Genomic DNA, 72,089 nt, shown 5'->3' with positions numbered 1-72,089 from the left:
GAATAAATTGCAATATAAAAAATTTACATTGTTTACTTCATAGTTTTTAAAACCTTTAATAATGTAATATATTCATTCTGGATACTATATTATCTAGTACATTCTTTGCGTTTATTGCTTAGAATCTAGTTATAATAAAATTAAAATAAATAAATAGAAAAAAAATGCCAGTTTGAGGCCGACTTTCTCTTCCTTAAATTATTCATTCTTATCTCACAGAAATTCTTTAAATTTCCTTTCGTATTTATTTTTAAATTATTCGGACAACAATTTGAAGAAGTTTGCTTCTAAATTAACTTCAGAGTAAAAATATTTTTCCAGTCGTCACTACTATTCCGTCTTCTTTACCTTATAGTGCTTACAATTTAGAGATAATGAAATAAAAATGAACAACTAAAAATTAATAAATAAGTTTGAAAAAAATTCCCAGTTTGAGGCGGACTTTCCCTACCTTAAAATATTCATTCTTATCTCACTGAAATTCCTTAAATTTTCCATCCTACCCATCATTTACAGGCAATAATGTGTAGGCTAATTTTTATATATTCAACCGATTAATTTTAAAATAAGTTTATAATAAAATATGTTTTTTTACTTTTACTTCTGAAAAATAACTTTTACCCTTCGTCGTATCTTATAAAAATTATAAGCGTCGCTTATAAAAATTCTCTGCAGCCGCGAATTTTTCATAAATTCTCTGTGGTGTCGTTACACAGTTCAATTAGCCTATAAAGAAAGAGTTATTCTTTCTTTAATCATAAGTCTTTTAAAAAAATAATAAGTTTGGTCACAATTCATTTAAATTTTGTCGTCGCTAGAATATTCATATCATATTTTTATTTATTTATTTTATGGATCTTTGATATTTGAGAAATTTTTTTTCTTTAAACAAAAAGGTATTCTAACCAATTATTTTTCTTTCAAAAATGCTCTTTTATTGGCCATTTTTTTAAATTTATTTTACGTCTTTATTCATTTATTTACTTTTTACTTATGATTTGTTTTACAGTTCCTAAAGCAAACTCGCACCGGAAAATTCCCCGACATCCAATACGTCTCTGTAATCTAGTTTATTAAGAAAATAACGCGAAAGATTTCCTGAACATGATAAACATTACTTACAAATCTATTACGAAGTACAACTTACGCATAAAACTCCACGATTTCTTACATATTTTTATGAAAATTCCTTTATAATTTTCGTCTTGGGTATGGCATCTGCCTTAAATCAAACAAGTAGCACAACTGCACACATTCGATTGCAGTATAGCAACAACTACCACTTTCAACCGTTATGACAGTAGCTTAACACGTTGAGCGTCACGCTGATTTTACATGACTTGCCCTTCTGGTCACGGTAAATAACTACAAACTAAATTTGCAAATATCAGACGGACTTCTCTATTTTTTTAGAAGATTTATCATAGCAAATTTGACTAATGTGGTAAATTTTATAAGCCTACGAATTGTTTAAAAATAGGGGTGGATAAAAATCTACTAAATTGAATTTATTAAGCTTAGAATCACAATACTTAACCCTTTTGAAGGCCGTGGTAAGTATAACTTACCATCAGGTTTTACCACTTTTAATTTAGGTTTCCATTTTTCAATAACTTCAGCTTTCTTGAAGTGAGTTTGAATAAAATTGGTAACCATTTGTCACTTATAAAAAACGTATAAAAGTTATAAAATACATAATTCCTTTTGAAGTTTGTAGCATTTAAGAAATTTATTTTATAAATAAAGAAAAATAAAAGTCAGTAAGTTCCTATTAGGTCATGTTTAATATATTTACCACCAAAAAAACGGCATTTTTATAAACTAAATGAGTTTTTTTTTTTTTAATATCAATTACTGTTCTTAAAACATTTTCAATTCCAAAAATTCTTCAATTTACCTTTACTAGAAATAAAGGGTCCGTTAAAGGGTTAAGTAAATTTCGAATACATTTTCTGCAATTCCATAAAAGAGTGCAAATTTTATAGTTCTATATCATGTTATACGCTGTTAGTCAACTGTTTTTCGCGGCCTATGTGAAAGGTCAGTGTCAGCCACCGGTGGTTGACGCAGCCCTAAATGTAATTTTAATGTCCGCAACCTGTGCTTGACGCGGCCTAAATGTAATTTCAGTGTCAGTCACCGATGGCTGACGCGGCGTTCAACTTGTTAATTCATGAAAATCCATACAAAATTTATTCAAGGTGGTATCTTTCTTTTATTTTGTGCACTATATTTTGAAGCTTCATGAAATGGTGCAAATATCGTTCGAGTCGGAGCGTGATGAAGATTGAAATTCTTTTTTGTCAAACACACAATGCAACTCTAGATTGCTAAATTATTTGACACAGAATCTTGGAAATAATTTTGCATCTGCTAAAGCACGCGATTGCTTTTAAATATTTTACAGAATGGGGTGTAATCTTATCATCGTGCTAGGATGGGTAACGCCTACATTCCATTGCAAGCTTTGCTAAGTGCAATGAGGAAACTTTCCTAAGTTTTATGACTTTCCCAAGTTCTTTCCTAAGTTCTATACAGTGGGCACCTAATAATTTCTGGAGACAGATTCCCAGTAAAAACGGCTCATATACTGTTTGTCTAAGATAGGTACTCTTCCAGACATTCGTCTGGAGCTGTGGCGGTGACTATGGTAACGAGGTATGATTATTTCAAGTAGGGGTGCGGGGTCCCTCTTTAGGACTGGTTTCGGCGAAAGAAAAGGAGACCTATTCATCGAAGCTACCCTCCCTAAAATGACATCTTCTTGTTTCCATAGCATCAGACTGCCGTAGACTTAGTGGCGGTCCAGGGGTGAAAGCGAGACGGAAAAGAGGAAAGGCTGGTAGTAAAACCATTTCAGTTATAGCTAGTTTTGGGGAGGAGTTTACTTATTCTTTTTTTAAATTTTTCAACAATATCTTCTTTATCTTGGAAAAAAAGCAGTTTTATATATATGCCAGAATTATAAAAGAAATCTTGATAATTACAGATATTTCATTTTTTTTCGAAAAAAATGCTGGAATGAAATGTTTTACGTACCAGGTTTTTCTCTTTTCCGTCTTGCTATATAAGGGCTTTCACCCATGTGGCGGTCAGAGTACCTATCTTAGAGAAACAGTAGTTATCCTTTTGTTATGAGCTCGGCCACTCATGTTTGGCATTTTAAACTGTGAGTTAGGGATAGATATGGATGGATGTAGAGTTTATTGGATTATGACCGGCAGTGAAATGATGTCGTCTCATGCTTCTCCATTATAGATAAAATTAAGGTAAGTTATTTAAATAAATAAATTTTTTTTTTTAGTTTTAAGTTTTTGTAAGGATGTGCTTAAAATCTTTTCTTTCAATATTTTGATATCTTACAGTTATTTGAGTTGGTATAATTTTTCCACATGATGATATGGTTAGGCTTAGATTTAAATCGTCAGAAATGGTGGTAAAAAATTTAATTTAAATTTCAGAACTAAAATCTACGCTTGTTTTAGCCAAGTTATTTAAAGATACTTCAAGTGAGTTGAAAAGAACTATTATTGTCTGACATTATATTTCACCAATGAAATAATATATCCGGCAAGGGATACATCTTAGCTGGGTTTTTTTTTAAAAACAGAAATAAAAATGGCGTTCTATTTATCAAAGTGTCTAAGTGTAAGGGTAGCTATAGTAAAGGGTTAAGAATAGTACTCTATTTCTAATATGAACTTGTTACGAATATTTATTAGTCATCAATAATAAAAACTGGTCAAAATCATTTGCAGATCCCTATGTTTTCGTAACTAGAAAATGCTTTAGTTTAATACTTTGAAAATAATATTATATTATGAAATGACAGCATAGTATTTCTGCATTCAATGTTAATTTTTTGTAACTGTTAAATCCCTGCTGCTAATTATCATTTTTAGCATTTTATTCTTCTAAGTTTTATTAAGTTCTGTATTTAATAGAAATGGTTTATTAATAAGTTAGGTATTTGGTATAGCTTATTAAATATTGTTGTTACTTTTCGACAAGCCTATTTAATCATACGGGACAGATTAGCTAACTACACATTTTATTTAGTTCCTTTTCTAATCTATTTATATAATTTAAATTAATTTTATCACAAACGGGTTGGTCGCTATGGCCTCCGGCCCCGCGCCAACCAACCAAAATCACCATAGTGATATTTTTCCTTCACTTGTTGCTGAGGGTGGCAACGTGTGACTGAGATGGAGGCCATGTGTTTTAAAATGTAACCAAGTAGTGTGTGTTTAAAAGGGAGATAAAAAAAACTATCTCCTACAATTGTACCATGAATAAATTTTGTTTTAACATTTTTAATAAAGTCTTATAACTGAAGCTATTAAAAGTGTTATAATTTTAAATATAATACTATACTCTGCCTGTTAGAACTCTAGACTGTGCATTATAAGGTTGACTTCTGATAAGTAAGCATCTAATAGTTGTATACCAGGGATAATGTATGCTCAAAGATGCCAACTTGCTCCGGACAACGAATATATATTTTAAAGTGGTAGTTTATCAATTGTGATTTTTGGTTTAATAAATTCCATTTAGTAGATTTTTATCCACCACTATTTCTAAATAATTCGTAGGCATAGATAATTCACCTCTTTAAAGTACTTATATCATGTTTTACATTTTAAAAAGTAGGCAAAATTAGTCAAATATTTACTAAATTTAATTTGTGTTTATTTACCGTTTTTTTTAATTATTTTGGCGCGTCCGGAGCAGTTGGCATCTCTGAAATGCTAAACATAATTCAGGATTGTTTATGATGTGTTTTCAGATACTCAGCTTTGCAAATTCCAGGACTTGTAGAACCTGGAGTTGAATTTGCTTTGTTCCTTAAATGTTTCCGTTTTCGATAATTCGAGGTCGAATCTAATCTTATAAATCTCACTCACCTTTCGCACTGCGCTTATCAAAAGAAACAAGCAAAAGGCCTTATAATTGTTTACGAATATCTTTTATAATTGTTTGCAGTTAAATACTGGTAGATAATTTTATAATATTTTAAATTCAGTTTTCTATGTTTCAATGATGGATAATTTTTGAGAAATTATTATCCATGACGTTTTATCAATGACAAAGCGAGAAAAACATAGTAGCCTACTTTGACGGTATAGAATTCACTATGATTGTCTGAACGTTCATAAAGTTACGATATTTCATAGATTCTTTTTCGTCAGAAGTTCCGAAATAAAGGTAAATCCACGAAATTTTCTGAATTTTTTCAACAATTTCAACCAGCTTTTTTAGAGGGGAAAAGCTTATTAACAAGCCTATCAAAAAATTGATATTAAATATTATTCAGATTATGCAAAGTAGAACTCTTCGCAGATAGCATTCAGCAACAAATCCCCCCAAAGCTTTACCTATTTCAGTATCCTACGTTAATGAGACATAATCCGGCTATGAAGAACTCAAATAAAAGTTTATTAAGGAATCAGCCTCTATACCTATCAATGATGACGCAGTTAAATCTATTATCAAAAATCTAAAAAATAAAGAAAGCACATGGGGCAGTGGCAGCTACTTATGAGTCTCACTTGGAAAAGTAACAGTGATGTGAAATTTAATCTTTTCTCACACAACACCTGAGTTTGTTCCGCTGTCAATCTTTTCTTTGCTACCTCTCTCCCTGGCCTTAGACCAGCTGAAGATCCGGCAATTTTTATTATAGATATTTGCATCTTTTTACAGAATTAAATTTCAGAACATAATGAAAATATCCTAGAGACGACAAATTTTTTTTAAGGAAATGGTGGCTTATGATAGTTTTTTAATAATTTATTTAAGCTTCAATATTGTTTGTAACATTGTAAAAATGAGAGTTAATATCAAAAGGAGTCGGTTGCAATTTGCTTAACAATGGGAGCCTAAAATAACGGGAATCTGTCTCCTCGTTAGCTGTCCCTCTCCCGAATTTCGCCTCCAAGAAATCTTTAGAGCGCATGCGTGAGCTCATAAACAATAGGGGCAATTTTTAAGGCGACCCTGTCTCGAAAAACTAGTGTCTAACCAACGCCTCCTACAACTGAAAACCTCCACACGGTTTTTTAAAGGCAGTCCGATCAGACCATTATGAAGGTAAACCAGTTTACGAAAGAGCCCTTTAATAGAAAATCTAGTAAAAATAAGTCTAATATATGTCTAAAAATTTACTTAATTTACGAATATGATTTGTTTGTCATATTTACTTGTCTACCACTACAGATTTAATTCTCAAATATATATGATAAACTCCGCTCAGTCACTTTAAAAGAGAATTTGGTTTCATGCTCTCAAACTGTACACTATATAACTAGTCTGCGCCAGGACTGAAAGCGGAACGGAAAAGAGAAAATACTGGTAGAAGAACTATTTCAATATTAGATAATATTCGGGAGGAGTTATTCAATTCTCAACAATAACAATTCACTGTAAGGAAATTTTTCTGGGCGAAAAAGCAATTCAATATAAAAATTGCATCCGTTAAAAACAATGGGTAGTTATGGATTTTCATTATTCTGGGGAAAAAACTAAAAAATGAAATTTATTTGTTACCAGTTTTTACGCTTTTCCGTCTCGATATATATGGGCTTTCAGCCCTAGTCTGCGCAGACCACTTATAAGAAACCGTCTTTCTGATGTAGGAGGTGAAACAATATTCGTTGCAAATTTAAAAGTTAATTAAATTTAGGAATAAATATTTAAAAGGGTTCTCCATTCAATCAATGAATCCTAAGAACTTATTGCTTTTATCAAGTAACAAAAGTATTTGTGTAGAATGGGCAACAATTTCCTGACATAAGTCCCCGCCATTCAAGATATAAACCTTCCTTCTATGAAATTTCCCAAATATTCCGATTCCTTTGCTCATCATCTTCACTCCCGCCCATCTGAGAAATTGTGAGCTCACACACAAATCAAAGCAGGCTTTTATTAATTAATCATTGACAATCAAGTAGGACAAGTTTTATAGAGATGCAATGAAATATATAAATAACTTTTTAATATAACTGATAAAAGCAATTTGAAAAAAACTTATTTATTTATTTATTTTTTGGTGTATTTTAATGTGTATCATATGTTCACAATGGAACAGATAATTTCTAGGAGACATTAAACGAATAAACAAAAGTATTATTTCAAGTATGGAACGCATAAAAATTATTGAACTTCTTTTTTTTTTTTCTAAAGGAGAAAATATTTCATTTTATGAATCAACCTTCATTTTGTTACGTCATAGCTCAAAGTGGTCGATTCTCTTCGGTAATATCTCTTCTCGTACTTGTAAAAAATCCTTAACCTATACGCCTTGTATAGACACCTTTGCTTTTATTCCTAAATCCGCGTAAATTTCATTAAATGATGCTTCAAACAATAACTGGATAAAGAATAATCTACTGAGAGAAACATAACATTACTTTACAAATTTCAAATAATCACTGTGTCTAAAAAAAAAAAAAAGATCTCAGTATGACTGACTCAGTATCACAATTTCATGAAAAGTTCACATTACCTGAGTGTAACAGTTCCCTCCTTAATGTCGTCTACTCCAAAACAACCAACGACACTACAGCAACAAACCAAACACCACCATCTAACCGGAGCAGTACCATTGCTTTATACGAATCCTGTCGACTTGTAATAATAGGGCTCCAACCCTGTTATCAGTGTTGTATTTAGCTTGAAATAATTGCAGTCATAAGCCATCAGACGTTCTAAACAGGTTTATTAAATGTAGGCTGGTATTGCTAACAGATGACGTCCAAGCTCCCTACGGGAGGGGAATGGACAAGACTCCGGACAATTCCGGCACAGCTTATCAGGATCACATTATGATGAAAAGGACACGCAAAACTATGCGCTCTTACGTTTTATACCAACATAGATTTGAAGTAAAAAGGCACCTTCGTACATTCCTTGTATCCTTACGCATTAAGGAAAATCATTTCTGCTTCCTTATATGGCAGTGAAAAAGGGAACGATTCTAAAAATAACTCTTCCCTTGAAATATAAATCTATTTATATTTCAATGGTATGCTTTCAGCTTTGAATTCCCAAAATAGAATCTCTCTACGCTTATTCTTTAACAAAGACATTTTATGAAACCGAAAGAGTTTTAATTCTTTTATTAATACAAAAGTATTTATTATTTTTGTATTATATATATATATATATATATATATATATATATATATATATATATATATATATATATATATATATATATATATATATATATATATATATATATATATATATATATATATATATATATATATATTATGCTTATTTAAGTTATATTTGTATTGTTTTATCGATTTCATAAAGTATTATTTCATTTATGACTGTTTTTAGAGCAGGATTATTAATTTTTTCTTTGGAAGATCATTAGGATTACGCTTGTGCTCGTGATTGTAAAGATGTCAGTCTGAGATTCATTCGCTTCGCTGATAAGTGAGATAAAAGGTGGTGGAGAATGGCTGATAAAAAAAAAGAAAGATGAATGAAAGTGGTGGATAAAGTTTGGCCGAAAAGAAGTACTGCCATTAGAAGTACTCATACCATTATAAATTGAAATTCCTGTAAGAAGAGAAAGAATGGGAAGGCTAAATAGAAGAGTCTATATCCTTGAATTAAAAAGAAATGCTGTGTTACCATTCTTATTTACTATAATTCATGAATTAACCAGCGATCACTACCCAATTATTATTCCCTCATTTCTAACTATAAGTATAACCACTGAAGAAATTAATAAGACTGACAGGTTGTTTTTAAAAAACTACCCTACCAAATAAAGTATCAAATCTCCATAATCTAACATCGCTACTTTTGATATTGACAAGGCTATTACAGTTTTTAACAGGAACCTTCACTCTGCCTTAAACTCCCTTGTTCAAAAGGAAACTATAGATCCTGACTACCTGAAACTTTCCGTCCAAATTAAAGAAGAGGTGAAAACTAAATCTACGCGCACTGCATCACTCCATTAAACATTCTGAATAAGCTAAATGAAAATTTTAAGAAAGATTGCGAAATTACTGAGGGGGAAAAATGGGGAAATAACTCTCTGAATGTAGAAAGTAACTCAGTTTGGCGCATGTCAAAAGCACTTTGAAGAAAAAGAAATTATGAACAAGCCTATCTCCAAAAATAAAACAAATGTTACTGAGAATATGGCAAAGCATCGAGCAACAATTCATTCCTAACACTTCATCATCTTTCGTTAGTGGCATTGATTCAAGTCATGACAATCTCAAAAAGAAGTTTAATAAGGAATCAAACATCACTTCTACAAATGATGACGAAGTAAAAAATCAGAAACCCTAAGTCAGGGATGGCAAACCAATGGCACGCGTTCCATTTATGGCACGGGACACACTATTCCGGGCACGCCAGCGTATTAACAATTAAAATAAATTCACAAAAAACAAACAAAATAAATAAACAATTATTAACAAAAAAATTAACAATTAATGCCAAAAAAACTATTTATGACCATAAAAACCAAGCTAACAATAAATAACCGGCAAAAAAAAATTAGCAGTCCTGCTTAAACTAACATCTTACCTAATATAAGTTATTTGTCATCTAATCTGCAACAACAGAAGTCACACTGATGTTACTTTAAGTTGAATTACGCTGATGACTTACACATTGCAAAATGTTTTTGTTTTCATAGTAAATGAAGAGTTTTGAGTTGATAGTATTATTATTTTCCCAATAATCACGAAGTAAAAATTATTTGACGGCACGTCTATGACCTCATTAAACAATTTTTTGAAAAAATGGCACGTTGGTGCATAAAGGTTCGCTACCCCTGCCCTAAGTAATAAACCTTTTCACACCGCTTAGTAGTAAGTGAGCTGATAAATGTCTATAATACAACTAATTTTCCTAGCATGGAATATTGCTTTATCAAATAACTGACGTATTTGTGTACAGTAAATTTAGTGGGCAACTATTTCCATTTTCCTTACCGCAATTCCCGCCCATCTGAGAAATTGCGAATCGCAATTCTTCGAAGAGGGCTCTGAATAGCACTTAATACTGGCGCAGCCAACATATTGCATAAAGAAGAAATGAAAAACTTACAAAAAATTTTATTTTAATATAACTGGTAAGAGCAATTAAATGACAACTGATTAGTTATTTTTTATGTATTTTATTGCATATCATACGTTCACAAATAGATGGTGTATCATATGTTCACTTCTAGGAGACATCAAACGAAGCAAAAAGTATTATTTCATATGTCAAACTCATAAACATTATTAAACTTCTTTTTTTTTTTTTCTTCAGGAGAAAATATTTCATTCTGTGAATCAGCGTTCATTTTATTACATCATGACTCAAAGTAGGCGTTTCTCTTCGGTAGTGTCACCTCTCGTACTAGTAAAATGATTTGTATAGATGCCTTCGTGTTTATTCCTAAATCTACATTGTTTTTATTATAGCTGATGCTTCAACCTTATAGTGCTTCAAACTGTAACAGGCTAAAAAAATTACTGAAACAAACGTATAACATTATTTTCCAAATATCAAATAATCACTGTGTCTAGCCGAAAAAAATAATACTAAAATAAATAAATTAAAAGAAAATCAAAAAAGTAGATGAAAACAGAAACTTAAGTTTTACTTAAATTCCTACATGCCTCTCTTAATTATTTACGAATTACTCTGAATTTTCTTTTCTATTTTTTTTCAATTTTATTCATTATGTTTTATTTTATAATTGGAGAGTTTCAGGGGGTAATAGGCGTCTAGCTATTCGTCTGCCTAGAATGTTCCAAACAATCGATCTGCCTAGAATGTCCCAATCGTTCGAGTTCATGTCCGGAGAGCACGCTGGTAAATCGTATTTTTCAGCATAGAGAGAGATTTCTATACTCCAGCTGTTGTTTGCAAAATTGAAATGTCAGTTTTTAAAACGAGAAACTGTCTTCTTCATTTAAAAACGAAGTAGAAAATATTTCCTCAAATATCATTACCCTTAGAAGCAATGTTCTTAATTTAAAAGATTGCAACAAGTGGGTAATAGAATTTGGGGAACTTCTCAATACGAAATGGAATTCTAGAACTTCCAAATGTCACGGACAAAGATTTAATTGTAGGTAAGAAACTAGCTTAGTTATTTTAAGAAAAAAATTGTATTTTAATTTTTATGAGAAATGCTTTTTTCAATTAAAACTAAAATATCAGCATTATGTCTTCTTATTCGTAACTTATTTTTAATGTTTTCTTTTGTTTGTTAAATGTTTTATAATACTGTAAAACTATTAATTGACATCTATGAAATCAAACTATTGTCCTTTAATATGCTTATTTTATTCATTTTTGATGCATAATTCATATCTAAATAAAAGTGAATAATTATGAATTATCCAGAATTAATACCTTGAGTAACGAAAGAATAAATTTTAAAAAAATTATATATTTTAATTCTAGCACATTTCTATTGGATTGTAAATATTTTTTTTAATTATTTAATTGTTGGAAATTATTTGTTTGTCACCGCAGTGCGGGTATGAAAGTGCCGCAGGAAAAATGTAAAAGAAGTTTCTCAAAAAATTCTCATTGTCAAGCAACAATATATATAAAAGTAAAGTTGAACAAAAAATCAACAAGGGAATCAGATTCCTTTATAAAAATTAGTTTAATGGGTGTAGAAACATTTCATAATATTCACTTAGATACAGGTAGTTCAAAAAGTAATAGATGCATTCTTGAAAAATATGCAAAGGATCTATTTAGAAACATAAAGGGGGGGAAATTTTTTTAGAAGACGCATACCGAACTCTGTCCTCCAAACTCAGTCGTTGGAGTGGAGTAGGAATCAACTTCAATGTCATTTTTTAATTTCAGATTTGGATTTTCCTCAAAAAAAAGTACCCATATGGATGGTGTTTCCAGTAGAAATGTAAATAATAACAGTCTCGAGCTGTATGCCTGCTCTAGTTCCGGTTAAAAAGTTTGCAGCTGCTAACTACATGTTATTCTGCGAGGCGATATTTTCAAACGGATTATTTTGTTTTCAATAAAAAAAATAAATTAGATAATTTCTGAGCTCAAATCTGCCGTATTCTATAAAATATTAATGTTATTATGTAATTCTGTTGAGTTTGAAGTGAAAATTTGTTTTAGTTATTTAGGGATACATTGCTTAAAAAGGTGACATGGTTGCTAGATTTTGAATAACTCGCTTTTTTGGCAGTCTTGATATGGCCTCTTTCCTTAAGTTTATTACTGTTTGTTCTTGTTGCAAGCTGTGCACCATCTCACTTTAGTGTTAACACTTTTAGCATTGTAAACACAAGTATTGTTAGCATTGTAAATACAAGTAATAAGTAATCAAATACATTGTTTGCAAGAATCTCAAAACACAATGATGCCAAATGGTTTTAAAATACAACGGAAACAGTAACCCGGAAATTTAGGCGGTACCGATCTCGCAGCGTTCCCTAGTGTAGAAAACACCATCCATTAGGTATACAGGTTTTGGCACTCAGTAATCTCAAAATGAAGCTCAAATTGTTTAAAATGGAGATATCTTGAGTCATATGTCAGATCAAATATCGAAAACAGACGAGGGTGATTTTTATAAAATCTATTTTGTGACAAATTTGGCCCCGCTCCACCTCTTGAGACAGGGGGCGACCAACACCACCCAACACCCCTATCTCGGTGGTGTTGGGGCGACACCCAAATCGAGTTTTGTAAAAACACAGCACCAAAGTTATTCGAATCTATCAAATGAGTTCACTTAATTTATTTCAAATTTTTGATTGAATTTAATCACTTGTTAATTCTAATCAGTCTGCTTTCAAAGATTATAATCGAATTACACTGCTGAGTTGTGTCTCCAACTTCAACCTCAAATCTCGTGCGCAATTCCCCCCCCCCCTGCTATATCGACTCAAAAGAAAAGTTCAAGGAATATTTCAATAATGATCTGAGTATTATTCAATCCTGTAAATATCATGAAGGTATCTTGCAGTTGATAGATGAATTTACAGATTATTCAATCCTGTAAATATCATGAAGGTGTTTTGCAGTTGAAAGATGAATTTACAGAAGAAGACATGGCTAATAACTGAATTAACCCCTTCTTATAGAACTGTTCAGTATTGGTACGATCAATGGCGGCTTCTGAATCTTGGTCCAAGACCCGGTCAAGGTGTAGTTGAAGTCCTCTTTTTAAATACAAAATTTTCCTTCATGCCGTAAATGTTGATTTTGTTTAAATATTGCAGAATTTAACTTTCTATATTAAAATTAAACTATATATTAAATAAAAAATACAACTAGCACCAATCAGGGATGAAAGTTTATATATTTTATGACAAAAAAGAGAATAAACTGGTAAGAAAATCATTTTATATCTGTTTATGTTTAGCAGAAGTAAATATTCATTTCTACTAAGATTTCAACAGTTATAATAAATATGTAGAACTGTTTCTTCTTAGAGAAAATGTAAAAAGAGGCAATTTCCTGGAAAAAATTTTTTTTTAATCATAAGTACTAATACAGCAGAGTTGCGACGGGCGACTAAAAAGAGAATTCAAAGTTCTTTTAAACGAGATTAATGTAAGCAGCTTTTTCTAGTACATATTTTTTTCAGTTTACTATTGAATACGAAGAAGCTGTATATCGGATCTATGTTGACCTTTAATGAGAAGTCAATTACTTAAGCAGTAGCGATTGAAAATTTTATTCTTGTTTTAACCCCTTGGGGACGGGAGATTCAGAAAAGCATTCGTACAAAATCAGAATCAGAACGTAATTAAATAAAAAACGGTAACTTGAATGTAATCGTTTATATTTTGACAGACTTACTTTGCTTTTACTTTAATTATTGTAAGTTTAATCATATATATAATCAATGTTAATTCAAAGTATAACTAAATAGTTTTATTTTGAACAAAGTAATGGTGATTTAAATAAATCAAACAATTATAACTCCGCCCACAAATAAACTGCTAAAGAAATACTTTGATCACCAGTTTTATCTTTTTACCCTGATTGATACGGTTTTATGCTGGCACGCATTTGTGACAGTCGGCGAGAAAGGGTTAAATATGAATAATTTGAAAAGTATGTTAAAATTGTTGTTGCTATTGAATAATTAAAGAAATTATTAACAAACAAATAACATTAAATTAATTGTTTATAAATTGTAATTTATTGTTTATTAATAAAAAAGATTTTAATAAACAATTAATAAACAAATATGAATTGAGTTTTAACCACTTTTAACAACATTTTTAGTCATCAGTCGCATCCCTGCGGTAGAAATGATTTTACTACCAGTTTTTTTTCCATTTTCCGTTTCATTTTCAAGTCAGCATTTAATTAGGATTATATAACCAATTTTAGGATTTTAACATATGCCCCATTTTGAGAATATTCTGTATCTTTCACTTAATAAAGTAACTTAATTCTTTCATTTTTATCATTAATTTTGAAAAATGAAGACGATTCTGACTACAGCTATATATTATTAACGTGATGAATGCCAAGCTAGTTTTACATGACTTGCCCGTCTGGCCAACGGGTACATTAGCTACAAACTAAATTTGCTAATATTAGACAGACATACCCTCCAACTGCTACGGAATTTCCGTAGTTTCAGAAATCTTCTTTTCTGACGGTAGCAAAATTAATGTCTTAATACTTAAAAAAAATTAATTTTAGCGTAACTTGTCCACTATTACTTATAAAAGTGCAGGCCATAGGGCTAGATTCTGAAGTCCTGATAAAAGTTATATGAGAGATCCATTTGCTTTAAAAATTTCTGCTTTGGTTCGCTACCACTAGAAAGAATTATTTTCAAAATCCTCATAAGTTGGAGGGTATGACAGATTTTGCTAGTTTTTTAAAAAGTTTAGCATAACATATTAGTTAAAAATTGTTAATTATATAAGTCTACTAATTGTTTAGAAATAGTGATGGATAAAAATGTACTAAATGGAATTTATTAAATCACGAATCACAATTAATAAACTATTATTTGAAAATATTTATTGGCTGTTCGTTGCAAGTTGGCATGTCTGTGTAGATAATCAAAACTATTTTTATGTGTTCTATATTGCATTAATTTTTTCAAACCATTTTAGTAACGGTAATAATCTAAGAAAAATTTCAAATTTACTCGGTTTATGTGTTTCTAATAATCTTGTCTTCGTCGGTCACCGGTGATCTCGTGGCGCTACGAACCAACTCAGTGCCGGTCACCGATGACCCCCATTGCATTCAATATGTTAACATTTAATTTTATATGGATAGAAAGGATATAATGTATATATCCATATAATTTTATATGGATACATACATTATATCAATAATAGATGCTACAGGCTGTTTTTAAAAAAGTGGCTGCTGCTAAAAACAGAGGTAACCCACATTGTTGAAGCACAAATATGTTTTAAGGAAGTTTTTTGCGTCACTTAAAATGTTTTCAGGAAATAGGTTAAAATAAGTTACTCCATCTAATACGGATTCCACGTATTATCAAAAAATATTTTCTCTGGTTGCTGTTCTTTTTTCTTTTTCTTTTTTTTTTTTTTTTTTTTTTTTTTTTGTATGCCTGTTTAGGCAGAGGGGGTGCGATTGTTCTTGTTTCTCAGTTGCGCCATCTATGAGCAAGAATTCGACTTCTGACACATTCTCTGGGGGTAGCAAGAGTGATATTAATATTTTAATAAAATAGAATTAAAATAGTCGGTCTTACAAATGAATTTTCAAGTTCTTAAAGTTTAATAATTTGTTTAAAATATTCGGGTTTTTTTTTTCAAAGCAAGAAACTGTTTCAGTTTATTACCACTGAAAAGTAAATCGCAACAGCTTGAAACAGTTGGTATCTCTGGCTTAAACGTACTCTACGGTCAAAGCATAAAATTAAGTTTATTATATTTTTTTAGAAAACTAGATCCTATTGATGTAAATGCCGTTATGAAGTCTTATATTACTCAACTTATTGATTTATCAAAAAATTATTCAAATTATTGCAAACATGCCAGATAATAGAAACCAAAGTAGTTATTGCATCTATTTAGATAAGATCCGTGAAATAAATAAAAAATTGCGCGGTTATTGTTATGTTTTGCGTGTTACAATCGGGCATGAACTACTGATTACATTTGACCTTGAATACTTACTTTTGTTATTCATCTCTTCATAAAGGATAATTTGAGTTTGTTGTAGATAGATTACATCATCCAGTTGACAGATTTCTGTTGCTATAAACGATAGCTGCTCTCCGAAAAAAAGAGTTTGTTTTTAACAAAATATCGCTCTTATTTATTAAAATATGTTGGAGTTTAGCGTGTATACGTGGTTAATTATTATATTCACTTTGGTTATAGTTGGTATTACTGGTTTTTTGTGGTGAGTTAAATTTTTCATAAAAAATTTATTTTTATTAATAATTTGATTAATTTGTTTTGAAACATTATTTTTGAAACATAAGAGCATGTTTATCACAGTTCTAAACATGCTTGATCAGAGGAGTGGTTAAAAATTTAACTATTAGGGGGACCGGAAAGTAATGTTGTTTCGGCACATTAAATATTCGTAAGTCTTAAAAACCGATTCATTCTTTTTTATCCATTTCGATTCATTTTAAATCCTTCCTAGTTGGTTGTTGCTACCGATGGAGAATACATTGCTTATTAAAAATAAAATCTTAGCAACAAATATCAAAAATATCGAAACTACATTACTTTCCGGTCCCCCTAATATATCAACCTATCAGAACCTCGGTTTCTCACTCCCAAAATATAGGGGGCGAACTACAATCCGGAAAATATGATCCCAATAGTTTGGATAGGAGAGCCTTGATTTCATATTAAGAGGTCCAAAGTTTTGACCTCTTAATGTTAATTTTACTTTTTACATATTTCACTCTAGCTCCAGAACTTTCAAAACAAATTTAAAATTTTTTTTTTGCATAAAATTATAAAATTAGTTTATTCAAAGGTAGTGAAAAAATATGTTTTAGTTAATATTTATTATTTATTTTTATTAAGATTCATTTATTCATAGTCATTCAACGGAAAAAAATAATTTTTAATAAATATTCATTATGTTTCGTTTTTTTTATTTAATTATAGTTGAAAATTCTTGACTTGCAATTTTTTCATCATTTTAAGAAATGTAATATTACGTGGCAAAATATAAAATTTGAGCGAAATCGACCGAATTTTAAAAAAGAATTTGAGAAATTTAATTTTGAGACAGTCGCATTTTTCAGGAATTGTAGGTAATGCAGCAAAAAACTTTATATTCCTAATATGTTTAAGCCTTTTTATATAGCTATTTTCGATACGAAAGTTAAGTTGGCAAGTATGTGAATAATTTAACACGTCATTGTTTATTAAAGAAATTTGATTTTGACTTCGTTTCCTGCGAAGCATAACTACTTAAAGAACATATACAAATAATCTGTTAACCGTATAATTCAACTTTTGAGTGCTTACGAAATATAAGTTAAGAATTGCACAACCAGGAAAAATAAGCAAAGTGGTAGAGTAGGATTTTTTTTAAAAATGACATTACTATTTTATACCAATTAAAACATACAAGCAAATCAAAAGAGAATATCTAGATAAAAAAAAAAGTATGAACTTAATTTCCAAAATTAAAATGTTAAAATTTCCAACAGCCTTATCAGGAATCAATTATCACTTTATCTAAATATCTTCCTTAGCTATCGTCGCGTACAATTTACGCGTTTTGAGTAAATATTTATTTTTATATTTAGATTGGTAGTTAAATCTATTCCTTAAATTTGTTCCCTGCTTTTGTAAGTTTTTAACTATGAATGCACAACAAAATTTAAAAAAAAATTAAACATGTATATAAATACATGATAATGTCACAGTTGTGTGTAGGAAATTTTAAAAAATACTTAGTGTATTTTTTTCAACAATTGTGATTCAATTTATATGTTTTTACTACTGAGGAAATCTATCCTCCTAAAGACTGAAAGTTGGCAGATATATAATTGTGATTCAATTTACATGTTTATTACCACTGGAAAAATTATTCTTTCAATGGTTGTAAGATGGTAGATATTGTGATTCAATTTACATGTTATCACCACTAGAAAAACCTTCCTCCGAGAGATTGAAAGCAGGCAGATATGTAATTGTAATTTAATTTACATGTTTACTAACACTGAGAAAAATCTTGATTGCAGATATCTAAGATTGCAGATAACTATGATCCAATTTATATGTTGCTACTACTGGGAAAAATCATCCTCCGAAAAATTTATAAATTGGCACATATGTAACTATAATGAACCCTTTCGCGCCGACTGTCACAAATATGTGACAGCATAAAACCGTATCAATCAGGGTAAAAATATAAAACTGGTAATCAAAGTAGTTCTTTAGCAGTTTATTTGTGGGCGGAGTTATAATTGTTTGATTTATTTAATTCACCATTACTTTGTTCAAAATAAAACTATTTAGTTATACTTTGAACTAACATTGATTATATATATGATTAAACTAACAATAATTAAAGTCAAAGCAAAGTAAATCTGTCAAATTAGCAAAGACTGCATTTAAGTTACCGTTTTTTATTTAATTGCAACTTGATTCTGATTTTGTACGAATGCTTTTCTGAATCACCCGTCCCCAAGGGGTTAAACGATCACATCCAATATTGTGAGAAGCCTCAACTTTCAAATTGGTAAGTATGAAAAAAAGCAATACATTTAATGCCACTGTTGAAAAAATCTACCACAAAAGCTAACAGCTATATGATTTTCAAACTAGCAGGCCTGGAATCGATCTTCTTTAAAATGTATTTCAATTATTAAACCAAAATTTATTAAGACTAATTTGTTTTATATTTTTAGCCATCTCCTTTTCTTTCGGAAACTAAACGTGTTCAATCTTGTTTTTAGGTACATCAGAAGAAATGATGATTACTGGAAAATAAGAGGAGTAAAATATCAGCCTCGTCAAAGTTTGTTTACCATCATTAAAGAACTTTCTGCTTCGGTAATATTTGCTTTCATATTTTTCTCACGTATATGTGCTTAAAATCTAATATATATAATTCTCTTACGTGGCTCCCAAATTTTGGCTGTATTTCTTTTCCGCGGTGGCAACGTTTGCTTTGTTTTGTTTACGCTACTATTTCTCTTTCACGGCAAATCGACCAATGATTGCCGCTAAAAATGTCATATGCCAAATCTACTGAGGTGACTCAACATATAGCGCTTTTAAAAACGGAAACTGAAATAACCAGAGAGCATCACCTGCGGCAATCTCATACTATTAAGCTAAGCAGAAGTGAGTAGTCTTTGTTGATGGATCTTTCTTTTAGTATTTTGTCAAAAGCGCTTTTTTTCACGAATTTATATATTACGAATTTATTTGACGATTTTTGATTTATATCACGAATTATACTATAGCACATTTCTAATAGGTTTAACGAATTACATGTCATTTACTTGAATTCAAATTGATTTTAATAACTTAGTATTTACTAAAAAGTTTTTATATGGATTTGAATGATTGTTTTGAATTCTTAGAATTTTGTGCATTTGCAATGTACCTAAGTTAGTAGCGAGCGAAGCGAGCTTGGTTTGCGAAGCAATCCATATAAGATTGAGTAGCAATTTTCGGGGGTTGGCGAGCGTTAGCGAGCAGGGGGCGCAGCCCACTAGTTATATTTAAATTACCATGGCCATGGAAGAAATTGCGCATGTGCACTAGGGCATAAATTTTGATTGTTACCAAGCCTCACACCCCAAGCCTTTGTTTATATTGTTTATCGTTATAGTCAGATATTTTTTTGTGATACTCGTATTACAACATCTCTTCGCCTCCTCAACATTTGATGAAAATGCTGAACGATAAAATATAAATTCATTAAAAAAATCATGTAAAATTATGCTACTTAATTACAACCAAGCCGTTATCCCTATCCCCGTTTGTAATTTTTAATTTCAGATACTAACATCTTTAATTTTTTCCCATTCGGTGAGAGATTTTTCTCAAATATTTATAGTCTTTTTATTTTTGGTTTATAATAAATTTGATTTATAATTATTTTTAATCATTAAACATAAACGATTTAAACAAATAAATTATACGAGATTTGAGTGCAGTATAGTTTTCGATTGATGACGAAATTTAAAAAAATTAAAACTGATTTTTATTTCGCTACCACTCTAAATATTTTAAATAGCTTCGGTAATCGGGTTATCATTTATGTTGTTAGCTCTTAGCATTTATCCCTAAGTCGACAAAAACTTATCATTTGTTCACAGACAGGCTTTTGATGTAATCCTGTAATTTACTTTTTTTCTCCTCTTTACATTTAACAATCCCTGATGTCGTTTTATTAAATGTTAGCTAAATTTTTTTAAATGTTTAATTCTTTGCTGTTAAAGTTTAAAAAAAGAAGTAGTTTCAATCAACGTAACAAAGAATTCTAACACGTGTGTATACGATCGATTAGTTAGGAAGTTTACTTTTTAATCTTAGAGCAGTAACTTATATTTCAAAAATTTATCCTTTTTCTAAATATTATTTTGCTCCGACTTTGTTTGCCTTAAGGACGTGCAAGTTTACAGCTCCACTTATCTGTAAAAATAACTATTGATGTAAGGCGATGCAATCTGATGAAGTGTGACGCAACAACTAGAGTGACTAAGTTTTACTCTTAACACCGATTTCGAACTGATAAATTTTATTTTTTACAACATTTTGTAGTATTGCAAAAAGTTCCTTTCTGAAAGAAAAAAAAAGCGCTCGGAAATCAGCCTAAGCAAATAATGCGTTACAAGTTCAGTTTCAAAAAATGTGACGATCACTTTATATTTCAAAAATGCATGGGTTCGTGCCGTAAAGGCTCATGGAATAGAGAACTCGCTTCCCAATGAAGTGAACCGGGTTCGAATTCCGGCAATGGCTGATTGATTCGAATTTCGCACCCAGCCCGCATGGTGCGAAATTTACGCCACAGTGCTGACGTAAAATATATTCAGTGGTAGACGGATCATGGGTTAGAGCCCCTTTGATATCAGGCTAACCATGGGAAGTTTTAGCTGTTTTCCTCCCCATGTAAGGCAGTTCCATCTAAAAGTTTTCCGCGTAGTCTAATTTCTCCCTATACTTGATCCAAGTATTCCTTGACCTCTGCAGTTGGTTCAAAATTATAAGGCTACGAAGTTTATCGTTGGTAGTTGTAAATTAAAAATTCGACCGGCAGTTCAATGACGGTTATAGAAACATGCATATATTCAAATAAAAATATAGTTATATTACATGAACCTCTTACACTCTGATGTCATCTCTGAATAGGCATCGAAAATAGGCACTCTAAAACTTATTTTTTTTAATATCTTAACCCTTTTGTCCCGAAATTATAAATTGAAATGATACAAAAAGTGGTTTTATGGAAAAAGTGGTATAATATATTATCGAAATTAATAGGTTTTTCTACTGTTAGGGCATGCAAAAAGTCTTTGATAGATCTGAAAGCACTTGCTCCTTATAATTCTAGATCTAATCAGAAATAACTAAATCATTGTGGTATCTGAGAATCTTTTAATTCATCCAGATAAATGAAAATACTGAAAAAAGTTTCCCACCACAATGAAAGTCTTTGAAAAAAGGAACTGTCCTAAATATATAAGACGCAGGGCGTTAACCGGTTAATTTGTTAGCAACCACATTATATTATGAATTTTCGAAATAATATGAAGATATTGAACTACGTAGTTTATATTAGTTCAAAATGAATATTAAATGAGGGTTGCCAATTGCCCCGCTTTCAGCAAAAGCAGAGATGCCAACTGCTCCGGACACGCCAAAATAATTAAAAAAACGGTAAAGAACTACAAAGTAAATTTTGCAAGTATTTGATTTTTTTTACTTGCTTCTTAAAAGGTATAGTATGACATAAGTACTATAAAGTGGTGAATTATATAAGCCTGCGAATTATTTAGAATTAGTGTTGTATAAAAATCTACTAAATTGAATTTATTAAACCAAAAATCACAATTGATAAACTACCACTTTAAAATATATATATGCTGTCCGGAGCAAGTTGGCATCTCTGGCAAAAGTTTTAATAAATTAGTAGTGAAGTAATTTGTAATACTTGAAGAAAGAGGATAATTACTCCTTCTTTTTAAAAGAGTTACCACGAGATAAATAAAATACAGTTGTATCAATTTTAATATTTAAGATGGCAGCAGAGATTTTAAATTATAAATTACGCTTCTTGTTTAAAATATGTTTCTTGTTTACATTATAAGATAAATTTAACATATAAAGATCCTAATCACAATAATAAATCGCTGATATAAAACATTTTTAAAACACTTAATATCCATTGAACGAAGCTTATTTTATTTAAGCAGTTGCTCAAACTGGGAAATGGCCATTTGCTTTATTAATTATATAATCCCTTGCTTTCAAACGGACTTGAAGAAAACACTATCACCTATAAATTACCGTTGAAAAAAAAAGATATGTTTATTCGGATAAAGTACGTTTTTGTTTCTGATTTCGTTACATTAAATATCGTTTTGCACTAATTAATAAACATATTTGAGGTCACTACCTTGAACCATTGGGATGGAGTTTTGGATCGTAAAGACACGATCATTAGATCAAAAGTTATTCAGGGTGATCCGTTCTTTTCGCGCACTTTACATCAAAATGTCTGCGCTACTTACTTTCAGCTGTTTTGATAGATTTTTGCTTAAATTAGTTCATTATTTGTATATTTATTTTCACAGACTTTACCCGAACTAATAAAGAAAGGCTACGCTGAATATGGACGAGTTTATGGGTGAGTTTACCCTTTTTATAGCCTTTCTTTTCTCCTAATGCTGTGATAAAATATTTTTGCTATTTAGAGTGATTTATAGAAAGAAATTTGCTAAGCCTACTACCCCAAAACTATTATGATTTTTCAAAACCATTTTTGGTGGGGTAGTGACTAGGGTTTTCAAATTTTTTCCTTATTGTAAAGAATTGGTCATGAACTCGAATTTCCGTCCTTATAAGTGACGGAATTTATAAGTTCCTTGTCTATAAATAGAATTAAACTTGATGAAAATACATAAAATGGAGGAACGCATAACGCTCAATAAAAAATAGCTCACCTGCGTTTCCCTTTAACATGACTCACTTTACATAATAAAAACCATTCGTTTATTTTTGATAATTACTTTTTAAAGTTCTCAGCAGATGGCAAATCTTGGAGAGAAAAAAACATCTGTAGTTGAATAATTTTATTTTTTGCCGCAAGGAGTACAATGTTCAGATAACCACGCAATATTAAACTAGGAAAATCTCCGGTTTTTAGCCAGCGAATTTGACAGGTCCGTTTTTTATACTTTCATCAGAATTTAAGGGAATGACTATTTGTCTTTTCAACCATTATCGTATCAATTTGAATTATTTATATCCATAGGTGGATAAAATACTATTAATTATAATTTTTTTTTAATATTAATACATTAAATCAGCTACCACTTAGAGAAATATTTTCTGAAACAACGGAAAATTCGTAGCAGTTGGAGGATATAATTATCCAGGTTTAAAAGGTGATGAATAAAATTAAACAATCGCCGTTTGTTCAATAAATATGTGCTCATCACTAAATCTTAGACTTTTTAAGCGAAATATAAATGCATTAAAACGAATAAGCCTTCATAAGCGAGCGAACCAAGCAGATCTCAGCCGGTAACTTAAGTGTGATGAACCCAGAAACGAGTGGTATTACCATTATACCGCCGTTATCATTATAACAGAGTCGCAGACAAGGTTGTTGTCAGGCTATCTATCGTTCACATAACCTCTTCTTTGTCGTTATTCTAATCTAGTTTAACCTCAATTATGTTTAATTTCCTATCGATTTCTTCATATGTTCAACCGATTGGTTTCCCACTTATGACTTCACTATTTGGTGCTTGGCAACCACATTCCACCATTAGATGTCTCAAAAATTCGGCTTATCAGTTAACAAGTAGAGTGCCGCGTTAGCCATCGGTGTCTCACACTGGTCTTTCCATTTAGGCCGCGTCAACCACCGGTGGCTGACACTGAAATTACATTTGGGCCGCGTCAACTACCGGTGGCTGACACTTAAATTACATTGAGGCTGCGTCAACCACCGGTGGCTGACACTAAAATTACATTTAGGAGCCACAAATTTTTTTTCGTAAGAACACAAGGAATTCATATGTCCAGCCTTAACATTAAATCGTTGAACGCCACGCTAATTTTACATGGCTTGTCCGCCTGGCCAAACTGTAATTAACTAAAAACAAAATTTTATACAAATTTTGCTTGTTTTTAAAGGTTTAGCATGACACATACGGAAAAAGTGATGAACTATATAAGACTACGAATTGTTTAAAAATAGTGGTGGATAAGAATCTACTCAATTGAATTTATTAAATCAAGAATCTCAATAATTAAGTAAATTTTAAATACATTTTCTGCAATTCCATAAAAGAGAGTAAATTTTATATTTCTATATCACGCTATACGCTGTCAGCCTGCTGTTTTTCGCGGCCATTGTGAAAAGTCGGTGTCAGCAAGCGGCGGCAGACGCAGAATAAATGTAATTTCAGTGTCAGCCATCGGTGGTTGACGCGGCCTAAATGAAAAGTCCAGTGTGAGCCACCGATGGCTGATGCGGCGTTCAACGTGTTAAATTCTAGGGCTTTCAAATGATAATGATTGATCGAATTTCAATAAATATAGTGTCTTGGCGATTTTACGAGCTGTTATTCGCAGGTTTGTATCAATTAATGCCTTAATTATGTATTCATTAGCTTAAACTGCATATCTTAATCGAAATTTTGAAATCCAATTATGACACTGGCGTTCTGCTAATACATTTTATCCCTAAATATCGGATAATATTTAAAAAAGAAATTTTTTTTTCTTAAACCACATTTTCACCTTTTCGATATCAAAAAAATTGTTGTGAATTCCGCTTTTCACTTTCCATAGAAGGTCAGCTACCGAAACTTCCCGCATGGAATTCTATCGTTTTTTGACTGTTGTCGAAAGAATTTGTAAAAATTTCAACCTCTTTCTGAGCAAGTTATGAAATTGTAGGTAAAGCTCTGTGCTTAATTCCAATCAAAAACGCTCTATCAGTTCTGCTTTTGTTAGATTAAAGACAAAATAGAAGTAGGGCGCCTTTACTTTTGAAAGAGATGGAAAGCAATCTTTCAGTGATGATAACAATACGAAGGCGATGAGCCCGATAATTTTCGTTTTTAGTCTGATAAATATAGAATCTCCCCCCCTTTTTTCAGTTTTGTTTTTAATAATTTATTTTTAAAATCTTATTTTTACAGGATTTTTTCGTTTTCGCAACCGGCCATTACGATTGCCGATCCAAAACTTTTGAGAGATATATTTGTGAAGGATTTCAATTACTTCAGCCACAGGCAGGTTAGTCATACATTTTTTTCTTCTCGACCATTAAATGCACTTTTTTTTAGAAGAAATATGCATTTTTTTCTTCATATTCGGATTTATTACTCCCAAACTAGGGGGTTGTCTTTTACAGTTAAACCGCTATACTGGTTCAAAAGTAAATTACTCTAATGTTCTATTAATGGGTTACGTTTCTGTTCGTATTTCTTGAATGATTAGTTAGTTCTGGCTGCGGAACCCTAAAAAAACGACCTTCTTTTTTCGACTTCATGAAAGAAGTTCATTAGCTGTAAGATATTACTTGATTGAAAACTTTCTTCGATTTAAAACTATACAAATAACAGTCGACAGGTTTCAAGAACTTCAAAAATAGGCGACCATTTTTAGGACTTGCCAGGCGTAAATGGGAGGAAACAAAAATTATTTAATATTTAAGAAGAAAAGAACGAACGTTAAGTTGCCAACAAAGAATAGAAAGATAAAAGTTACAAACAAAACTCGAAAAACCACTGTGGCCGAGATTGATAAAGATAAAAAACGGAACAAGAAAAATTACGGTGGTATAGGGGGGGGGGGGACAAATTGCACTCCCACGCGTTATGGAGAGGTGGGAAGAAACTAATGTCGTTAACAAGGGCAGCATCATATCATAAACAGCACCATATTATTCATTCATGTGAATTATATGGTGCCTGGAATCTTGTTTAGATCTATCTTAGAGGGTTATTCATATGAATGCTTATTCTCCTATTAAGGATATATCAATTTCTCCTCATCTCTTCATAACGAGTGGAAATGTATTTTACCCTGATTTGATTTTCTCGGCAACTATAATTATTTTTGTTTATTTTTATCTTTTACTCTCTTTCTACTGCGATTTTTCTAATGTTATTTTTATCTTTTTTGTTTCTCATCTTCATTTTCCCCTTTATCATTGGCAACTTTACTTTTTTGTATTTATTTTAAATTACTTTTTTTTCTCATTCACGTCTGGCAAGTCTTGAAAATGAGCGTCTATTTATGATGAGCTTGAAACATGTCGACTGTCATTTTATATTTGTATATTTTTGAAGAAAATGAAGTTTTCAATCAGGTTAAGCTAATTTGTTTGTTTTTAATGACGAAGTGGTCAATTTTTGTTAATGAATGTGCTTTCAAAAAACTTTTACGTTTCGGATAAATAACAAATAATACATTCATAACACACGATATTAGGAAAATGTTGTTAAAAAATTGATAACCTCTGGTTTATTGTAAATCTTATGGCTTTCGCTCAGCGGGATGCTCAAGTGGTAATTTAAATTATGGGTTCGTATTCTCGTATATTTCATTCTGAGAAAAAATGTTTGATGCTTTATCTTATATATTTGTTTTGGTTTAGATCTCTTCCATAGCCTATAACATTTGAAACTATTGAGGAATGTTCTTCAAGTGGAACTGAACTAAACCAGAAAGTTTTAAAATACGTAAAATATTAATAAAAATTTTATTCGAAATTAATTCTGAAAAGTGGTTTTTATATGAAAAGTATTTATTCGAAAAAGTTGTTGTCCATATTTATTTACACCAAGAGGATGTTTTCTGTTTTTTTTTTTAGATTTTAAAAATCCCAAAGCCTGGTCTGGTCTGGCTGGGCTCCTGAGGTCAATAATGGCCCTTTTCCCATTCATCCTGTAATGAGAACTTCAGCAAAAACAATAGACAGATTACATGAAATGCGACAAATAATGGTACATGTTAACCCGTTTTGTCCCGAACATTGAAATTATACAAAAAGTGGTATAATATATTATCGAATTTAATTGGTTTTTCTACTGTAAGGGCATTGAAAAAGTGATTGATAGATCAAAAAGTACTTGCTCCTTATAATTCTACATCTAATCAGAAATAACTAAATCATTCTGGTATCTGAGAATCTTTTAATTCACCCAGATAAATGAAAATGCTGAAAAAAGTTTCCCACCACAATGAATGTCTTTGAAAAATGGAACTGTATTTAATATATGACGCTGGGCGTTAACCGGTAAAGGTGGGAAAAAAATGACACTTTCATACCTGCCAACTTTTAATCCCTACCATTATTATTTTTCCCAGTGGTATTAAAATGGAATTAAAACTTCAATTTTAAGCAAACAAATACGTTGTATTTGAGAAAACTTATGTTGACAACCATGACAGTAACGCATATTAATATATGTGCTTCATTTTTGTAAGAATAGTGGTGATCAATATCAATTAAAAATTAAGATTATAAAAGAAAAAATAGTGTATAATTACTACCACTTTAAATATGAAAATAAAATCTTCCGGAAAATTCGGAAGAGTTGGCAGGTATGCACTTTGCCATTTTAATAAGTAACAAATAGTTGAATGTATAGAAAAGGACAAGACATATTTTCAAGTAGGGAAAATATTTGCAAATAAATGGGAAGATTTAACTAATATTCATTATGAATAACGTTAAGTTCACAATAACTTCTGTTAAATTAGAGACCTGACAGTCCTGGTTGTTACCACTCAAATCGGGTCGCTTTTGACACCAAATTTTACACGGAAAAATCAAATTATAATTATTATCATTTCGATCAAATTATAAATATTTATATCGTTGATATACGGTGGTAGATAGAACTACCTTGTTTTTGTTAAATAAATACTTAGGGGCCGTTCAAAAAGTACGTACATCCCGAAGGGGGGGGAGGGGATTTGCTATTATGTACGGTTTTGTACGATGGGGAGGGGGGGGAGGTATTATACAAAGTACGTACTTTATAAACATACACCAAATTTAAATTTGACTTTATCCTACACCCTCCTTAAGTAAATATTTAATTTTATTTAAAACATAATTATTTTAATTTTTATGAAAAAGGGGGGGGGGGTAGACTAATAAAATGTACGTACTCTAAGGGGGGGGGGAGTAAGACCTTATGTACGGTAATGTACGAAGGGGGGGGGGAGGGGTTTAAAATTTCTCCATTTTTGTGTACGTACTTTTTGAACGGCCCCTTAATAGAACACCTATGATAACATTTATCTTAAATACAGAAACACGTGCCAACTTATACGCATTTGGCATGAAGCTTTACTTCCATATTTAAATTGGTAGTAAAGTGTATGCTTTCTGTATTTTTCTCGCATTTATAAACTTAATTTAATTTATAAACTTAATCAAATGGTATTGGAAAAATAAATCGACTATTCACATTCTGATCTTATTTCGGTAGATTAAAATTTCACATGGCTAAAAAAAGCAGCCTTCTCTGAAAGCTTTAAGCTTGCTCTTTCAACTTGTGTCAACAGTTTTTCCGTCTAAAATCTTCCAATATACTTGCTGCCAAAAGTAAAATTGTTTCCATAGAGTTATTACAAAAGTGTTTCCATTATTTGGATCGATCCCGGTACATTCACAAATAAATCTATAAATTATTTTTAAAATATGTAATAGGAAAAATTAATTTTTTTCATCGTTTTATCAAATATAGTCTTAAAATTGAACCCTTTCGCTCCGACTGTCACAAATACTTGCCAGCATAAGACCGTATCAGTCAGGGTAAAAAGATAAAACTGGTAATCAAAGTATTTCTTTAGCAGTTTATTTGTGGGCGGAGTTATAATTGTTTGATTTATTTAATTCACCATTACTTTGTTCAAAATAAAACTATTTAGTTATACTTTGAATTATCATTGATTATATATATTATTAAACTAACAATAATTAAAGTAAAAGCAAAGTAAGTATGTCAGATTAGCAACGACTACATTTACGTTACCGTTTTTTATTTAATCAAAACTTGATTCTCATTTTGTACGAATGTTTCTCTGAATCACCCGTCCCCAAGGGGTTAATGTTATGTCTGACCGATGACCTCCCAGGCATTTACCTGTTTTCATTACTTCTAACTTTGTTTTTGGAGTTTTGGATATGTTTTGAGAGTTGGTTTTGGTTTTTTTTTAATAGTTTGGTGTTGCTTCCCGTCAGTCGAAAAAGAATTATACATTTACACTTAATATCTTACGGTGCAACTTGATTGTGGCCAGAGCATAAAGATTAGACCTATGCAAGCTGACCAGCATTTACGCTTTTTAAAACTGTTTTTTATTCCTATTGAAGGATTAGATATTTAACGATGAAATTCTGAATATGAAAGAAAAGCATTTGAGTCTGATTCTCAGTTTTGTGTTTGGTCTAAACTGCTCTTTATTCCTATTGTAATATCAGACAATTAACATTAAATTTATGGATATAAAGAAAATATTTTTAATTCGAATCAGTAGGGCTAAGTTTGATTACACTAGGGAACATTTTTTTTCCTGTTACATGATATGTTTTATAAATCATAGATGATTTCAAATCTGCACTAAGGAGTCGTGATGGCTCAAGGTATAAGAGCGTTTGCCTTCCAATGAGGTGAACCGGGTTCGAATTCCGGCGTTGGCTGGGATACGAATTCCACATCCGGGTAGCAGCGAACACAGTGCTGACGTGAAATATCATCAGTGGTGCACGGATCATGGGTTAGATTCCCCTTGTCATTCTGCTAACCGAGGGAGGTTCTCGTGGTCTTCCTCTCCATGTAACGCAAATGCGGGTGAGTTCCATCAAAAAATCCTCCACGAAGGAAAATTTCCCCCAATACTTGATCCAGGAGTTCCCTTGTCTTCTGGATTAGGTTCCAAATTACAAGGCTACGGAGTTGAACATTAGTAGTCGTAAACCCAAAATTGGGTTTACGACTACTAATGTTCATCTGTACAATGTACATTGTCTGTACAACGACTGTTATTAAAAAAAAATCCGCAATAGGTGTCACTCTATTAGCTACAGTTTTTGAGGTAAACTAAATATTCCAACTAAGACTTTTTTCTTAAATTCACCAGAGTGACTATTAGTAGCAGATCTGTCAAATACTGCGCTTTTTGCAACATAGTTTACAGAGTGATGCACATTTAAAAATCAAAGTTTTCAGAATATTTTGGTAATTTTGCCAATGTATTGAATGCCTTACCACGTAATATATTTAACAAAGTGGCCTTGTATATGAACTTTTAAGTCATTTATATGTAGTGGTGTGCAAAATAAGTTTAAATGAATAAAACATAATACATAAAACATAAACTTAGCTACCACGACAATAAATTTTTTACAAAAAGCGTGGAACAGTTGGCTGCTTTGCTAATGGTCCCCACTAATTTGGTATACAACTCGTGGTAAGAAAGAGGAGATATAACATATCAGTTTATGATGCGGTCGAATGTCTTTTGTCTTAAATGTTATTTTCAAAGGAGCAGATAAGTGTATACTTTGTCTATATCAAGAACTCCCCTAGTTATCCATCTTGAATGATTGCGGTGACTATGGTTATCATGTTTAACTATTTCAAGTAGGGGAGTTTGGTCATTATTCGAAACTGATTTTAACTCGGCTCTGCAAGTGAAAGGGTATCAGGGGGAAAAGAAGCTCCCCTCTTTGAAATGCGCTACTTCTTGTTTCCATACCAGCAGGCGGCCTTAGACTTCACGAAGAGGGGTGTTTTTTTTTTTCTATAGATTGACTATATATGTATGTAAATAAACCCACACGTTGCTTATAAACTTTCACAATCAGGGAAAAAATAAACTAAATTGGAGCATTACCATTTCGATAAAGAAAAAAAAATCTGTAGTTTTCCATACAACGTTACTTTCAGTTTTGAAATCCCCACTCCTGAATCAGGAATCACCTGCATGAAAGTGATAAAAAATTTGTTTCCATGTTTTTTATAATTATTAATTACAAGTTTTTCAAAACTCCTTTCGTCTCCAATTTTAGGATCAACTTTTTAACGATAAAATTCTGGACAACATGGTCTCCGTTCTGAAAGGAGAAGATTGGAAAAGAGTTAGAACTATCATATCTCCTGCATTTACTTCAAAACAGATGAGAAAGGTACGCAACACTTTTGAAAAATATATTATAAACTAATTTCTATTAATTTTGTCAAATATTTCTAACAAAAAAATTTAGTTATTAGTTTCAAATTTTATCCAAAGAAATATTTCTTGTGGTTCCAGGTATTTACTACTCATTTCGGATGATTTTCCGGCTTCTCAAATTTTATACTTTTGGATAAAAAATATTTCGTAAGTTATCCGCAGTTGGAATCCATATAATTTAGTATTTGCCTTTCAAATTCGAACGCCACAATTAGAAATTATTTTAATTTAATGAGACTAAGGAAAATATTTTTGCAAAAAAATCTTAGTATTTCTCTTTTGCAAACTTTTTTTTTAAATTGCGGGCACTTGGGATCTATTATCCCATTGGCCAGGAGTGCCAGAACTGCTACTCTCTTTTCGTTACCCAGTGGGCACCTGTGGCGAAGCCACAGTGGAGGAGCAGCGTCGCCCACGTTACACAACCACAAACTCGTTTATAGGGCGGGTCACATATTCACACAATCACACAAAGGAGAAAGGACATAGAACACAGAGAGAAAGAAACATCCATGCCCTGAGCGGGATTCGATCCCGCAACCATCGGCTCCACAGTCAGGCACGCTAACCACTCTGCCACCTGGTCGGCCTCTTTTGCAAACTACAATTTGTTAAAATGTGTAAAATTCACAATGTAAGTTTTTGCATGTGGACGTGCCAAGAACATAATCTAAGAAAATCAAGAAAAAGAATTTTTTTTCACTAGTTTCATGTGTAATTAATAATAGTCATTTATAATCGCCATATAATATAAATCACAAATAAATTGTACACTTTTTTATAGATGGAGAATATCATCAACGGTTGTGCCAAAACTGTGCTAAAGACGTTTGATAAACATTACCGAAATGGAGAACCGATTGACTGCAAGGCGTACGCATCATTTCATTTACTACATAATGTTTTTTTTTTCAATTTTGTATAGTGGTAGTTAAAAAACAATTTGCTGTTTTTTATGGTGCTCATGAATTCTCAAATCGCAATATTTAAATATTTTACATGGTCCTTAAGTCAAAAGAAGGCACTTGCAGTAATTTTAGATATTTCAGACCAATAGTAACAACACCTTCAAGGTTATATATTAAGTTGAGTTCGCCACAGTAAGGTACTTACCAGCTTACATGAGAGCATATAAAGTGAATATAAAGTCACGCTAAAATGAGTGCATTCAGGACAGAGCTAATCAGTGCGATTTTTCTGCGACAGAAAATGATCGTAATAAGGGTATTTATCGTCAAATGATTGTTGACTATGGAATTACTGCATGAGTTCAATGGCTGTGAACAAATTAAAGGTATTCGTAAAATACATAGTACAGTCGGCAAAAAAAAAAAAGATATCACCCTGAATAACTTTTGTTCTAATGATCGGATTTTCACGATTTAAGTGTCAATCTTAATGGTTCCTGGGGGTGACCTCAAATATGCTAATTAATTAGTGCTAACTATTAATTAAGTTACGAAATCGGACACAAAAACGTACTTTCTCTGAATAAACATGCATTTTTTTTTACATATTTGGAATCCTGACCCTTAAAATAGGGGGGGTAGACAAAATTTCGAAAAAAATGGGTTGTAAATTAGGTCGCAATAAGGATTTATATATCTGGCGATGGTTTAAAAATATGCCAAATTACCTCGCCATAGAAGGGGAAATAATTTATAACAACCATAAAGAAACTGAATGAATGACAAGATGGGAAAAGATAGTGCTTCTCGTTGCTAAGTAACGAAAAGAATTTTTCGCGTTGCTTTCTGGGCTTTTTTTTTTTTTTTAAATCTCCTTTAAAAAGGAAATTTAAATAAATTAATAAATTATTTTTGATTCTCCAAGATTATAGAATCTTTGACTTTTTATCTGACATTATTTATTTTTTTAAAGCTGTTTTAATGTAATTTGTAGGACAGTTTTGAATTAAAACCAATTTTCATAAGTTATCATAAATTTATGAAGAGTTGTAGGGTTAAATGCTTTTGCCCCTCACTTCGAGTTTCTTAGGAAAGGAAAAAAAAGTGATCAAGCAAAGGTGGACCTGAAAAAAGATAGCTATTCTGATGCATAATCGCAAAATTTTATAGAAATCACGGTATTTATTTTCGATAAAATTGTAAAACTTAATAAAGTTTATATGGCATTTTAAAAGCATTTTGAGATATATATATATATATATATATATATATATATATATATATATATATATATATATATATATATATCAATATTATAATAAATAAAAACAAAAAAAAAACACGAAGAAAATTACGAGTTGATGTTATTTACACACTCCTTTCGTTAGTTCTTTAAAAAACATGATTAAAAGAAAATTAGGTTTATAATACCCTTAATTAAACAAGAGTAACAATTGTTACGGTTTTTACAATACTTTTTCAACTCTGACACTCTTTTCATGAGATAACTTCTTTTGCCAACGATTTTGTCCCTTTTTTTTTGTTAATTGAAACCAGCTTACGCATTCTTGTAATTTTTACATTTTATCTTTGAAATTTCAATCTCGAAAGACATGCATGAAGTGACGCCTAGTCCAAAGAATCTAAGTTAAATAGTTGTAAGGCCGATTATTACGAAAACAATTAACTACTCTGGTTCAATGAAACAATTACAGTAAAACTTGTGTAAGTTGATCACTTCATGTGCATTGTTTTAGTGGCCAACGTAGACAAGTGGTCAACTTATAGAAGGGGTGGGACATTGTTTACTTTTTCGTTTCCTACATGTTGCTATACATTTAAATTTTTTTTTTACTTGACTTAAAAATTTGATTTAGCAAATGGCCAAATGAATATCTCAAGAAATGTGTTTAAACCTAAACGAACTTCAATTTGTTACACAGAAATAATTTTAATATTTAACTAACTTTTTTAAAAAAATTATTTTGTTAGTTATGTATGTGAAGTGCTTAATAAAAATAATTTCTTAAAATATCAGAACACGAAAACATTGAAAACTTTAACAAAACAAAATTATTTTAACACTTCAAAATTTATTCTGTTATTACTACACATATAAGCCTATTTGCTCACTATTGCAACTGGAAGAGCAACTTTTCAACTAGCACACCTGTTTTCAATGAATGGTCAAAAGCTGAGTCCCTACAGTTTCCCCAGATGGTCAACTCACAAAAGGGTTTAGATTAGCTTTTTACACTATTTCACCAAACAAGTGAAATATTAACATACATTGCAAAATGACAGAAACTTTTCTGAATTTTTTTTTCTGGTCAACCTATGAGGGTTTTAGAATAGAATTTCATAATACTCCTAGACAAAATTAACTTATTTCAGTGGTCAACATACAAGATAGACAGGTGGTCAAGTTACAAAGGTTTTGCTTCTTTATTATGTAGGAAAATTTCCGTTCTTGATAATTGAGGTCAACTTATTCAGATGTAAAACTTACAAATGTGGTCAACTTGGCAGGTTTCACTGTATAAATAAATCATTAATATTCTTGTTTTTTTATTACGAAATATTAGGAATTTGTTTACATAATTTCTTCAAAACGTGTGTTAAAACTATGATTATAAGTTATTTAAGAAGAAGAAAGTCAAATGGAGTAAAAGAACAATTTTTGAGATGATGATTCTAAAAATAGCACGTTTTTCTAATCTTTTTACAATTTTTTATTTTAGTAGTTGTTTAACAAAACAAGGCATATCAAACATTTTCCTGATATAGCAATATTTTTTTGAACTGTGCAAAAGTTGAGAAATCATACAAACAACTTTTAAAGCAAATATTTTCAACTTTTTAAGACAAAAGGGTTAGCGCACAAGATTTTCTTTGAATGTTGAATTAAAATTGCATGCCCATAGTTTTTTTGTTCATTTAAAAAACAAAACAATCTGTTAAATTTTTCCCCTGTGCGCACATACGCATTTACTTTTCATTACTCGAATAAATAAGAAGCAATAAAAAAAATAAAATTAATAATTTATCTTCATTTTTCGTAAACAATAGTATTTTTAGTAAATAGTCAGCTGTTCTGCTTCGAATGATATTGTGTGTGATCAGTAGAATATTTTTAATTTCTTAACAAGATTTAATTCTCAGATAGCTGGCAATAATTCTAAGTTTTCTTTCAATAAGAACTTAGCAATAATTTAAAAAGTAATTTTATTATAAAGAAAAACATAAATTAAAGTACTTAAACGATTGATTAATATATTATTGGACAAAAATATACATAATAGAATTTAAAAAAAATTGCATTAAAATTCAATAAAAAAGTTAGAAAAATAATTCTGCGAAACACGCACAGACAGGTAATTTACAAATTTATTTTAAGATTAAGGCGATATATAAGATGTAAAGAAGTTTTAAAAAACTCTACTCTAAACTCAGCTGCACGACAGCCCATGGAGGGCCAAGGCCTACTGTGCCCATCTCAGTTTTCTGGACCTAGGGCTCTGGGGTGCAGGAGCAGATGTTCCGTTCGGGTGGTCAGCCGAACGCGGAACCCCCAGTGTTTAGTTCCCAATCATGCTTGGTACTTATTTATCGACCCACTGAAGGGATGAAAGGCTGAGTCAGCCTTGCCCGGCCCGAGGAACGACAGCGCGAAGCGCTACCGCTCAGCCACCGGGCGAAGTTTTAAGATGATTAAAAATGTTGTCTACGCATTCGTATTAATAATTATAAAATATATATTCAAGAAATTGATAAATATATTATTCCAAATCTATGCATACGTATGTATATTATTGAAATTGTATCAGTTATTGAAAAAGAAAATCAAAAATTAAAAAATAATCACATTAAGTAAGCACAATCTGGTGCATAATCATATTCTATCAGAAGCACGCCTTTATAAAACTAGACATTCGTTGAATAAAGTATTTTTTATTCAAAATGCTTTATTTATAATTTCTTTACTAAATTACAAATAAATTATTAAATGACTAAAAAGAAACATCGTATTTTATAGTTTGAAAGAAATAAAAATAAAAGGATTAGCAAACGATTATTAGCGAAAAAAATATAAATGAAATTTTACACTACGCGTGAGAAGTCAAGTTCCTCGCAAGTTTATCACATTTTAATATTAATCGCCCCATTTAATCATTTTTTTATTGTCGCCAAATTATTTTTTCAAAAATAATTAATTTTAATTTTTTTCAGCTTCTAATAAATAAAAACAGTTGAAACTTTAGATTTTTGTATTGAAAAATATGTAGATTATTATGGTATAAAAAAATTCATACCTTATAATTCAAAATTTTTTCATCCTCAATTTAATTAAATAATAAAAAATAATTAATAATTACTAAAAATTATTTTTTTCATGAAATTATCTTTGGGTAAATGAGTTTTATGAGTGGGCGCAATTTTCTTCAAATTGCTTCATTAGTTTTGAAAATATGACTAAAAACGTAAAAAGTGAAATTAACATTAACGGGTACGAACTTTGGATCGCTCTCCTGACCAAACTATGGGGACCATATTTCCCAGATTGCGGCTACCCCCTATATTTTGAAGCTTTGAAATCCAAATATGTAAAAAAAAATACATGTTTATTCAGAGAAAGTACGTTTTTGTGTCTGATTTCGTAACTTAATTAATAGTTAGCACTAATTAATTAGCATATTTGAGGTCACCCCCGGGAACCATTAAGATCGACGCTTAGATCGTGAAAATCCGATCATTAGAACAAAAGTTATTCAGGGTGATATCTTTTTTTTTTTGCGGACTGTACATTAATATCGGAGCAACCAAGACGCATGGCAAGTAAACGTCATGATCTCCCGTAAACTTATTTCTGCTGTTGCTGAAAAGATAGCATGAAATCGTTAGTTACGTTTCGTGCATTTTTCTGATATGAGTAAAGTTATGGGCCAATCACCTTGTATCTTTAAAACTCGTACAACTTAGCATTGCTCTGTTCATCCTTTTAGCTAAACTTAACATTTAGCTTAATTGTCATTACGCACTCCATTGTAACACCAAATAATGTCACTATTACCGTTAACATATTTCAGGATTACCTCTGCAATCTCATTGTGTCCTTAAATATCGTATGACCTAGCATTGTTTTGTTCATCGTGTCCCTTTAGCTCAGCTTAACATTAACCTTACATGTTAATATGCAGTCCGTTGCAACACCAAATATTGTCATTATTAATGTCAACATATTTCTGGCACTAGCCCGTACGTCCAATTTTCATTTGAGCAACAGTTATACATTTATACTAAATGTCATTTAATAACAGGGAAGTTAATCAACATATGACCGTATAATTTGTTAGATTAAATATGGTTTGAAATATTATGTTAAACTACAAAAACGATCTAAAACTAAAATTATGAATCCAAAAGAAAATAAAGTATTCTTGCTATTGTACTTAATAAAATATTTGTGCTGAGTACAAATGAACTCATTCGTGTACGTTAACACATTCATCTAAGTTAACACATTTAACTTATTTTTGTGTATCTTTGAGTCATGACATGCATTTAGAAAGTTCCCAAGAAGAATGACGTCAAATATTTGCAGGATATTTGGAGCATTTGTGACAGATGCCATAGCACTTGCAGCTTTCGCAACTAAAGTAGACTCTCTTAACAATCCTGACCATATTTTTGTCAAAATGATTAAAGAAAGCAATCAGGCTTTCACTCTTATCCGAATGATTTTACTAAGTAAGTATAATGCTGAATAATACTGAATACATAATACTGAATAACTAGAATAAAGAGTTATTTATCAATCATTTTCGTTACGTACACTCATTTATCGGAGAAAAAAAGGGGAAATTGTAAACAAATATGATTTAATGTAAATAATAAATTTAAAGAATGGGAATTGGTTTATTGTAAGTTTATAGGTCTATTCGTGAACACTATGAAAATATCATAAGCAATATGTTTTCTCACCAGCTTTCTCTCATTTCATAGGAAAGCCCAGATACGCATTTCGCACACGAAAAAAAATTCTAATTTAAATTTTTTTTAAAAAATACGTTCTGTTATCAACTTTCTCACCTCTCATTAGAAAGTTTGGATATACTTTTCCCTCGCTTGCAAAATTCTAACAAAAAATATATTGAGAAATATGTTCTTTCTTCCAATTAGAAAGCTTGGATTCTTCTACTTAGAAATCTCACACGCTTGCCAAATTTTCGTGTGAAAATATTCTTGGAAATATGTTCTCTCGTCAACATAATCTCATCCCATTCGAGAAAGCTGGGATACACTTTTAACGCATATACAAAATTCTAATGTTAATTTATAATCATTTCTAAATTACCTAATTTAAAATTACAGGTTTTGCAGGTCATATCAATTTTACTCTTTTCTTCTAATTTTGTAATTTATTACTGAAAAATGGTAAATTTTCAGTTTAATAAAATTATTAATTCACATTTATATAGCTAACGAGAACTGTTTATATAATACATTAAGAGTTACCGTGTGATTCAAACCCACTGTCTCTACGCTACAGAGCGTTTAGCGGAGCTGCAAAGATTGGTTTCAGGGAGGCCCTTAGGTATAATTTTCGCTCTATAATAATATGAATGAGGAATTTTTGAAAATCTTAAGTGATTAATGACATTAACATACCTAGACACTTTTCACAACATTGCAAATGATGCTATTCCTCCCCTTTTGCAATATATGGATTAAACTGCTGTTGTAACTATCTTTTTTCTAGCAAAATGTTTAAAATTAATGCTAAAGCAAAGATATTACTGATAACCATTTTAAAATACGACATGGACTTTAACAAAAAGGGAAGAGAAGTTATTAGCAACCTTCGAAAGGAAGGTCCTACGAACCATCTTTGGCCCTATACTCGATAACGACAACTGAAGGAAAAGATGTAATTTTGAAATATATAGAATCTTTGATGGCGATGATATCATTAAATCTATTAAATTAAGTAGAATGAAATGGGTCGGGCATGTAGTGAGAATGAGCCCAGAACGAACAGCATTGAGAGTCTCTAATGCAACCCCCTCCAATAAAAGGCCAAGAGGAAGGCCCAAAAAGAGATGGAAGGACTGTGTGGATGAGGATTTTGCCATCCTAAAAGTAAAGAACTGGAAAACAGTTGCTAGGAGAAGGGCAAAATGGGAAAAGCTTCTGAGGGAGGCCCAGGCTTACAAAGGGTAGTCGTGCCAATGCTGATGATGATTTTAAAATACATTACGATGATATCAAAATATTTTCACTCATGTAGTTAATTTATTCCGGTGGAGAGCTTATTTCACTCAACTGAATTTAATTTATAATAGATTTCTAGAAATATAATAACAGCTTTACCGTTTTTTTTTTAATTTTTAAAAAATACACAATGATATGCGAATATTTTGGATTAATAGTTAAAAAGGTAAAATATGTAATATTTCAAAAATATAAGTGGTTACGGAAAATATAGAATATTTCATCACTGTTTTTCTCAAAGAAATAAAAGAATATATAGCTTATATTGTGAAATATGACTGGCAATTTTATTATAGGTCTTATACCCCGGCGATTGCAGATATACCTCAGGATAGGAGCACTGAAAGCAATGGATTTCTTTAAGAAGGTTGTTGTTGAAACCATCAAAGAAAGAAGAGAAAAAGGAGTGGTAAAAAGCTTTTAAAAACTGCAATTCGCTTAAAACTGTTGCTTTTGTGTCAAAACTTTGTTCATCGAAAAAAGAATCAACCTTCAAAGATGAGAAACGTAGTGGATGAATCAGGTAAGTAACATTTTCAGAAAGGCAAAAATCATGGTAAGAAGAGAAAAAGTGGTACCTGAACTATTTAATTTTACATTTATTAGACAGTAGGGTTAATAATTATATGCCTCATTTTAGTTACCATTATCTCATTTTAACCAAAGCAACTATACTAAAAAATAATGCGGATTTGTGAGGTCAAAATTAAAGTGAAAACAAAAGCAATTCTGCCACGTGCAATTTACCCACATTACTGCGACCACTTTATACCTGATTAATAAATATCACTGAAAATGTCACTTACCTGATTCATCCACTTCATTTAGGGTTGCCAACCTACTGCGTTTTTTGGGATAATTTCTTCGAGTTGTAGCTAAGATCATATAAAAAAAACTACTTTGTTCTAGCTGTCTCTTAGAGAGAGTTTTAAAATTTTGGAAACATATTTATATATATATATATATATATATATATATATATATATATATATATATATATATATATATATATATATATATATATATATATATATATATATATATATATATATATATATATATATATATATATCTATATATATAAAAATCTCTTGTCACAGTTTTAGTGGTTAAACTCCTCCTAAACGGCTGGATCGATTTTGATGAAATTTTATATGTATATTCAGTAGGTATGAGAATAGGTTTATAACTAATTTTTTTTTCATTTTTTGGACAGATTTAACGTATTTTTTAAATATATCTTTATTTAATCATATTCCAATCCAAACTAGACATAGAAACATAACAATTAAAAAGTAATATTCACGCACGTTGCAACAATTCACTTTAAACTCTAATACTTATGCTCGCCCTTAAAAGAAGAGCATCAAATATATTTGCAAGTATGTGAATAAAGGCAGTGATATAGCAGTATTTCGAGTTGAAAATACCAATGTGACAGCTCTTCCAGTGAATTGGGTATAATATAAAAAAAACACAACTACTTTCACTTAGTAGGAATAACATTTACCATGACGCAATGCTAAATTCTATGCCATTATCCACATAAATGCCACTATCCACATAAATCAATTATTAATCAAAAATCGAATATCAATTACTTTTCTTTATAATGCAATAAAATCTGGCGAGCAGCTATTTAAACGATCAAACACTTCGTTTGTTTATTTGTGGCTTGAAGTTAGGCTCGCAGAAAATGCCGTTCATGGGTTAAATTTAGTAGGAATAACACAACCTGTGACGTAGGCTATAGTATACCCAATAACAACGACGAAATAACGCTGTACCAAATAGGCCGGTTCATCAGCTCCAATGAAGCTGTTTGGCGTATCTTTGGATTCCCAATTCATGAACGGGATCCAACCGTTAGTCATTTTAGCCGTTCATCTTGAAAACGGTCAGAGCGTATATTTCACGAACGAGACAGCCATTGACCGAGCTGCAAATCCACCGAAAACTACACTCGCCAAATTTTTTGAATTGGGTAATCGTACGGATGCTTTTGGTGCCGTTGCACAGACATTACTCTACTCAGAAGTACCATCCTAATTCACACGGGTTCAAAAAAATGGATAACCCGCACTCAAGGCACACCGGTTGATGCATGTCCCGGTTTATTCAAATCAAACGCCTTGGGGAGAATATTTACAGTCAATTCAAGGCAGACTGAGTGCTTTTATTTTCGACTGTTGTTGGTTAATGTCACCGGCTCATTGTCATTTCAAGATATACGTAAAGTTGATGGACATCAGCATCCAACGTATAAAGATGCATGCCTTGCACTCATCTTGCTGGAAGACGACAACCAGTGGGAATGTATGATTGCTGAAACAGCATTGAACTGTACTGCAAAGCAAATTCGTCTACTATTCGCTATAGTATTAACTACATGTTTCCCGGCCTGTATAGAAACGTTATGGGATAATCACAAAGATTCGATGACTGATGATATACGGTATCAACATCGCACACGTTGCAACGATCTAACGATAACATTCAGCGATGCCATGTACAATGAAGCACTGATTGCTATTGGGGATCTTTGCATTATTATTGCCAACTTGCCACTCAGTCATTTCGGTATGCCTTCGCCAAATCGAAGTGCATCTGATTTATTAAACTGGCATGAATCGTGAACTTCAATGCAATACGATAGAAATAGCAGCGATCGTTACTCGCAATGTTCCACTAATGAATGAGGAACAAAGGAACATTTATGACCGCATTATGCTCGCAGTTTCGGCAGGGCAAGGTGGATTTTTTTTCCTGATGCACCAGGTGGAACTGGCAAAACATTAATTATTTCGCGTTGGCCGTTGCATCATCTGGCATTGCTGCAACTTTATTGAACGAACCAACGAATTGAATCTGTAGATGCAACAGTTATTGCCAGGTAACTTGGTGACATATAAATCCGTTGATGCAGTTTGCGATCCCATTGAAGCTGCAAATTTTCCAACAGAGCTTTTAAACTCATTGGATTTACCTGGCATATCACCGCATAATTTAGTACTCAAAGTTGGATCTCCAGTTATTTTGCTTCGTAATTTGAACCCACCACGGTTGTGCAACGGCACGCGATTTGCCGTTAAAAAATTTATGAACAACGTCATCGAAGTCATTATTTTAAATGACAAATTCCGGGATGAAAGTATATTACTTCCACGAATCCCTATGATACCCACAGATGTGCCAATTCAATTTAAACGCATTCACTACCATATAAGACTGACATTTGCAATGACAAAGCCAAACAATGTCAGTTTGTGTCTTAGATTTGAGCACACCATGTTTTTCACACAGACAATTATACGTGGCATGCTCTCGAGAGGGCGAACCACCCAGTTTAATTGTGTTAGCTAAAGATGGAATGACAAAAAATATTGTATACTCCATTGCACTAAGAGATTAATATTGTTGACTAATATTTTCAGAATTCGTTGTATATATAATTTATAAAAAAAAGTTACAATAAATTAAAAAAAATATTATTTGGTGTGTTGTTATTTTCACATTCCGTCATCGTTCATAGCGCTCCATGCCTCTTCCACTCATATACCACATACGCACACACTTACAATAAATAAGATATATTTTCATACTATAGAAATAATTCATGTGGCAAAACAACGTTTGCCGGGTCAGCTAGTATATATATATAAATCTCTTGTCACAGTTTTAGTGGTTAAACTCCTCCTAAACGGCTCGACCGATTTTGATGAAGCTTTATATGTATATTCAGTAGGTCTGAGAATAGGTTTATAACAAATTTTTTTTTCATTTTTTGGACAGATTTAACGTATATTTTAAATATATCTTTATTTAATCATATTCCAATCCAAACTAGACATTGAAACATGATAAATCAAATACAATATTCACGCACGTTGCAACAAGTCATATTGAACTCTAATACTTATGCTCGCCCTTAAAAGAAGAACATCAAATATATTTGCAAGTATGTGAATAAAGGCAGTGATATGGCAATATTTCGAGTTGAAAATACCAATGTGACTGCTCTTCCAGTGAATAACAACGATGAAGTAACGCTGTTCCAAATTGGCCGGTACATCACCTCCAATGAAGCTACTATGGCTCTATGGCCACAGTGTTGAAACACTGTAAAATTATCATCTGGGATGAATGCACTATGGCACACAAACATTCGCTTGAGGAAACAGGACATTGAAAGATATAATAAACAATGACAAATTATTTGGCGGCAGTTCAGGTGATTTCAGACAAACACTTACCGTCATTCCGCGTTCAACGTGCGCTGATGAGATCAATGCTTGCTTGAAATCATCTCCACTGTGGAGTAATGTTGAAAATGTTCAACTAAAAGTAAATATGCACGTCCAAATGCTTCAAGATCCATCTACTGAAACATTCTCAAAATAATTGTTAGATATCGGTGATGAAAAAGTTACTAAGGATGAGACTGGATGCATAAAATTACCGGACGATTTCTGCACAATCATTGATTTACAAGATGCTCTCATTAACCTAATATTTCCCGATGTTCACTGGCAGAAAGGGCGATTTTAGCAGAAAAAAATGTGGACGTCAACAAATTGAATCTGAAGATACAACAGTTATTGCCAGGTAACTTGGTGACATATAAATCCGTTGATACAGTTTGCGATCCTATTGAAGCTGCAAATTTTCCAACAGAGTTTTTAAACTCATTGGATTTACCAGGCATACTACCGCATGATTTAAAACTCAAATTTGGATCTCCAGTTATTTTGCTTCTTAATTTGGACCCACCACGGGTGCGCAACGGCACGCGATTAGTCGTTAAAGAATTTATGAACAATGTTATCGAAGTCATTATTTTAAATGACAAATTCCGGGGTGAAAGTATATTACTTTCACGAATCCCTGTTATACCCACACATGTGCCAATTCCATTAAAACGCAATCAGATCCCCATTAGATTGGCATTTGCATTGACAAGGCCAAACAATGTCTTTATGTGTCTTAGATTTGAGCACACCATGTTTTTCACACAGACAATTTATACGTGGCATGCTCTCGAGTGGGCAAACCATCCAGCTTATTTGTGTTAGCTAAAGATGGAATGACAAAAAATATTGTACACTCCATTGCACTAAGAGATTAACATTGTTGACTAATATTTTCAGAATTCGTTGTATATGTAATTTATAAAAAAAGTTACAATACATTTAAAAAAAACTATTATTTGGTGTGTTGTTTCACATTCCGTCATCGTTCACAGCGCTCCATGCCTCTTATGCCCCATGTCACAGCGCTCCATGCCTCTCACTCATATACCACACTTACAATAAATAAGATATATTTTCATACTCTAGAAATAATTCATATGGCGAAACAACGTTTGCCGGGTCAGCTAGTGTATATATATATATATATATATATATATATATATATATATATATATATATATATATATATATATATATATATATATATATATATAAGTTCAAAATGAAGAATAAAACAAAGAAAAATTATAGACATATGAAAAAAAGGGGGTGGGAAATAATAAGTAAAAAAATAACAAACAACATATTATTTAAAAAAAAAAAAAAAAAAAAAAAAAAAAAAATGTGAAATTTTAATTAAAAAACCGGAAAAAAAAAAGATATAATCTTTTCTTCAGCCCACACGATTATATCCGCAAAACAGAGTGCTTTCTGATATTGTATCAATAAAGCCAAAGCAAAATATATTAATACAATAGTGTGAGGAGCACTCAAAAAATTTTTTATAAAACAACAACATAAAATAAGATCATAAAAAGTAAAAATAACATGTAAAAACAGATAATAAAATAAAATAAAAAGAAAAAACAATAAAAAGGGGGGACTATAAAGCGAGTAGCAAAATCATAACAACTTACATGGACAGAAATTTTTCAAGAATGATTTAAAAATGTTTTCGCAGAAAGATTGCCAGATTACAAAATATGAAAACAAAAGATGAAAGCAAAAGCGCAAATCAAGTGTAACAAGAGGGTTTTAAAGTGTCGTTCTTACTGCACTGCTGAAGTGATTTGTTATTCTGAGTTTTGATTTGTTAGTTACCAAGGATGGTCCCGAAATGGATATGCGCAAGGTAATATTATACTGGATAATTTCAAAAATTGATCATAAATAGTTTTAGAAGATAGATGTTTATTTAAGAAAAAATATAAAATAGAAAAGAGAAACATAAATTGCCTTGCAAATAATTTTAGCCGCGGATTTGCACGATATGGATTAGCACATAGAAAAATTATTTAAATTATCAAAGAAAGAATTTTAATAGATAATTTTAACACGGATTTGCCCGAAATGGATTTGCACATGGAAAAATTAGCAAAGAAAAAATTTTAGCAGATAATTTTAACCACGGATTTGCCCGAAATGGATTTGCACATGGAAAATTGTATAAATTAATAAAGAAATTTTTAGCAAACAATTTTATCCACGGATTTGCCCGAAATGGATTTGCACATGGAAAAACTGTATAGATTAACAAGGGAAATTATTTAGCAAAGGAATTTTTAGTAAGTAATTCTAATCAGGGATTTGCCCGAAATGGATTTGCACATGGAAAGATTAACAAAGAAAAAAAATTTTTAGTACATAATATTAGCCACGGATTTGCCCGAAATGGATTTGCACATGGAAAATTGTATAAATTAATAAAGAAATTTTTAGCAAACAATTTTATCCACGGATTTTCCCGAAATGGATTTGCACATGGAAAAACTTTATAGATTAACAAAGGAAATTATTTAGTAAAGGAATTTTTGGTAAATAATTCTAATCAGGGATTTGCCCGAAATGGATTTGCACATGGAAAATTATATAAATTAACAAAGAAATTATTTAGTAAATAATTTTGGCAATGAATTTTGGCCTGAAATGGATTTGCACATGGGAAAATCATAAAAATTAACAAACAAAAAAATGTTTAGAAAATATATCCACCAAAATATACGATTAATTCAATGATTTTATATAAAATTTTATTACATTAGTTGGGTATCCATTGTTTTTTATCAGATTTTGAAAGAGTTTATCGATTTGTTTTTTGGATAAATAAATATTACTACATATTCTTTTAATTCTGTTCATTTCATTAAAAGTGGTATTTAAATAGATGCTCCTAGAAACATTACTGTTACTGTTTACTTGCAGCTTAAGCGCAATAAATGATACTTATTGTTTTTCTTAACTTTCTTAGTGTTTTCTTGTATTTTTTTTATTTATATATATATATATATATATATAGGACAAAAAGAAAAGATTTTTCCAGTTCTTAGGGCATTTATTCATATCATAATATTTTACATTGTCCTTAGAAAAAAATACTTTTTTCCAGAGGTATGATGACTTTTTACAAAGTTTGATGGACGCCGTGGAAGAACAAAAACCTGAAGTGAAAAAAACGGACATAAAAGAAGAAGAGGACGAGCAGGATCAATATGGTAGTGTAACGAATACACAGATGCCAAAACAGCTTAAATATAAATGTAGGCTATGAATACTTTTATTACACTAATGAACTATAATTATAGACTTAAACTAAGTTTTTGCAAAAACAAAATCCTTAACTTTGCCATAAAACAACTCGCATCGAAATTATTTTGATATCATAATGTATCTTAAACTTATCCGTTTTTTTTTTCCTTTCTTACTTTTCTTTTTGATATTAAAATGCATCTTAAACTTTTCCAAAAATATTGAAGCGAAAATAGAGCAAATTAAGTGAAAATGCAAGCAAAAACATTTTAAACAAAAAATAGAAAATAAGAATTTCGTAAATTACAGAATAAAACACAAAATGTAATGTATAAAGCAAGTAGCAAATTCATACGAATTTTCACTAATCGACAACTTTGAAAATGATTTTAAATATTTTCTTAACAAGTTAGCCAGATTAAAAAATATGAAAGTAGAAGAGCTAATAGAGGATAATGGGTATATTTTACGGCTCGTTTTTACTGAAGTACATAAGCGCGTTTGATTTGCTAGTTCCTTGGATTAGCCCGAAATTACATGTGAGCAAGGTAATAATATTACATTGGATAATTCAAAATTTTATAATTAATAAGGATATACCTCTGGGGGTACTGATCCAGGAGTTCCTTGTCTTCTGGATTGGTTCAAAATTACAAGGCTACGGCGTTGAACATTAGTAGTCGTAAACCCAAAAACTGGGTCGGCTGTTCAACGGCGGTCATAAAATAAAAAATAAAAATTAATAAGGATGCTTGCCTCTCCATCTAACGAAAATGCGGGTTAATTCCATCAAAAAGTCTTCCACGAAGGCAAATTTATCCCAATACTTGATCCAGGAGTTCCCTTGTCTTCTGAATTGTGCTCAAAATTACAAGGCTCCGGAGTTGAACATTAGTATCCGTAAACCGAAAAAATTGGGTCGGCTGTTCAACGAAAATAAAATTAATAAGGTTGAATTTAAATCATAAAACTTTAACATTGGTGGTTTTATAGAAGTCATTAACATTTAAATTAAAAATAATTGTTTTAAAAAAATCTTTATTAAATGTTAAAAGATTTTAGCCCCGGAGTTGCCAGTATTGGATTTGCGTATGGTAAAAATATAAATTTGGACCACAAAGAAATTATTAATAATTATGACATACAATTAACTCAATGATTTTATGTAGAATTTAATCACATTGTTGGATATCCATTGTGTTTTATTCAATTTAAAAACAGTTCGTCTATTTGTTTTTTTTCCGGATAAATAAACACTACTATAAACTCTTTTAATTATGTTCAATTGATTCAGAATGGTATTTACATCAATGTCTTTAGAAGTATCAGAACTTCACGTCATTAGTTTAATTATATTAAATTTAAAATAATTTCTTTTATTGTATGAAAAATACAGATATTTTCTTCTTTTTTAATACTGAAATCCAATAAATTAAAATTAATATAATCATCATTATTACGAAGCAAGATTGATTCCTCGGGGTAAAAATTATTTAACAAAATTGTATAATTTTGAAAAAAAAAAACAAATTTAAAATAAAGAAAACAAATTTATTAAGAGTACATTTTTTTCGTAACAGTGTAAAAAATTAGATCCTTGTGGTATAGACAGTAAATTACAAACGGAAAATAATGTTTTTGTACACCCGAAATAATGTAGCAATAAATTTGTAACTTCAAGCATTTACTTTTGCTATTAAATCCAAGAATTGCTCGAAATATCGTAAGCCCAGCTAAAATATTTATGGAGTTCTGGAAATTATTATAGAAAAGTTCTTTCAGTAGTTCCTTTTTAAAGCGCATGCGTTACAAAAAATTTAAAATTGTTTTTCCTTAAATTTGAAGTGAATCGTAATGGGAAACTATAAAAATAAGTCCTGTCCGATTTTGAAGATATACAAAACTTTTTAAATATTTAAAAACTTTCAAGCAATTTCAAAGTAGTTTTTGTACTTTTAAAAGAATGCTCAAACTGATAGGATGTTTTCCACAATTTCATTTTGTTCTATTAAGCAAAATTTATTAAAAATGACACTGGCATTTTTGGTAATCATGTCGCATAAAAGTATTTTTTCTCTTGCATATTTTCTTTCCTTATACTATCATATTTCATGTAAGGTAATATCATTTGTTATTTATTTTGAGATATGATGCAAAATAATATTTGTAGAAAACCCTTATCATTTTAAGTTTCATTTTTTTAAAATCGAAACTACTTAGAAAATTGCTTGAAATTTTTTAAAATTTTAAAATATTCAAATCAAACAATTTATTAAAAGCTTTTTTAAATTTTTTCCTTGCATGTGCAGTATTAAAAAACTATTTTAAATATATATATTGCAAACGTTTCAACTATAAAAATTGCGTAATTAATTTTAAATTGCTCTAAAAATTTTGTTATATTATGTAATATTTTAAAATTTATAGCAAACGAATGTAAGGCAAAAAATTAGTTTGTTTTAAATATCTCTCTAAATATTTAACCTCTTCGAGACGGGCGAGTCATATATGCATTCTCAGGGTGGCGACAATCACGGTTAAAAAATATAAAACTGGTAGCCAAACTATTTTGTTAGCAGTTTATTTGTGTGCTGGGTAATAAGAGTTTTCTTGATTTATATCACCAAGACTTCTTTCAAATTAAAAATTAAATAGTTACACTTTTAACAAACAAAGATTGGAAGTATTAGATTTAATGTGAAAGCAAATGTATGGCTGTCAAATTAGCCATGCCCAAAATTAAGCTACCGCTTTTTATTTTATTTTCATCCCATTTATGATTCCATACGAATATACTAATGTTTCGCACGTCCCGAAAAGGTTAAGTTAAAGGTAAAGTAAGAGCTTACGAAAGTTTGCTCACTTATTGCATAAAAATACCTAAATAATTCATATACGTTAAAAAATTTATTGCTACATTTTTTTGGCATAGGGTGTTCAAAAACACTATTTTCCATTTGTAATTAATTCATTGTCGATCCTTAAACCTCTAATAACTATAAATTTCATTGAGAAGTATGTGAAATTGCTTGATCCTAACTTTTCTGGAGTTATCAAATGATTCCTTAAGTATATGTTGAGAAATATGAATTTTTTTTTTATTAAGAAGAAAGTGCTTTCATTATTTTGTCCACCTCCTGTATGAAAATGAAGTTATAGCATAAGTTAAAGTTTGGACAACATATTTTATCTAAAGGTAGTGATCTTAAGTAAAAAAGTTAAGACAAACTGAATTTTTTTAAAACGTTTACTAGCTCTTTATAATGTGAGTATTTGTCCGTCTGATCGTCTGATCTATTACATAACTTTTCAAACAATTTATATGTACTTATGACCAAAATTCTTTTAAATCTAATTTACGAATCCTTTATACATAGAAAACCACCATCTTAGTTTAATTGATGCATATATTTTTTGGAACTAGAGAAATTCCGTAGTTGTTGGATGAATGGTATGTATGAAGTAGTAGTACTGTATTTTTAAGGCGTGCTTCTTTATAGGGCTGTCAGAAGATGAACTCGTGGCTCAATGCATTCTCTTTTATTTTGTTGGATATGAAACTACTGCCTCAACGATAGCTTACATGGCGTATGCATTGGCAACAAACCAACAATGGCAAGATAAATTAATTGCCGAAGTGGATGAAGCGTTCAAGAAGCACGTGAGTACATCTTAAAACAATGCTAAGTGTATGAAAATATTTTTTTGTCAGAAGAAAAGAAGTATTAATCAGCCTCATGTCTGACATATGACTAAACAGTTAACAGTTTGTCCAACGCCTCCAATAACTGAAAGCCTCCACACGGTTTTTTATAGGTAGTCGGATCCGACCACTGTGAAGGATATCCACTTTCCGAACGAGTCACTTAATACGAAATCTAGTTAAAATAAGAAAGTGGTAACAAATATATGACTAAAAATTTGTTTTATTTATGAATATTATTGGTTTGCCTTATTCACTTGTCAACCACTACAGATTCAATTCTCAAATATGTATGATAAATTTCTCTCAATTACTTTTATGAAAATCATTGCATACCATAATGTTGCAAAATCAAAATGTCATCACACAATGTTTTTAATTCATGATGTATGGGATAGGGGCCGCTGCGCGGCCCAGGTACCCAATTTTCTGTTAATAAATGAAATGAAATACTTTTATGAAAGGTTTTGGGTTCATGCGCACAACTGGTTTACTTTTTAAACAGTCTGCGCGGACCACTTATAAAAGACCGTGTGGAGGATTCCAGGGCTAAAGAGAATAGAAGGGCTGGTTCATTCCTTTGAAGTATCTCTTGCCGCGCCGATCCTCCGACGTCACTCTAGTGACGTCACTTTGGCGCAAAGCTCGCACTTTTACTTCAAGAACGGAGCGTTTGGCCTTACTAGCTCTAACTAATATTGGATCATTTCTTTTTGCGAGATATTCTAAGACATTTGTTATTTTCTATAATGACTTTCCTCAGTTTTTGCAGTGAATTTACAAGAATTTAAAACTATTATCTAAATGCCAGTTTGCGCGATTGCAACTTCCAAAAATTCTGATATAAAAACAAAAGGAAAAAGTATAATTTTTCTCGTGTTCCCTAAAGTAAATGAACAACTATGTAAAGAATGGATTCCGAAATGACACAGTTAATATAAAACCGCATTACGTTTATTCTGTCGTAAAGAACTTTTATAAAAATTCATTATCTAAATAGAAACCGCCTCGCTACTTCATAAAGAAAGGCAGGTGAAAAGAATTAAAAAATAGATAAAGTCAAAGAAAATTAAAATGTAAGTAAAAGGTATAAATAAAATATATAGTATATAGTTGAAATTCTCCTAATTTCATAACATATTTTTTAATGTAGTTATTCTAAATATTTATGATTTTTTTTAAAAATTATATTCTCTTCAATTTAAATATCTATATATTATATCATCGTAAATTTAAATGTCTATAAACAATTGTAAAATTTCTGATGTCATTATGAACCTAAATTATTATTTTGTTTCAGTAATTAGCGTTTAAGGTTGATGTTTCCTAATGATTAAGTATGAACAAATTGCTATTAACGACATATTTCAAAATCATGGATTCTAAATTTAACTTAACTTATCTTTATAAAAGAATATGTAGATAAAAAAAGTGTCGATATATGCCTTCATTTTTCTTAATAGTTAAAGTTAAAACTGAACTTTTTAAAATAAAGTATTTATCGTGTCATTTTCACCAACTAGCAAAACATTTTTATAAGTTTAAAATGGTATTTTTTTAATATAATAAACAAGAAAGTTTTTTTTTGAACTATGTTTATGAACTGAAATAATGTGTTAATTACGTAAAGTTTGAAGGCTAATAACCAGAAAAAGTCTAACTTATTTTTACAAGAGAAAGATGCAAAGTTATCATATCTTTGCTTGCGATCTCCGAGATCTGTAGACACAGTGACGTCATGAGGAGGGAAATCGTAGCTTCAGCTCTAAGAGCGGAGTGAACTAGCCCTTGTATTCTCTTTAGCCCTGGGAGGATTCTTGATGTAGGAGGTGATGGTTCGTCCGGTGTATAAGTCGACTTTTCACATCCTCAAGATTTTGCAAAAATATGGAGGTTTATTTAGACACCAGTAAAAAAGACCAGTACATTCGTTGATCGTGAAATTTTAATGCATTATTAACAAGGATATAGTTATCAATAACTCTGTAATTATTTACCTCTCTTTCTAATAATATTTTAAAAAATTCATAGACAATTAAATTTGCATTTTCTCTCACCATATTTTCTTTGCATATAAAGAACTTATTTTTGGTATAATTCTTTAAATTAAGTTCGGAGAAATATTAAGTATAAGAAAGGGTCCTCCGCGCTGCATTTGGTCAGGTGAGTTGCTTTATAACAGTGGGTGTTTTGAAGTTTTACATTTTTAGTGGTTTGCAATAATTTTGTAATAAGTGTTGCCAGACTGATCCCACTGTGTTGGAAAGGGAGGATTAGCTCTTTAATCAGCTCCTATAATATGATTTTTTATTTCAACTGAGCATGAAACCTTGGAAACCAACGTACGCCCTTTATATTATATGACCACATAAAATTAATCCATTTTTGTTATCAATTCTAGTATAGTTTATTTTGAACATCATGGCTTTTACTTTTACTAAAAGAAAGCCTGTAATGATATCTGTGCTGGAAAAGCATAACACATCAGTGTGATTGGAACAGGGAGATAGCTTTACGAAGTTTGAAATAGAATATTAATAAAAAAAATTACATTTGAAGGAAAAGCTTCCGAATTAGATTAGGTTTGTATAAATGGTGTAAACAAAAAAGAGATAAAAACTATTTAAGTCTTAAGGAAAACCAAATTTTAAAATAAAATATATTTATACTTACTAGAAAAAAAAAACACAGTTATTAAGCAGTCATATTCAATTTTTTTGAAAAATATCGATTTTCAGAGTAAATAGAAGAAAGTCAAACACATAGCGATGCTAATCTACAAACTACATATCACCTGAATATTATGATCATCTGTCCGGTCTCAATTACTTCGGATAATCGAGTTCTTACTGTATAAGAATATCGGAAAACAAACTTTTTACTGTTTTATAATACTTTATTAAACAAAAAATTAAATTGTTATGCTCTACGTTTTTAGGGCGAAGTTGGTTACGATGCTGTGAGAGACATGAAACTTATGGACGCAGTCGTATCAGAAACTTTGAGAATGTATCCACCTGCTTTAATGTGAGTACTTTTTTCGGTTTTTAATTTTTTAGTTTTGATCGCATTCTATTGTAGGACCTGAATTTTTTTAGAGCCTCGATTGGTAAATTGTTTTACAGAAAAATAAATACATCTTATTACTTATTACTCAACTTATTACTTATTACTTCTATAACGTAAAGCCACAAAAGATTACAGCATATAAAATCCAAATTATTTTAGCTATTATTTAATATTCAAACTTTTGGAAGAAAGTGGAATAAACGTAGTGGAAGAGCCAGGTAAGTGAAATTTTCAGAACGAAAAAAAGAAGTTGTATCCGAATTATTTTGTGACCAATTTATTAGAAGGTGGGACTAATAATTCTTTGTTTTATTTTATTTACCACAGCCTGATTTGAATAAGAATCATGTAAGCATACCAAAAACTAATATGGATTAGTTATGTTAAGATAAAAATGAAAACAGAAACAGTTCTGTTAAATTAAACATGCCTATAGTGACGCAACCACAGTATGTAAATTTATCGAATTCATTAATTGCTCTGAAATTTTTATTCATCTGGTTCTTTCCAAGCTCTTTAATTGTGTCGGTATATTCCTTTCGGTTATGGGCATAACTGCGTTGTGTTTCTCAATACTAATTTATTGAGTCTTTTCCTTTTTTTATTTTTCCCGTACGAAGAACTGGTATTTTCTTAGTGTTTAATAAAAATTATGCGTTAAAGGTATAAAAAAAATCTAGGTTTTCATGTACATTCTATCTCTCTGAAAACAAATTAGGAAGGTTAAGTATCAATTATTTTTCTCTCCTGAGGTTCAGCTTTAACGGAATTAGTAATTTTTCACAATCTTGGAATAACATTTAGGGTTAATTTAATGTTTAATTTCTTGCGCTTGAAAAATGTACCTCAAGATAATCAGGTATGTTATGTTCCTTAACTCATTCGAACCTGGCGTCCAGCATACCGCACATCAATTTCAATCCATATTAACTTTATTAACAATCCTCTGAATCACATAATTTTAGCTTCATTTTATGATGATAGCGCTACTGCTTTTTAAATATTGCTATAGGCCATATATTTAGACCGAAGAAGATATCTTGAAACTAAATGGATATTTCCAATGAAGGGAGTATTTTGAAGCTAAATGGGCCTTTCCAGTAAATGGAATATCTTGAACCTAAATGGATATTTCCAACTGAGGGAATATCTTGAAACTAAATGGATGTTTCGAATGAAGGGAATAACTTGAAGCTAAATGGATATTTCCAATGAAGGGAATATTTTAACCCTTTTGAAGGCCGTGGTAAGTATACTTACCACCACGTTTTACCACTTTTAATTTAGGTTTCCATTTTTCAATAACTTCAGCTTTCTTGAAGTGAGTTTGAATAAAATTGGTAATCATTTGTCACTTTTAAAAAACGTATAAAAGTTATAAAATACATAATTCCTTTTGAAGTTTGTACCATTTAAGGAATTTATTTTATAAATAAAGAAAAATAAAAGTCAGTAAGTTCCTAATAGGTCATGTTAAATATATTTACCACCAAAAAAATGGCATTTTTATAAACAAAATGAGTTTTTTTTTGTATCAATTACTGTTCTTAAAACAATTTCAATTCCAAAAATACTTTAATTTACCTTTACTAGAAATAAAGGGCTCATTAAAGGGTTACAGCTAAAATGGCCTTTCCAGTGAAGGGAATATCTTGAACCTAAATGGATATTTCCAACGAAGGGAATATCTTGAAACTAAATGGATATTTCCAATGAAGAGAATATTTTGATGCTAAATGGGCCTTTCCAGTGAAGGGAATATATTGAGTCTAAATGGATATTTTCAATGAATATAATATACTGAACATAAATTGATATTTCCAATGAAGGGAATATCTTGAAACTAAATGGATGTTTCCAATAAAGGAAATATCTTGAAGCTGAATGGATATTTCCAATGAAGGGAATATCTTGAAACTAAATTGGTATTTTAATTGAAGGCAATATCTGGACGCAATAGGGATATTTCCAATGAAGGGAATACCTTGAAGCTTATCTTATTTCATCTGAAGGAGTGAAAAGAACTGATACTGATAATATGTTGTTGCAGTTTCTATTATTGTAATTGAAAAATTAAATAGCTAAACATTAAATTTACAGCCGTTTTGAATTTGAAAGAAAATGGATGCAAAAAACACTCGTATGAGTGTAAAAAGTTGACTTAGAGTGAGTTCAATCTTTAAAAACAGTTTTGTTTTCCAAGTGAAAATTTTAAAATTAGAAATAAAGTTAATTTAATCAACACATACAAGTATTTTTTTTTCTTTTTCAGGACAGCACGAGTAGCGACATCAGATTACAAGTTAGGTGATACAGGTATAGTTTTAACAAAAGGAATGATTGTGATTACTCCACTGTACGCAATGCATTACGATGCCGAGTTTTTTCCTGACCCTGAAACTTTTAATCCCGAAAGGTATGTTTTATTTTAAATGTGAAATTCGTAATGATTTTCATTTTGAAATAAACAGTTAGGGTTAAAACAAGTTAAAATATTGTTCTTCTGCAAACATGACACCAAAAAAGACAATAGTTAATTGAACTATTTTAACTGTAATAAAAAATACATATTGAACGTAGACGTATTTAAAACAAAGTAAGTTGCTTCCTAGCAGCAGCAAGCTAAAAGCAAAAATAATTAGCTGTTCTAAGGCTACTGGAATATTTCCTTACATCTCATTTACACGAGGCCTGACATCAAGCACGTGATTTCAGGGGACTTATTTTTTGCTTTCACCTTAATTATTACATATCTATTTATTGTTAGTTCAAAGTGTTACTAGACAATTTTTATTTTGAATTAAGTTGTAATATATTAAGTAAATCAAACTATTATTACTCCTCCCCCAAATAAACTGCAATCGAAGTATTTTGCCTACCAGTATATATATGTAATAACAGGGCTACATCCCTGTTATCATTGGTTACAGTTAGTTCAAATAATTCTGTCGTGAACCAATTATTCCTTCATTAGTTTTATTTACAGGTAGGCTGGTGGTTATATCATTTCATATCCACTCTCCACAAGGGAGGGGGTGGACAAAACTCCGAATGGTTCCGGCAGATCTTACATGGAATACATCACACAGCAAGAGTCATGTGAAAACAATCGCTCACGTATTAAATACTAACACAGAATGAGGTAAAAAGACTCAGTCTTCGCATTCCTTGTATCCTTACGCATTATGGGAAATCATTTACTGCTTCCTAATATGGAAGTGAAAGAGGAAAAGATTCTAAAAATAACCCGTTTGAAATATAAATCTAATTATAATTCAATGGTATGTTTTCAGCCTTGAGTCCCAAAATCGAATATCTCTACAACTATATATTGTTCTTTCAATACAGGGCTGCAACTTTTTGAACTTTTTGTAAAAACTTATTCGAGTGATAGTAACTAAGTTTGTGTTGAATTATTTTTTATTCAGTTATACTTATTTTCTACACCACTTTTTAAATTATTTAAGAGATCGTATGCAACGCCATTTTATTCAAACTATATCGTGGTGAGACTTTAAAAATGTTGAAAATTTGATACAAATTCAGAAAGCTTTAGTTTTTAAATGTTTACTACTCTACGAAATATTTTGCTAAAAGCGTAGTAGTAGAAAGGTCAGTAAATATATACCACGCGGGGGGAAAAATAAAAATTTTATTTAATTTTATTCATATAGTTTCTTATGGAAAAAAAAAAGATAAAAATTAGAAACTAAAATATAGCAAACTTTCTACCGCTTATATTTATGGTCGTCACCATTTTTAAACCGATTTGTAATGAGATATCTGCAAGTGACGTTGTGTGGGTAGCTCGATCCCGATCGGGTGTTGAAACGTGACATTACCAACGTTATTTACATTACTAGATATTCATTCCATTCTATTTCAAATACGTCGAGCCTGTCAAGTGTCAATTCCTTTAAGTGACACATTCTATATTCTGACACAAAGATTCTTTCACATGGATTTCAATTCATCCTCTAAATATTTATTAATTAATATAATGACAGGCACGAAGGCACGTAGAACATAAACGAATTAATTATGCATCGAAGTTGCCAGGTACACAAAACAAAAATATATCACGGTTAAAATAAGATACGTAAACAAATAATAAGTCTAAGTTAAGTAAAAGACAAAAAATTATATTGCAAAAAAGTCATTGTGTGATGCGGCGCTGTATTTAATTATTTTCTCGTTGATCAACATTCTAACTTATGTGGAGAAATTCACCCAACTTTAACTTGCCAATTTTTACCACTAGCATTTTTAATTTTATGATATGAATTATTCCTGAAATAATATTTTATATATCATTAACCCTTTCGCGCCGACTGTCACAAATATGTGTCAGCATAAAACCGTATCAATCAGGGTAAAAAGATAAAACTGGTAATCAAAGTAATTCTTTATCAGTTTATTTGTGGGCTGAATTATAATTGTTTGATTTATTTAATTCACCATTACTTTGTTCAAAATAAAATTATTTAGTTATACTTTGAATTAACATTGATTATATACATATATGATTAAACTAACAATAATTAAAGTAAAGGCAAAGTAAGTCTGTCAAATTTAGAAACGACTACATTTAAGTTACCGTTTTTATTTAATTGCATCCTGATTCTGATTTTGTATGAATGCTTTTCTGAATCACCCGTCCCCAAGGGGTTAATGAAAGCATTTGTTTATGCACCGAAAAACCTCGTCGTAATTTTGCTGCGAGGTTTGAAAGTAATGAGCACTAGAATAGGCAAAGAGTTGCCAGTTTTTAACATGTTGAACACCATGATGGTCATTGGTGACCGGTGAAGCCAAGAATATTAGAAACACAAAATTCTAGCAAATTTTTTTTTTTTTAATATTATTATTGTTATTAAAATGGTTTAAAGAAATCAATGCAATTTAGAACACACAAAAACAGTTTTATTTATATACACAGAGATACCAACTGGATCCGGACAGCGAATAAATATTTTAAAGTGGTAATTTATTAATTGTGATTCTTGATTTAATAAAATCAATTTAGTAGATTTTTATCCACCACTATTTCCGAGCAATTCGTAGGCTTATATAATTAACCACTTGATATGTCAAGCCAATCCTTTTTAAGAAAACTAGAAAAAACTGTCGAATACTTGCAATTTTAGTTTGTAGTTATGTAAAATTAGCGTGGCATTAAGCGTTTAAATAATGGTAGTATTACAATATTTAAATATACGTTTACACGAAACGTCAGTCACTTTTTTACTAAAAGCTAATTGCATATTGCTACATAACACAAGATTTTCATATTGATCCAAAGGACATTTTTCTTCGAAGTCTCTGCTTATATAGGAAATAACGGTCGTTAGTTGTGAGAATCGCAACAATTATTCACGATTTTTGATTACCTTAAGAACTTTTCGAGTAAATTTTGACTATTATAAGAAATAAAAATTGTTTATTTTTTATAACTTTTTTTTCACTTTTTATGTGCTAATTATGAAAATGAGGAGGAAGAGAAGCCAAGGTTTTCCAGAAATAAAATTCGTTTTATCCCTAATTTTTTAATGTTTGAAAAATTATATTAGCACTGCTTCTTTTCTTGTGCGAATAAAAACTTACAAAACTTGAGAATTATTTATTGATTATAATGATTTTCCTCTAAATGAAAAAACTTCGACAAAATTGGACATTTTTAACAAAAATAATAAACTATTTGTCAGGTCTAAAATCGAGATAATTCTTAACGGCGAGATGGTACGTATTTAGCTCATAATTATAGCTTTGTTTCGAGTTTGAGGCACTTTAACTGTGCCATTTTTATTTTCTTTGGCGAAATAGCTTTGAAAATATTATATATGGTGATACTCTTTCTGTAATTCTTTTTTTTTAAATTTATTTATTCACTTCTAGGTTCATGGATTCATCTAATGTTAAACATCCACAATATGCATATTTACCATTTGGCGAGGGACCGAGGAACTGTTTGGGAATGAGATTTGCTTTGCTGGAGATCAAGTTATGTATGGCTAACATATTGCATCATTACAGATTTAAAACTCATTCAACAACAAAAGTAAGAATTTGTATGTTATAGATAATCCAAATTATAATATTTGTTTCGGTATTGGTTTTTGTTTTGTTTTTTACTTAATGTGTAAAGCAACACAGATGAAGAAAAGCTACTTAGCTTTAACCATCATGTATTCTCATTTTTTTATCATGTGTAGGTCACTTTATGTGGCCTGTTATTGAGGAATTAATATAAAATATTTTTTTCTTATTTCCAATGAGCTGCACAAGTGCGCACACATGAGGAGACCTTATTCGTTCTCCAGAAGTGGTATCCACTCTTTCAGGACCACCACAATGGGTGAGATACCGTTGGCCATGTTGATTTGGATGTCTAGTTTCTACCACACTAGATGGCAGCACCATCTAGTGTGGTAGAATATAAAATATTTTAGGGGACATTTTTTTATATAATTCGGAAACTTAAACAGGCTGGTCACAAGTATAAATATCTTGCGCCAATTACGCCAATTTACACAGTAACAGAAATAACAGAATATTATAATATATTTCTTTCTATTTGACTTGTATATTGGAAATAAGGAAATCTATTTATAATCCGTGTCATTTCACTAATTGAGTTTCCTAAACATCGAACGAAATTTTCATATAGAAGAAAGTAGTCGCACTAAGTGGAGTTCTAGTAGTATGTAATAAATTTGAAAGTGGTGTTTCCAAATGGGGCATATGACTTAGAAAAGGGTTAAAATAAGTGGTCGGAAAAACTACACTTTCTTTGTAGTTAACCACAACTACAACTACTTTATTACAACTCAAGTTATCTACAATTATTTATTTTTTTAAATGTAACGTCTACAAACTGCTCTCGATATATAGTCACTACTTTTTGTTACTTTTAGAGGACAAACTTAATTTGAGAACTTATTTATCCCCAATATTCTCAATGACTTTGAATAATAAAATTGACTTGATTAAATGTGAGGAGATATTAAGAAGTTTTAATAGTTTTAATTCATGTTTACATGAAAAAGTGTTCTATTCCAAAGCACTTTTTACGAATTTGCTCATTTAAACTTTCTGCTTTTCTCGACGCTTAATATTTCATTTAAGAAATACTAAGAAGTTATTAAATATTTGGATTTAGGTGATCAATGCCTTCTTATATAATACGAGAAATAAAGCACAGGGCAACAACAAAAAATGAACCACCCTGTATAACTTTTGATGTAATGATCGGATCTTCAAGCTCTAGAACCCAATCTTAATGGTTTGAGAGGGTCACCGCAAATATGTTAATTAATTGCTGCAGACGATATTTTATTTAACCAAATCAGGCACAAAAATTCAGACACTTTATAGTTCCTGCGAAATCGAATTTTTAAAAAGACAGTTATTTAAAGTTCAATTTCTCAAAACCCATTCGACCGATTTTTCTAAGCAACTGACGCAGATCTTATTAACGCTCGTCCACAGCGGGATTCTCATTGCTCACGTTGTAGGGCCTACTGCGGATTTGCACCAATCAGAATCGACAATTGTTTTGAGTTTGAATTTCATTTAACTAACGTTAAAAGTAGTTGCCAGGAATCGCTACAAACTACTGTTTTTTGGTATCACACAACTCACTACACTACTTCTTTTTAAGAGTAGAGCAATACACAACAAACTACGGAAAAAAGTAGCGACTATACTAGTTTTAGTTACGTAGTATAGCGACTATAGTAGTTTTAGTTACAGTAATATAGCGACTATAGTAGTAGTAGCGAGGTACTTCCTACCAATGGTCGAAATACGCACATTATCGTTTGTTTTAGTTTTTATCCTTAAATTGTATGACTCTGTAAATGGAGCTGATCCGGACACATAAGCTGTTGTAAAAGCGACACAATCGGACTTTTTTATTTATTTATCCGTAAACCGTCAATCTGTTTTGTAAGTAGATTGTATATTGGACAATTGTATATTATTGTGGCGATTGTGTGTTTGAGGAACTCAAATCAAACGGGCGGAAATGAGTCAAATTGACTCATATCCGTAGAGATAGGTATACCACCTAGAGAATTTCAATATTTCCCCGCTTTTGAAGAAAATAGCCTTCAATATATATTTACTTCGATCAATGGTTAAAACTAGAGATAAAATAAAAATTCCAACGGGTTTTATAATTTTCCTTACATAACTCGAAATGCATCAAAATGACGCGTCCCGTAAACCTGGTGTTAAGAGCCCCGCAGTGAGAGAGGGGAAACAATTCGGCGTTGCTTATAAACTGATGTCTGCGAAATAAGCGAAAAATTCTCAATACTCTAGTTCTTAATTGTCTCTACAAAACATAATGCAAAAAGCAATAATGAGGAAAGTGACTTCATAAAATGAGTGGTAGCATATTTCGAATCAAATTAAGCAGGCCTTTTATTACGTTAGCTACCAGCTGAATTCGAAAGTATGACATTAAAATTATTTTAGAATCTATAGCGGAATTTTAAAAACATTATTCTTTTTAGGGGGGATTGATTACGTATATACTGCATCACTTATATTTGTAGTAATCACGAATGGATAAATTCTTTGAGAAACAGAGTGGAAACGAAGTAGTTCTGCAATTTTTTAAACTTTTGCATGGTTTGCAGAAATTTCAAAAATGTATTTTAACGTGACCCGCTTGCAATGTTTTAACACATTGCAAGCGGGTCACGTTAAAATACATTTTTGAAATCTTAATAAAAAATTATTTCTGCCTGAATGAAATTAAATTTTCTAAATAAAAATTTGAAATTCAGCAGAACACAAAATTGTATTTATGTTTTTTTTTCCAGGTACCTTTGGAATACAAGAAATATTCTGCGTTCCTCAGTGTTACCGAACTACCTTTGGCTTTAGAGAAAATTAATCCAAGTGCGGATTCAACATCGTAAAATTGAGATTGCACATTGGTTTTTATTTTCACCCGTGAGAAGATGACATATTCAAGCAAATTGAAAAATATCAACATGCATACTTCTTTTTGTAAATATGAATGTAATCTTCAGTATTTAAACTATTTTGTATATAAAGGATGGTTTATGAAAGAAAAATAAACAGTACAGAGGAAAAAAAATGAATTTATTTCGTGTATGTAAAAGTGATCAATGAAGTTATTTAAAATGTTTGTGTTTGATTTTTTAAATTAAAATAGAAAAAAAAATACAGTTTACTGTTTCACTTTCAGTTTTTCGTAATACTATCTTACAAGTTGACAAACGTTTTCTACCCTTTGCCGCAAATGTATCATGTTTTTCATTATTATGTAATAATTTAAGTCAAAATAATTTAGCAATAAATGCTAGCTATATTAATATAAAATAATAAATTATTTAGCATTAAAATAATATATCTGAGATTGACAGCGTGGAACATCGATGTCTTTTTCTGTATTAAAGACAAAATCTTCAGAACACGGTTCACTTCGAAACAATAATTTTGCAAATGAGCAGTTATTTATATCTAAAATAAATAGTTATTTATCATTGAAATTTCTCTAATTTACTAAATCAATTGCTGATAAACTTATTGAATTAGAAGGGGAAAAAATTTCAAACTACTTATTTCGTATTTTATATTATAATACAAATAAAATACTACCTATAATCAAACTGTTTTTTTTTTTTTTGCTACTTTTAGACAGTTTTTATAATTATAAAGAGTAGCAAAATAGATTTTATATGTTTTCTATATGTCATGTTGTATTATCTTTATTTATATAGTTTCTTCACGAGGGGCAAACTGCTTCATTTCTTCAGGAAGCTGTTTGCTTTCTAACTTTTCCCTCAACTTATTATTTTTTTTACCTGATGTGTCAATCCCAGATGGATGGTTAAAAGGCCTATGTGAACTAGCACATATCCGAAACGAACGATGAAGATATTGACCTTTCTTTATTTCTATGAGCAACTTTAAGGAAATTTGGTAAAAAAATAAAAAAAATAAATTGGATGATACGTTTAAGAGAGATGAATGGGTATAAATTGTTTGTGTAATTATTTGTTAACACATTGCTGACCGGTCTCAAGTTAACTCGTGTTTTCGTTAGCAGTGATCTCGTGGTGACTATTTTAACAAGTAATTTTCCTTACTTTTCAAGTTTTACTATTTAATACTAAAAATTTATTATAACTTTACGAGACCTTATACAATTGCTAAATCCGTGACTTTGGATCACAGGTGCCTACTGGGTTAAGCGAAATGAGTAACGAATAAAGTTCAGTGCCTGCCATTCGGGAAAAAAAAAGAATTGGTAAACTTGTGTATCATTACACGACATAGGTGAATGTTATACCTTTCATCATACAAAAAAGAAATACTAAGAGTTGAATAATAAATAAAACATTTTGAAGTTTATTTTCATTGTTTTACTTCCACATTCGCTTTCAAAACTATAGCCGGGCACATGGGGTAATTTTCAGAAAAGTTGCCGGTCAGCAATGTGTTAAGTAACGGATATATTTTGTTACCATATTGAATGCCACGCTAATTTCACATGGTTTGCTCGTCTGGTCAAACGGTAAATATCTACAAACTAAATGTTCAATTATTAGACAGATTTTGCTACTTTTTTGAAAGGTTTAGCAAGACATAGTTATCGTCTTGTCTTGTTGGTTGGTCGGTCGGGGTGCCAGAGGCTGAGATGGCCCTTCACGCCTTCATCATGAGATGAGGATCGATGAGGTGGAACACTGAGGTCAGGAGCATAAAGCTAAAGATGAGATGGGAGGGGGGGGGAAATGGCTGATTGCCATGGTGAGGAAAAGCTGTGAGATGACTTGAAAATGAGTTGAGTGTAATAAACAAAAATGAAGTCCACTGTGCTCTGCTTTAAGAAAACGTCTCGCTGTTTTTAAGGTTACTTATCTCGATAAGATAATTAACATCTCCAGTCTCCGCTAGTAACTAAACTGAGCTAGGACCCGAAGGACAATAGAGGTTAGTAAAGCCAGACTCCTACTTGTGAAACATGCTTCGACCAGTCGGTTTCAAACGAAAATGGCCGCCATTAACAGTTTTATAGGACAGGTCCTGGATGCTACTAACGAAAGGTCAAAGATATCATCACGTTCATGTACGTCGAAGCTAAACAACTTACTACTGCCTCTTACACGGTGTGTTCACGTTGGCTGGATTTGAATAATATTTCATCTTGGTGTTCTGTCTTTCATACATTGATCAGTGATCGACGTCGCAGAAGTATTGCAGTCATCAGGCTTGCAACAAACGCTCACGAAGAGAGGAAGCTAAAACTATGAGATGGTGACGACTGGCTGTCGGAACTCATCTTTGATCATCCCGCTGGGTGACGACCGAGTCCCCGGCTCGGAGAACTCGCAAGACACGTCCGTCTCTGAAGGCGTCTTCTTCTGGAATGGGAGTGGTGATGAGACATAGTTAAAATGCAAAAAATAAAAGTGGTGAATTATATAAGCCTACGAATTGTTCAGAAATACTGGTGGATAAAAATCTACTAAATTAAATTTATTAAACCAAGAATCACAATTAATAAACTACCACTTTAAAATATTTTTTCGCTGGCTGGAGCAAGTTGGCATCGCTGAGTATAGAACAAAAAAATATATTTGTGTTTCTATATTGCATTACTTTCTTCAAGCTATTTTAGTAACGATAATAATATAAAAAAATTTACTCGAATTATGTGTTTTTAATAATCGTGACTTCACCGGTGACACCCTTAGTGCTACGATGAATCTCAACGCAGGTCACCGGTGACTCCCATTTCATTCAACGTGCTCAGAGAGTCAACTAATGTGTTAGTGGAAGTAATTTGAGGCCATCCAATGCACATGACGATTAATGAACAAACTACGACTCTAAAACTACCCCTCCCATCCGAGAAAATAAATTCCCCTAGCGCGTTTTACAATTTGTTAACTGCTACGAGTATGTATTCGACTTTCATGGAATCCCAAAAGAAATTATTATAAATAATGAATTTCTTTTTAAAAAATGCCTCATTTATGTAATATAATACAATGAAATTTATTTATTTAGTATAATTTCACCTTCATTAAAGTATTGTAAATGCGTGAGATTGCTTCTAACAAAAGAAGAAACAAATCTATCATTTGGTGCTGGATAACTCATAAGAATTCGTTAACATTTTGGTTTTTCAGAGACACTATTTTTTTAATTCCTTAATATGCATCGATTTAATTACAGCTGCTTACAGGAAGAAAATAATTTTTTTGAGAGAAACTTCGCCTAACTAGTTTTGGATAATCAGTATGTTTAGCCGTGAAAAATAAAAATAAAATAAAAAAATAATAAAAAAGTAAATAAATAAAATAATAAAGAAATAAATAAATAATAAAAAAATATTAAAAAAAATAAGTAAAATAATAAATAAGTAAATAAATAATAAATAAATAAATAAATAGTAAAATAAATAAAAAAATGGAAGAGTAATTTTAGAAGAATTAACTTTCCCGCTAAAAATTCATACTTATCTCACCGAATTATTTAGAGTTTTTTTGCTAATTATCTTGAAAATTTCAGAACACCAGCCAGAATTGTTTGCTTCTGAATGGTTGTCATTTTGCTACAACTGTCCCATTTTAAATTATAATTTGAATGTTTTTCTCTTGCCTTAATTAATACAAAAACTACGTGCTTCGTCAAATATATGTTAAGTGCGTCAGTGATAAAATATGTTTTGATAAGCTAAGTAAATTGCTGTTTAGGTTACTTTTATTTGGACTCCCGATTTCAAAATAATAATAATAATAAAGAAATAAAAAATAAATAAAAATGATAAAAAAAATAGTGCTTGGAGTTTCTCCGCGCGGAAGAAGTTAAGCTTCGTAACGTGGAAATGAAAATGGGAAAGGGTAGAACTTGATTTTTAGTGAAATCATAATGTTTCTTTAAGACAAACTTTATTAACAATGCTTACAATTCACAATTGATCGCATCTTTTAATTATCATTTTCGAGTGGAGAAATATCCAAATCTATAACATTTACAATGGGATTATGATAACTAAAGTAAGATACGAAATGTTTGAGTTCTATTTTTTCAATATTTCTCGCAAAAACTGCATCAACGGTATTTACCCCTGTTGGATCATTCCTACCATTTATCATTTCCAATCCAAATTTGTCTTTAAGGAAGGTTAATAATGTTTCAGCTTCAGGTAACGAGAAATTCACATTAAAATCTCCTGCAAGGATCACAGGCTGCTCACAATAATCAATTTCTTCACCAGTAACGTCTGCCAGAGCTAGTGAACCTGCAGTGGATAGTGGCAATAAAGATTTTGCAATAAATAATTTAATATCCCTCATGGCTGCATTTGGTGAAATATAAATGGCAATTAGAAAAGAGAAAACCTAACAATCAATTGATATTCACAAGAGACGTACCTTGACATAACCTTAATTCCGTCGCATCGTCCGTGGGATTGTTTTCACTCATTTCTTACAATTGTTATCCACTAAGTTTGAAAATAAAAAATACTACCCTATTAAATTATATGTGTATCAAATCAAACTAAAATATTTATAGAAAAACAATACTTTTATGACTTTTATTATTTTTATGCTAGTGAGAACCAAAACAATATGGAAGCGAATGAGGGAAAACTGGATCCTACCACGTGATTTCCCGGCCAATAAAAATGTAGCGTTAAACGTTTAACGCAACCTTGTTGGAAGTCGCATAAGAAGTATAACTTCAATAAATGAATAAATAAGTAAATAAAATATTAATGCACATGTTTCTTTCTTCTACTTCATTTTATAAAATGTCGCTCATTTTGAAAAATCCTATTTTCTATTCGTCTATAACATAATTTTGAGTTAATGGTATTCTTGATGTATTATAGTAATCGGGAACACAACGCTTGAACACAACGTACTCTACCGAGAAGAACTTTTCGTTTGTTTGTAAGGATATGGGTGTCTGGGGTCTCACCCGAGGCGTTCACCTTCCCCTCCTACATCAGAAAGCTTCCACATGGTTTCTTAAAAGTTGACTGCGCAGATTATTTAACACTTGGTTTACGGGACGCGTCATTTCGACGCATTTCGAGTTTTATAAGGAAAATTACAAATCCCTTTTTAATATTTATTTTATCTCTTGTAATGACTTTTATCCAGTGATCGAGGTAAATATGCACTGGTGTGCAAAACTTAAGCAACAAGTGGTTTTTCTGCCACAGCTCCCCAACAAAGTATAAGATAACCATGAAATTGCAGTATAATATGCACGTAATTCAGTAGAAAAATTATTTGTATGCAAATTTTGGAAATAAAACGTCGTAGATGATGTAAGTGTACGTAAACCTTGTGGGTCGGCTCGCGCAGGTCAAAGCTGCGATAAAAGGATGAAGAATACCGTAGTTAAAGACATTCGTTGCAAGTGCAAGTGATTTGTTTTGTGAAACATGTCTTCTAGAAATCATTTAGACGACTTTACTCGAGGAAGAATGACTGGGAAGCTTGAGGAGGGGCGTAGTGTGACTAGTGTCGCCGAAGAGTTCGGGATCAACAGAAGTGTTGTTTCTCGTGCTTGGAATGCCTTTAAAACTACTAGTACAGCTGTTTGGAAGGTTGGTGGTGGCCGTCCAAGGAAAACAACACCAAGAGATGACCGTTACATTGTCCTCCAGGCGAAAAGAACCCGTTTTCAGTCAGCGAGCGCCACATCTCAGCAACTGTGCACAGCCACAAGACGACAAGTATTAAGATTTACAGTGCCCAGACTCCTCCAAAAAGGGGGCTTATTTGCTAGACGTCCTGAACGCTGCATACCTTTAAAAGTTAGCCAACGGCGGCACCGTTTAGAGTGGTGCAGAGAACACGAAACCTGGACACCTCATCAATGGAGTCGCGTCCTCTTCACAGATGAAAGTCGTTTTAGTGCTACAAGCGATTCTCAACGTCAGTTGATCTGGAGAGAGGTTGGAGCACGATTTCATCCCAATAACATCGCGAAAAGAGATCGTTACGGTTATCCTGGAGTTGTCGTCTGGGGTGGCTTTACGTTGAACGGACGGACTGAGCTTCAGATCTTCGACCGAGGTTCTGTAACTGGAGACCGCTACTGCAATGAGGTAATCCTACCCCATGTGCGTCTGTTCCGAGGGGCCATTGGACCGGACTTCATTTTTATGGATGAAATTGCCCGGCCACACCGTACTGCTAATGTTCAAGAGCTACTGGAAAGTGAAGATATCACACGGATGGATTGACCAGCTTACTCTCCAGATCTAAATCTTATGGAGCATGCGTGGGATGCATTAGGGGGACGTCTTGCGACGCGACAGTATCCTCCTGGTAACACCCATCAGCTGAAAGATGCGTTAAAGGAGAAATGGAGACGCTTACCCCAAGAACTCTTGGATAATCTGGTGCTTAGCATGGAGAGACGATGCCAAGCAACAATTACAGTAAGGGGAGGGCATATCCCATACTAGGGAACATCTGCCAGTAGTACTTACGCTTCTTCAGGCAATCATGTGTAACGCCACTATATGTCAAATAAAGCCTTTTTTTGTTCCGTACCCTACTTTAAGCTTTATAATCATTTCTGCGCCTTTATTCTTTTATAATCGTTTAAGTACAAAATAATGTACATCATATTCAAATTTCATGTCAATTGGATGATTTCTTGTAGAGTTATAACAAAAAACGCACTTGTTGCTTAAGTTTTGCCCACCAGTGTATATTGAAGTCTATTTTCTTCAAAAGCGTTGAAATATTGAAATTCTCGTTGTAGTATACCTATCTCTAAGGATATGCGTCAATTTGACACAATCGTAATTTAGACAAAATTTTGAGTAAATATGAAATAAATATGGGTAAATATGGAAATTTTGAGTATATCAATAATAAATAGGAATGTTCCGACAATACTTCGATCCGTTATCTCAAATGAAACGAGCGATAAACAATTATTGCCGATAAGCAATTATGGAAAGAACAAACGCAGAATGTCAATTGATGTCAGAGTGTCAGATTTTGAAGGTTTCAGTTGCTTAGTTCCAGTATTGAAAAATAAAATGCTAGAATATTTCATAAATATATATCTCATATTTTCATTTTTTTTCTTATAGTATATAATTACATTGCCTTTTAAGTGCAGAGATGCCAACTGCTCCGGAACGCCAAAATAATTTTTTAAAAAAAACGGTAAATAACAAGTAATTAAATGTTTGCAATCCGAAGTGGTGAATTACATAAATCCATGAATTATTTAGAAATAGTGGTGGATAAAAATCTACTAAATTGAATTTATTAAGCCAAGAATCACAATTGATAAATTACCGCTTTGAAATATATATTTGCTGTCCGGAGCAAGTTGGCTTCTCTGTAAGTGCTGTTATATGTATTACATGCTGTTACATGTTACAAGAAACGCCTGTAAACCTAGCGATGTATTCTTTCATGCGTCAAATTGAAGCGTGTTCGTAGAGGTAGGTATGTAAGAAACGTCCGTAAACCTGAAGTTAAAAACTGAACCAGCTTTGCCCATGAATCAAAGGTCTATTACAAAAATGCATGAAAAGAATTTATTTGACCATGATTCATAGTTTTGCAGCTGTAATGTTATTTTAACGTGTCACGTTTTTCTGCATACCTTATAAAGGCTAAATAGTAATAATATAATAGTAATAATAACAAAATAGGCTAAAAAATTCTTTCACAAAATTCATTCATAATAATTCTTTCACAGAAAGTTGTAAGTCCTCCTCCCGAAGACAAATATATAAAATAATGAAACAATTAGATAAATTAAATAATTTTTATTAATAAATTTTTAAAAATTGAAAAAAAAAGTAGAGTGCAAAATTTTTTCTGTTTTCACTAATTTTAGATTTTTTGAAATTCATACCTAGATTTTCATGCCATTTGACTAATAATAAATTGCTAACAAATTGAATTCGAAAATTAGTTACGGAATTGCAATGAAACTTCATCCAAATTTGAGACAATATTGCTAAATTGAAGAACTTCATTTTATATGTCATACGAGTTGGTCTATAAAAGAAAGATCTATTCATTCTTAATCATTAATCAACCAAAAAAGATCATTTTTGCAACTACTCATTTAATTTTTATAGTAACTAGGATTTATTTATTTTATTTTAATGTTATTATTGTAGTTTTTATTATATATATATATATATATATATATATATATATATATATATATATATATATATATATATATATATATATATATATATATATATATATATATATATATATATATATATATATATATTATGGATCGTTACAATTTCCAAGAGAATGTTTTTTAAAGCAAGCAGGTAGATGGTTTAAATGTAATGTATAACGGTTCCGAGCAATTATTGTGCATTAACAAAACATTATTTTACTTGGTCATCTTTCAATTTATTTTTATTTTTTTATTTATTCATTCATATGTTATTCATATATTATTCATTCATATATTATTTATTCATTCATTTATATCATTTGACTCTTAAGAAAACTGGCATCGGAGAATTCTCGTTGGCCCAGAGAGACACTGCATTTTTTTTTTAAATCACTTGAAATATTTTCTGTTCAGAAACTTATAAAACTATTTCAAACTACTAATTGCGCATTATTTATTTATTTTTTTTTAATGTTTTTTATCGATAGAAACATGTAAATTTTTCGCCCTACAGATAACATCTACCTTAAATCAAACAAGTAACATAGACCAACATTAGATAGCGACAGCCACTTTGTTCCTGAAAAACCAATCAAAATATTTTCAATGTGGTATCTTCCCTTTATTATAGGCACAATACATTAATGATTTATGAAATGGCGGAAATGACTTTCCTGTCGGTGTGAGACAAAGATTGGGAGCATTTAAATTGATACACTCTACTCTAGATGGATAAGTTATTTGTTACAGACCGTTAAAAAGAATTTCCATCCTGTAAGGCATGCGAAACCTTTATAAATATCTTACAGCAGTGACTGCTTTCCTACCTTTGACGTACAATGACGAGTAACGCCTATAATCAATTCAAAGCTTAGTAAGTGCAACGATGAAACCCTCCTCTCTCTCTGTGAGGAAAAGTGGTCTTCAATACGAGTGCAAAGCAATCTTCGTTTCAAAGCCAGTTTAATTCATGAGAAATATCTTATCTTTCGCAACATTATATTTGAGACGAATTAGATATAATATCATACCTGCCAACTCTTCCAGTTCTCCC

General features: G+C 31.1%; 1 protein-coding gene across 1 annotated transcript; it reads left to right on the top strand.

Annotated features, from left to right (window-relative positions):
• The first annotated feature begins 16,137 nt into the window (after window positions 1-16,137).
• Window positions 16,138-62,963, top strand: LOC107440531 (cytochrome P450 3A9). The gene is made up of 14 exons (XM_087163439.1): window positions 16,138-16,377; window positions 18,908-19,004; window positions 22,763-22,815; window positions 25,346-25,442; window positions 31,240-31,356; window positions 32,188-32,276; window positions 37,914-38,059; window positions 39,880-39,992; window positions 46,940-47,090; window positions 50,580-50,740; window positions 53,721-53,809; window positions 56,124-56,267; window positions 59,747-59,909; window positions 62,683-62,963. The coding sequence occupies exons 1-14, from the start codon at window positions 16,301-16,303 to the stop codon at window positions 62,779-62,781; spliced, it is 1,596 nt and encodes a 531-aa protein (XP_087019565.1). The 5' UTR covers window positions 16,138-16,300; the 3' UTR covers window positions 62,782-62,963.
• The last annotated feature ends 9,126 nt before the right edge of the window (window positions 62,964-72,089 follow it).

Source organism: Parasteatoda tepidariorum, chromosome 5 (genome assembly GCF_982258835.1).
Source record: "Parasteatoda tepidariorum strain Cologne lab strain chromosome 5, Ptep-v5.0, whole genome shotgun sequence".
NCBI lineage: Eukaryota > Metazoa > Arthropoda > Arachnida > Araneae > Theridiidae > Parasteatoda > Parasteatoda tepidariorum.
Note: the sequence above shows the minus strand (reverse complement) of the source record. Positions and strands in the feature narration are given on the sequence as shown.

Bases quoted from the DNA above. Each gene is read 5' to 3' on its own strand.
- LOC107440531 (XM_087163439.1), top strand. From the start codon at position 16,301: ATGTTGGAGTTTAGCGTGTATACGTGGTTAATTATTATATTCACTTTG. The intron at 19,005-22,762 runs GTAATATTTGCT...TTATTTTCACAG, and splicing joins TTAAAGAACTTTCTGCTTCG to ACTTTACCCGAACTAATAAA. The intron at 25,443-31,239 runs GTTAGTCATACA...CTCCAATTTTAG, and splicing joins ATTACTTCAGCCACAGGCAG to GATCAACTTTTTAACGATAA.